General features: G+C 37.2%; 2 protein-coding genes and 2 non-coding genes across 4 annotated transcripts in view; 3 read left to right on the forward strand and 1 right to left on the reverse strand.

Moving 5' to 3' along the window:
- Nucleotides 1-221, forward strand: part of LOC145166885 (putative E3 ubiquitin-protein ligase RING1a) — a 6,303-nt gene extending 6,082 nt beyond the window's left edge. The window contains exon 10 of the mRNA XM_079085939.1: nucleotides 1-221. This exon is cut by the window's left edge and continues 46 nt beyond it. The gene's annotated coding sequence lies outside the window, so the exon portion shown is untranslated.
- Nucleotides 222-21,992: 21,771 nt separating this feature from the next.
- LOC145130254 (uncharacterized) lies at nucleotides 21,993-23,096 on the reverse strand. The gene is made up of 2 exons (XM_079065088.1): nucleotides 22,822-23,096; nucleotides 21,993-22,758 (listed from the first exon to the last, which is right to left on the reverse strand). Exons 1-2 carry the CDS (start codon nucleotides 23,094-23,096, stop codon nucleotides 21,993-21,995), a joined length of 1,041 nt encoding a protein of 346 aa, XP_078921214.1.
- A 902-nt stretch (nucleotides 23,097-23,998) lies between these two features.
- Nucleotides 23,999-24,105, forward strand: LOC145151773 (small nucleolar RNA R71). The gene has a single exon (XR_013732328.1). It is a non-coding gene; the product is annotated as a small nucleolar RNA R71 (small nucleolar RNA).
- Nucleotides 24,106-36,666: 12,561 nt separating this feature from the next.
- On the forward strand, nucleotides 36,667-36,773 carry LOC145151815 (small nucleolar RNA R71). Its single transcript, XR_013732368.1, has one exon. It is a non-coding gene; the product is annotated as a small nucleolar RNA R71 (small nucleolar RNA).
- The last annotated feature ends 35,316 nt before the right edge of the window (nucleotides 36,774-72,089 follow it).

The following is a 72,089-nucleotide window of genomic DNA, read 5'->3' on the forward strand; positions in this document are numbered from 1 at the left end:
GTGAGAATATGATTGGATATGAGAAAGGAAATTAGTAGTTGGTATGAATTCTCTTATGAATATGTTTATTTCAATGGTTTTATTAGTAGTTGAAACAGATTGGATAAAATATAAATCTCAACAATTTGTCGATATTTTTGTTATAGTTAGGAAAAAAAGGTCGTAATGTGACTATTATTACCTTTATTTTTATTGTAAATTAAGATAGTTGCTTTTTTTTATTTTTATTTTTATTTTTATTTTTAATTCTTTTCATATTGAGATTCTGAATTTTGAAAATTTAATTTAATCCTTCTTATTATATAACTTTATGCTTTGAAAAATCTATTCAGCAATGACAGTAAAAAAAATACTTTATGTTTTGTGATATTCTTAATATATTTGCAGCAGAAGAAACCTAAACTGGAATGTAACAGATTTAACTAGTACTAACTGGGCCTAGAAAAACTTGTTATCTCTATGAAAATATGATATTGACGTTATAATTTATGAATTTTGGTGTCTTGTTTTTCGCTTATTATCACAGTATGAAATGCTGATAAAACTTTATATATTAATTGCATAAAAGAATATATATATATATATATATATATATATATATATATATATATATATATATATATATATTAATTTTTCTAAAAAGTCTATTTTTTTTATTTGATCATTTTAGGAGCTTTATCGGTAATTTTTCTGTTTTACATAAAGATGTAAGATATTTTAGAAAAAATAAATAAATAAAATTGAGATTTAATCTGATAAAAATGAAAAATATAAGGATCAAATAGAGAAAAAAAAAGTAAAGTTAAGTGTCGAAAAACCTTATATATAAGTTATTTAAGTAATTAACTTTAACTATTATAATATATGTCTAATAAATATGTTAATGAGTTCATACAATAATAAAACAACATTTTTAAAGAATTAAAAATATTACACAGCCTTTCTAAATCGGGCCCTGGTTTGAGATTCACCACCTCAGTTTCTTAATGTAAGTCGTTGGCTTTAGTCATTTTGGCATTTTGAGACATAATGCATGTAAGTCATTGGCTTTAGTCATTTCCAATCCATTCAATTTTCATTTTCTTTTTTACATTAAACTTTTATTATTAATTTAAAACTAAAAACTAAAAATAAAATAAAATAAAATAAATTATTTTTTAAAATTAAAAATAAACTAGTCTAAATGAAAAAAGACGTGATAATAAAAATTCCCGAATTTCTAAAATAAAATTTTAAAACTCTCAACCATATTTTGCTGCAATTTGTCGTTTCATTGCAATCATAGTTCACAGAATACATGAGTCAAATGATCATGCAGACTGAATATGGATGCCGACGATTTCGTTGACGAGATCACCTATTTCATTAGGTTGTGAGGATGCATGTCGTTTTCTTTCCATTTCGTTGTCTATGAGGCGGTGAGTCAACAACATTAAACGCTTTCTATTGTTGGCTGAATCCGGGTGGAAATTGTGCATCAGGCGATGTTGTGTAGTTGTTGGATGATGATGTTTTGGTGAAGAAGACAGAGAGTCTTTGTTAGAAGTAGTGCCCGCAGTCACAACAGTTGGTAATATTACTATTAATGACATAATCCTTGTGGGTTACACGTATGAACAATAAATGACATGAGAGAATAAGAGGGATCCAGTTTGTTAATTAATTAAGTGTTTATATGATTAACATAAACTTGTAGACTTAAGGGGCTTAAGTTTAAAGTTTTGAAAGTAAAATCTTATGGATAAATATGTAGTAACAATCGAAGTGATACAACCCTAAGAATTTCGGCTGCCTCTTAACCCTTTCTAAAATCAATATCTGCCTCGTCCACATACCGCGTCCGAAGAACACAAACCCTAATCATTTGGGGTTTTGGTGTTTGGCTGATCCAAACTTATCAAAGGTTGATGAACTGATCTTTGGGTGAGACTAAATCAGGGGATCCTACTTTGGATTCTACACATCCGATCAACTGGCTAGACCAAAAAATCAAATGCTACAAATGTAAGTATCTTTACCCCTTTATAGTTTTTTTTTTAGATTGGCTGAACATGGATGTGCTATTAGCTTCACAAGATCTGTTTTTATATGCTTCCATTATGTGTCTTTGTGGATTTTGTATACTCATAACCTAATAGTGATATTACTTCCACTTGTTCACGTCTATAGCACATGATTTCCAATTTGTGTGTGTTAACCATATTTTCATGTTAGTGGACTAATTAGACTAGGCCACTGTAAATTTTAAAAGTCTTAAAACCTTTTTGAATTTGAAAAACGAAAAAAGGTTTGAGCAAAAACCGTTTCTTCCTCTTTTATGCCCTGCATCGACTTTGTGTACGTAGTACGTCGACAACTGGATTACCCGAAACCTAACTCGTGGAGTGTAACGCGTAGCTTTTGGTTCACAACACGTGCTTGCACGCGACGTGTTACCTTCTGACACGCGGAGGGTAGTCACTGTTCACGGAAACCGATTTTTTGATTTTTCTAATATGAGTATGCGTGATCACTTTCTGCATCTAACTCAGAATAATAAATTCATGCAAATAAGATGGTTTTGCAAAATTGGTTATCACATTGCTTGTTATTTTCATTGTTTAATTATAAATTATTAACTAAAGTCAATATTAAGACATTGTTGTTTGGATGATTTCTTGCATGCGAGATGATATAAACAATGGTATGTCAACTTGCTTTAAACTTTATGGTTATTCGTTTAATCTAAAAGTTGTAATTCAAGTTCCAAATAACTGTTTGTTTTGAATTGTATGGATCTAATAAATTGAGCCTTAACTTGACAAATGTTTTGCATGTTTGGTTGTAACTTTGGTCTTTGTGACTTTCATTTGTTTTCTCTTTGCTAATATGTAATTTTTTAAAATTGTAATGTAATAGTTTAGTTAGGAAAATTTGTATCAGAATTGAAAATTATAATGTAGTGAAAACCAAAGACCATGAAGAGAATTTAGGAGTTTAGAGTCCCATGAAGTTCGAGAAGGGTTGAGGTTGATCAAGTGGGAGCTTTGAAGTGTCATTTTATCCTTAGTACAAATTGTCTCTCCTTTGATGGCTCGAAGAAGAGACACAAAGGATTGAGGTTGGTGATATCGTTACTTGTATATTTTATATGTTATTACATGTTTCTTATTTTAATGGTTGTTTAAAATTAAAACTAGCACTTTTATAAAAGCTTAAAAGTGAATGATTTCTAAAGTTAAATAATTTTAACTAAATAAAACAAAATCGTTTTATAAAAAAGAAATACACATGTTATACTATACTTTTAAACATGCTAGTAACCAGGCATTTCCACTCCATATTTCAAAGAGTTTTTTTAAAACATTTTTTTTTGTTGGTACAAGGTTTAATACTTTTATCAATTTCTAAGGCATAGACCCATAAGTCGACTGGAAGTGTAGTGTGAATCATCATGGATCAAACTATAACAAGTAGTGTTCTATTTTTCCTCTTGGCTACACCATCATGTTGCAGTGTCCGAGGTGGAGTTAACGGCGAGACCATCCCATAATTCCTTAGATGATCGTTGAATTCCTGACTATGATACTCTCCACCCTTATCAGATATAAGAATCTTAATTATTTTACTTAGTTGATTCCCTACTTCATTTTAAAATTTCCTGACCACCACAAAGGTTTCAAACTTAATTTTAATCATATAAACATAACCATGCCTACTAAAATCGCCAATGAAGGTAACAAAGTATCTTTTATCTTGTATCGTTGTTGATATGAACGGTCCACATACATCATTGTGTACTAGTTCTGACAAATTCTTGATCCGCTCATAGTTTCCCATGAATGTCGCTTTTGTAATCTTTATTCCTAAGCAAGATTCAAATTCATCATAAGACTTTTCGTCAAATGATTCCAAAATCTCTTGGAGTTTCACGATGTGTTTCTTGTTTATATGGCAAAGATGACAATGTCGTAGATACGTCTTATCCAAACCATTTTTGGATATAATGAATCATTATTAAACTATTATTTGTAGTTATTCCTATGCCAATTTCATAGATGATATGATAATGGTTTACTATGAAATAAAGAAAATATTTTATAAACAAAATTAGAACCATTTTCAATATCTTAATTCCATCTCTACAAAGTATGAAATTAGATAATCTATCTTTCCTTATCAAGAAAATAACAACAATTCAACAAATTCATAGATCAAACACTAGACAGAATGAATTTATTGTTCTATCGAAAGTAGTAGTTTTCTCATTGTCTATGATAATGTCTAGCTCTCTGTGTCCTAACTTTCTACTTCACTTTAGTCCATGCACATTACTACATATGTAAATACTATATCATGTGCCCAATTCTCATGAGTTAGAAGATAGAGTGCTATGAATTTACAAACATACTTGAATTGCTAGATTCCTTGGTTTTAAACGTCTACAATTTCTTTAGATATTTTGGACAGTTACGCCTCCCATGTTCCATTTCCTGGCAGTGGAAACAAAATACTGTTGGATTAGGTGCCTAAGCCCATAACTATAATTGGTATATACTTGAATTGATAATAGCACAATCCTTTTGGGGTGCCCTCAAAACTAGCAACTAGACAATGTAACACCCGAAATCTTGAGGACCAATTGATGGGAATGAATCCCATTTTGAGGTTTGAACACGACGTGTTGGAGGAACCAACACGGCGTGTTGGAGGAACCAACACAGCGTGTTGGAGGAACCAACACGACGTGTCTAGTTAATGAAAAGCGCGGTTCTCATTAAGGTCAACATGACGTGTTGATGTCCAAACACGGCGTGTTGGAAGCTGGGAAGGAAACCCTAATTTTTAGGATGTTGCACCCTATATAATCTCTTTAAGCCTCAAGGGTTGGTCTCCTTACCAGCCTCCATTGACACTAAAACCCTAATTCGCCCCTTAAGCTTTCTTGGTGGTGTTCTTGAGCCTTGAGTGGATTCTTGTGGTTATTTTGCTCCTTTCTAAAGGAAACTTGAAGATTGAAGGTGCTTAGCTTGGAAGGAAGGTCATAGATCCAGAATCTTTCCATTTGTTGCAGTCTCTTTGAGGTATCAAGTTCCTACCTTGACTTATAAATGTCTAGATCTCCTCATATTGTGCTTTGTTATGCTTTTGGTCCCTTTTTGGGTTGATGAGAGATTGAGGTCGTTTTAAGGGTTTATTATTCCAGATCCGAGTTTGTTTTGGTCCCTTTGAGTATAAAGGTGCAAGCTTTATGAGATTTTTGGTGTCATGCATGCATTAAGTCAATTATTAAGTCCCTTTTAAGCTTAGGAGCTTCATCTAGACATGCATGAACGTAAAGTTGGCACCTTTACGTGGTTTTCCAGATCAAGGGAGTTGGATCTATGTTTTGGGGTTATGTCTTCAAGGATTAAGTGCTTAATGGTTAAGCCCTTACACTATCAAGTCTTATGGTTGGGTTTTGGACCCTTTTTGGTAGTCCCTATGGGTAAAGATGGAAACTTTACCCTTCTAGAGTCTCATTTTGGTCTAGATCTGAGCTTTGGAGCTCTTGAAATCGGAGTAAGTAGCTTAATTATTAAGTTGTTGGAATTCAGGCAAACACGACATGTTTGCAAGTCAACACGATGTGTTGGCTGGGATTTTTCCGACTGATTAGATAATGGCGAAGCACAACGTATTGGCAAGTCAACACGACATGTTTGGTCAACATGGACTATTGACTTTGACTTTGACCAGAAGTTTGACCAGGGTTGACCATGGGATATTTTAGGCCTTGGGTGTTTATGTAGAAGTTGGGCTTTTGGATTGTTGAATTGGGCCTTGGTTTTGGGCCAAGTTATGAAAAAGATAAAAATGTCTTTTACTCTAGTTTGGACATTTAGTATGAGTCAGATCCGATTATTGATGGATGGTTAACTTGTGATTGATAGCGCGAGGATTCTTGCGGGCTAGCAGCTAGAGATTTCTTCTGTGAGATTCGGCAGTTTGAAGTGAGTCTCCTCACTGAGTTTAGCGGGTCGAAGGCACCAATTCCGACCCAAGGTTTGTTAAGCTTTGTATGTTTGTTGACTTCGTGACTCTTGCATATGTATTTATGTATGCCGGGCGGGGCCTGATATGTGTGGAATGTACTAGTTTTAATCCTAATTAACTTAAGCAAAAACAAACACACGGTAGGAAGTGTACCTATTGATTAGCAGTTTAGTGAAGGTAAGTAGGCTATCGAACACAGGGAACGGTAAACAATTAAAGCAATTACTAATGTTAACTAATTAAAGCAATTATTAAAGAAGGGGGTTTTCTCGTGTTTTACAAGACTAGAAACTTAAGAAATTACTTAAAAGCATTAACAAGAACAATTAACAACTAAAAAGAGGAACAAACGACAACTAGATTCAATAATATTAAAGAGATTTCCGTTTAGATTCGATTCACTTATTCATATGGTTGATGTCACACCCCCAAACCAAGGATGGCGGAAATGTCCGGGGGTGGAGGACTTCATGTATAGTATCATAACAACAATTGTAATAGTAATTCAAGCAAACACAACCAACATATATATAATTGAAAAAGTTACATCATTGTATGAATTACATGTTTACGAATCAATTACAATATGTTGACAAAACATGAAATAGTAGACGCCTTAGCGTCCCATCCTCAAAAGCACTTGATTACCTGTTTAATGATTTCCTGAGAATACAAGTTGTTTGAAAAAGTGTCAACACAAAGGTTGGTGAGTTCATAAGCTTTTGTTTGGTATTATTAAAAGCCTTTCGTTTGTAAAAGTAGTATTTGTGTTAGAAAATCCAATATTTTCCTTAATGTGTAAATGTAGTCTTAAAACCCAAAGCCCGAAATGTACAAGTAATTTGTCATATTTATAGTAAAACAATGCAAGTTTAAATCGACATAAACTCGTTAAATTTTAATGAAGTTCCCGTAAATTCCAATGTTTATTAATACTTTATGTGAGTTTATTATAACCATACTATGACCAAGGTTGCCTAAAACGACGTTCTTCAGGCGTCGGAAATGTTATGACATTTGTCACCCCAGACCTATCGGTCTAACTGTTGCATGCAGTTTAGGTGTGGGTTTGTCAAACCCAATATAGATCTATACACAACTATCACGCTCTCCCTCAAGGAGACTCTGGTTACAATACAGGACTTAATGGTAATTTGAAGTAAATGTCTCACAAAGTCATTAACGAATTTACGTGTAGTGTAATGAAAACTTGGTACCGTATGGCCGTACCTTGCTTGATGAAAATATCCTTTGTATAAATGTACCCTTTTTAAATGTATGTGTTATGTAATGTTTCATAAAGTCATTAACGGAATTACGTGTTATGAAAACTTGGTACCGTATGGCCGTACCTTGCTTAATGAAAATATCCTTTGTATAAATGTACCCTTTTTAAATGTATGTATTATGTAATGTATCATAAACTATACCTATTGTAGTTTATCAACCAAGGGTAGTACGTTGTAATGTATGCAAACTATATTCAAAATAGTTTATTAAATGTTTGAATGTATCGGTTGTACTTTGATTATAATAACTTGTTATTCTTTATATTTTATATGTCCAAATCCATTTGTAAACTGATGTGTGTCTAAATATTAAGATAAAATGTCATATATTGCAATAACATATAATCACAAAAAGATATACACCTTGCTCAACATGTTACAAGGTGAAATGAAATTGACAGCAGCTTTTTGTTGAATACAGTTTCTGTTACTGTTCTTAGAAAATTTATAGAAAAATCATCAAAGCTCGAAATCCAAATCCGCAAATTCTGAGAGTTTGGAATATGAGTCTAGTTTGTTCGTAAATTTTATCATGATTTTTAGTGATCTCTAACAGAGGTGAAAATGTTCATAATCACAGACTGGTCCGGGTTTGCCTCTGAAATGATAGGCAGTTTTGTAAAAATCACCATAAATTGTAGAAAAATCATATGGAGATGTGCAAGTAGCCATTTTAAAGCTAAGAGTTTGAAATACTTGCACATGGAACAGTTTTGAAAACTAAAATATTTAAGTTGACCAAAACAGTCCGTGATCGAAGTTCATCTTTTCTGATGTAATCTGATAGAAAAAGTTTAATTGTGTTCTTGATGATTTTACTTGTATTCCCCCCTTAAAACTTAAGAAAAACATGTAAATGTAGGGGTATGAACTCACCTTATGTGGTTTCAGTAGATGAAAGTGAGAGAGAGGAAGTGTTCAACCCAAGAACACTAAGAAGATGTCTTGATGATTCGAGAATCTAACACCGAATAAGATGGAACTTGTGTAAGATATCAATGATTTGAGTAGAATGGAGTTTAATAATTATGTGAATGATGAAGATACTTACTAATTGAAGAAAGAAATCCCTGGAGAAAGCCTTGAAGTTCTTGAAGTTGAGAGAAAGATGAGAGAATTTTGGAGAGTGTTCTTGGTTGCTAAGTGTAGAATGAAAGAACTTTATGGAGAATGAGGAGAGAGGATCAATCCTCCAGCTCTTAGAACGTGGGAAGAGCTGGAGATTGGGTGTAAAGGTCCACTAAGGAGACAAGGGGTAGTGGGAAAGAGTGGCTAATCATAGAGTGAGGTGGTGGTGGTTTGCTTTTGCCATAAATTAAGGAAAAGCAAATATTCCCTCAATAATTAGTTCAACCACTAATTCTTTTAATATATTTTTATAAAAACCCTGGAGATTTATATATTTTGGGGACTTAGTTTATAAAATAAAGTTTTGGGTGAAAATCCCACGTTAAAATAATGAAAAACGGAGTTAAAACGAAGTCGTAGTCGAAAAACCGGTAAAAAGGGGCCGTCTGCGAGACCTCTCGCATGGGCTGTCTGAGAGGCTTCTCATGTGAGGCTTCTGTCCTGAGAGGCTTCTAATGAGAGGCTTCGGTCCTGAGAGGCTTCTCATGAGAGGCTTCGGTCCTGAGAGGCTTCTAATGAGAGGCTTCGGTCCTGAGAGGCTTCTCATGAGAGGCTTCGGTCCTGAGAGGCTTCGGTCCTGAGAGGCTTCTCATGAGAGTTTTCGCTTCTAATAGGAGGGTTTTGGTTCCTTAAGGTTATTTTACCCGTTTTTACCCCGTTTCAAGTGGTTTTTGACCCGGTTAAGGGTCGAGATGACCCAAATGATTACAAAAAGTTAAAGTAACTTTTGAGAGAGATTCGGGAGAGATTTGGGAGAGATTTTAATAGAGAGAGATTGAGTGAAAGAGATTGAGAGAGGTTTCGTTTGTGATCTTTTTGAGTGTCCGGCTTCGCAACGCAAGGTCCATAAACCCCGTTAAACCGTGTTTTAGTGTCGTACACACTCCCGATGAGTGTGCAATAATGTTTTATCGTTTTGGTTCAATGTTTACTTAGGAAATTCAACACACGAACTTTCCAAATGATGTTTCTCTCATTAAGATATTGCATTGTACAGTAATTACATAGTGTAAACCCTAATATACAAGGGTTAATTGAGTCGATTGGTTTTGACTTGTTGACTTTGTTTGACTTTGACTTGACTCAATTTTGACGGTTGTCACATCATCCCCCCGTTAGAAGGAATTTTGTCCCGAAATTTGCATTTGACTGGGACATCAAGAGTTTGGGAAAAGATGTGGGTATTTTTGTTTCATTTGATCTTCGCGTTCCCAGGTGAACTCAGGCCCCCGTTTAGCGTTCCAACGGACCTTCACGATGGGAATACGACTTTGTTTCGTTCGTTTGATTTCCCGATCCATGATTTTGACTGGTTCCTCCACGAAGTGGAGATTTTTGTTAACTTCGATTTCGTCGAGTGGTATTACGAGGGTCTCGTCGGATAGATTTTGTCAATCATATTTTCGGGGTAAAAAAAAATAAAGTTTTATTAGTTACCTATAGCGACGACTTGTCGTCACCACATGTTTAATCTATTACGATGACTTGTTGTCGCTATAGGTTTTTAACAAGAGTCAACGACATACCTATAGCGACACACAAGTCATAATTTGCATGTGTGAAGACTTGGAGTACTTTCTAACTGGTTCATGTGTGAAGACTTGGAGTACTTTCTAACTGGTTCATGTGTGAAGACTTGGAGTACTTTCTAATGAAAACTGTGCTACTGGGGAAATTGGAAACTGGAACGTAGCTTCAAAGTCAAGAATATGCAGTAGGCATGTGATGCATTAAATGCATGAGGCACACAAGTCATAATTTGCAGCAACATATCCGTATATGTGTGTGAATTGAAGAAGAAGGTTACGGCTCAAAGAATATATATATATTCATTTTCTCTTCATTTGTTAGATACACAATAACCATAACATCATAGACTATATATATTCCATTTCATTTGTAATTTTCACTAGTTTATATTCCGCGAGTGTTACCGAAATCATTTATAAATTTTTCAGAAGTGCTTAACTTGTTTTGTTGCATTCCCAACAATTTGCTTATTAATTACTTCTCCCACTTTACTTATATAAATCATCACATTCTTACCGCGACATTTAACTTCTCCCTCACAAATGGATCCACCTGCAGATCATCAAAACCCCATAGATGACCTCGATTGGTTTCAGTACTTTGATCATCAAGATCTTTTCAGGTATATATAAACGTCACTCATTACACCATCTTACGCACAGAAAAGTGATTTTGTCGACATTGATCAAAACATGGTTTGGATTTGTAGTGATCAAAAAGAGTCTTTCATCGTGTTGGATTTGATTATCTTGAGTTTTTTTGGATTTTTGCAGTGGTGACATGCTCAACCATCATGATTACGAGTTGTCGGAAAAATTGCATGAAGGGCTCGATCAGAATGTTTCCACAGTACTTAACAAAGATCAAAACATCATTTCTAGAAATGAGTTTCACGATCTTGATCCCCTTGAAGATATAAGCTTATGGGATTGTTGGGAGGATGGTAATTTACCATTGGTTAGTTTCAGTGAAGACTGTAAATCCGGTGGTGAGGCTACATGTAGTGCTAGTGCTGTCACCACTGATCACGGTGGCCGGAAGGTGGCAAAGAGATTGAGACCATTGGAGTTTGAAGAGATAGAGAAGTACTTTGAGATGCCGATAATCATGGCAGCAAAGGAACTAGGGATAAGTTTAACAGTGTTGAAGAAAAGATGCAGAGAGCTAAACATAAACAGATGGCCTCATAGAAAACTTAAGAGCCTTCAATCCCTCATTGAAAATGCCAAGGTAAATTATGATAATAACCTTCTATACATTACTCATGCACTTGGTAACCAAAGTAGTTTTGGTATTTTCTAAAATTTTAATCGTTAGCTTCTTTATAACTAAACATAGGTCCTAGGCATATGCCACATCAAATCAATTGATTTACTACGATCTCCTGATTTATATTTATATAAACTTAACTCATTGTAAATTTTGTGAACTCACATGAAAAATATATTGTATCTACCTTTAAAAAAAAAATTTAGGAGTTGGGATTAAAGGAGGAGATAGAGACGTTAGAAGGGCACAAGAAGATGATGGAGAAATTGCCAGGTATGGAATTGATAGAAAGAACAAAGAAGCTTAGGAAAGCTTGCTTCAAAGCTATTTATAAGAAGAGAGGACTTAACAATCCTTAGCCATTTTGTTATCATTAGTGGATTTTAATCTACATTGTATGTGTTTTTCTCTTGATAGTTTGATACCCTTTTTAGTTTTATTTTATGTATTTGTCTATTGATTTTTAATGCAGAAAATTTTGTATAATTTGGGTATTATAGTTTGTATTATGTATTTAGCCATATTCTAGATTGCCGACACGACTACGCCGACGACTCTATACCAGAGGTCTATATAAATAGACTTATGAATTTAGTAGGAATAACTTGATTATAATCTTGTGATTTGTTCCATGTCTGATCCACCCCTAAGATTCACTTGACATGCCCCCAGTTATGTGTAATTAAAATTTTATTAGACGGTTGATCCTAATGAGTCTACCCTAAGTCCACAACCAAACAAGGAACAGGTCCTAAGGCGGACTCACCATTTCTAGGTCAATCATTCCTTAATTACACATAACTTCGAGGTACACCTAAAGAATCTTAGAGTTACCAGTTGTAAATTGTTTGTAATACCAAGTAGTGAGATTCGATGAAATAAAATGCATGCCTATTTCATTGATAAACCTTTTAGTAAATATCCTTACCATTTATATACACATGTATAATTTCTCACTTTAGTGAACTATTCTTGGTGTTTCTGTTAACGTCTTAGAGACGGAGTTATGGTAGTGGGTAGAAGTAGGTTTTGTACGGGCGTTAAAATTTACACATCATGTTGCTCGTGCGAGAATAGGGGTAGAAGAGATAATTAATAGACGCCTAATCCTATAATTACTTATAGGGGTGATCCTTATTAGTTACGTCTATAATCACGTAGTGCATATCAGTTATACATAATTTGAGATAGAATAGACTTTCGAATAAATGACTCTACTCTAAGTCCACAACCAAACAAGGAACAGGAAGTAGAGCAATAGTCATAGATTCTGAGTCTATAATATCTTTAATTATGTATAACCTTGGCGTATGCACTCAGTTATCATAGGCCTACTAATAGAGGTCTTTAGTTTTCACATAAGTTGGTTATAATATCACCAAATACTCCTATAGTATTTTTAGCTGTTTAGATTCGATTCTTAAAGTATTCTCTGTAGGGTGTAGTTAGGTTGATAGATTTGTTGCCCATTATGACTATCCCCCAGTATATGCAAGTCACTCCTCGGACAGATATAGTTGATCAGGCTATATCCTTCCCAGACTTGATTTACATATACCAAGGCATACCCATAATGTACAACTCCTCTTCTTTTATTTTATGTTCTTCTAGTTATGACACTATATGAGCATGTATGCATGTATTTATACTTTTAATAAAAAAAAATCATTTATTTTCTAAAAGTATATTTATTTGAAAAATGCACAAATCAGAGACTATTAGTCCCAATTGTGTTTATAGTTTGTATATCTTATGTGGTTTGATATACTTAATTAACTATAAACTGTGCTCTGATACCAATCTGTCACACCCCCAAACCAAGGATGGCGGAAATGTCCGGGGGTGGAGGACTTCATGTATAGTATCATAACAACAATTGTAATAGTAATTCAAGCAAACACAACCAACATATATATAATTGAAAAAGTTACATCATTGTATGAATTACATGTTTACGAATCAATTACAATATGTTGACAAAACATGAAATAGTAGACGCCTTAGCGTCCCATCCTCAAAAGCACTTGATTACCTGTTTAATGATTTCCTGAGAATACAAGTTGTTTGAAAAAGTGTCAACACAAAGGTTGGTGAGTTCATAAGCTTTTGTTTGGTATTATTAAAAGCCTTTCGTTTGTAAAAGTAGTATTTGTGTTAGAAAATCCAATATTTTCCTTAATGTGTAAATGTAGTCTTAAAACCCAAAGCCCGAAATGTACAAGTAATTTGTCATATTTATAGTAAAACAATGCAAGTTTAAATCGACATAAACTCGTTAAATTTTAATGAAGTTCCCGTAAATTCCAATGTTTATTAATACTTTATGTGAGTTTATTATAACCATACTATGACCAAGGTTGCCTAAAACGACGTTCTTCAGGCGTCGGAAATGTTATGACATTTGTCACCCCAGACCTATCGGTCTAACTGTTGCATGCAGTTTAGGTGTGGGTTTGTCAAACCCAATATAGATCTATACACAACTATCACGCTCTCCCTCAAGGAGACTCTGGTTACAATACAGGACTTAATGGTAATTTGAAGTAAATGTCTCACAAAGTCATTAACGAATTTACGTGTAGTGTAATGAAAACTTGGTACCGTATGGCCGTACCTTGCTTGATGAAAATATCCTTTGTATAAATGTACCCTTTTTAAATGTATGTGTTATGTAATGTTTCATAAAGTCATTAACGGAATTACGTGTTATGAAAACTTGGTACCGTATGGCCGTACCTTGCTTAATGAAAATATCCTTTGTATAAATGTACCCTTTTTAAATGTATGTATTATGTAATGTATCATAAACTATACCTATTGTAGTTTATCAACCAAGGGTAGTACGTTGTAATGTATGCAAACTATATTCAAAATAGTTTATTAAATGTTTGAATGTATCGGTTGTACTTTGATTATAATAACTTGTTATTCTTTATATTTTATATGTCCAAATCCATTTGTAAACTGATGTGTGTCTAAATATTAAGATAAAATGTCATATATTGCAATAACATATAATCACAAAAAGATATACACCTTGCTCAACATGTTACAAGGTGAAATGAAATTGACAGCAGCTTTTTGTTGAATACAGTTTCTGTTACTGTTCTTAGAAAATTTATAGAAAAATCATCAAAGCTCGAAATCCAAATCCGCAAATTCTGAGAGTTTGGAATATGAGTCTAGTTTGTTCGTAAATTTTATCATGATTTTTAGTGATCTCTAACAGAGGTGAAAATGTTCATAATCACAGACTGGTCCGGGTTTGCCTCTGAAATGATAGGCAGTTTTGTAAAAATCACCATAAATTGTAGAAAAATCATATGGAGATGTGCAAGTAGCCATTTTAAAGCTAAGAGTTTGAACTACTTGCACATGGAACAGTTTTGAAAACTAAAATATTTAAGTTGACCAAAACAGTCCGTGATCGAAGTTCATCTTTTCTGATGTAATCTGATAGAAAAAGTTTAATTGTGTTCTTGATGATTTTACTTGTATTCCCCCCTTAAAACTTAAGAAAAACATGTAAATGTAGGGGTATGAACTCACCTTATGTGGTTTCAGTAGATGAAAGTGAGAGAGAGGAAGTGTTCAACCCAAGAACACTAAGAAGATGTCTTGATGATTCGAGAATCTAACACCGAATAAGATGGAACTTGTGTAAGATATCAATGATTTGAGTAGAATGGAGTTTAATAATTATGTGAATGATGAAGATACTTACTAATTGAAGAAAGAAATCCCTGGAGAAAGCCTTGAAGTTCTTGAAGTTGAGAGAAAGATGAGAGAATTTTGGAGAGTGTTCTTGGTTGCTAAGTGTAGAATGAAAGAACTTTATGGAGAATGAGGAGAGAGGATCAATCCTCCAGCTCTTAGAACGTGGGAAGAGCTGGAGATTGGGTGTAAAGGTCCACTAAGGAGACAAGGGGTAGTGGGAAAGAGTGGCTAATCATAGAGTGAGGTGGTGGTGGTTTGCTTTTGCCATAAATTAAGGAAAAGCAAATATTCCCTCAATAATTAGTTCAACCACTAATTCTTTTAATATATTTTTATAAAAACCCTGGAGATTTATATATTTTGGGGACTTAGTTTATAAAATAAAGTTTTGGGTGAAAATCCCACGTTAAAATAATGAAAAACGGAGTTAAAACGAAGTCGTAGTCGAAAAACCGGTAAAAAGGGGCCGTCTGCGAGACCTCTCGCATGGGCTGTCTGAGAGGCTTCTCATGTGAGGCTTCTGTCCTGAGAGGCTTCTAATGAGAGGCTTCGGTCCTGAGAGGCTTCTCATGAGAGGCTTCGGTCCTGAGAGGCTTCGGTCCTGAGAGGCTTCTAATGAGAGGCTTCGGTCCTGAGAGGCTTCTCATGAGAGGCTTCGGTCCTGAGAGGCTTCGGTCCTGAGAGGCTTCTCATGAGAGTTTTCGCTTCTAATAGGAGGGTTTTGGTTCCTTAAGGTTATTTTACCCGTTTTTACCCCGTTTCAAGTGGTTTTTGACCCGGTTAAGGGTCGAGATGACCCAAATGATTACAAAAAGTTAAAGTAACTTTTGAGAGAGATTCGGGAGAGATTTGGGAGAGATTTTAATAGAGAGAGATTGAGTGAAAGAGATTGAGAGAGGTTTCGTTTGTGATCTTTTTGAGTGTCCGGCTTCGCAACGCAAGGTCCATAAACCCCGTTAAACCGTGTTTTAGTGTCGTACACACTCCCGATGAGTGTGCAATAATGTTTTATCGTTTTGGTTCAATGTTTACTTAGGAAATTCAACACACGAACTTTCCAAATGATGTTTCTCTCATTAAGATATTGCATTGTACAGTAATTACATAGTGTAAACCCTAATATACAAGGGTTAATTGAGTCGATTGGTTTTGACTTGTTGACTTTGTTTGACTTTGACTTGACTCAATTTTGACGGTTGTCACAGTTGATTTCGTGGCAAAGGAAATGGATTAATGTGTCATCAATTACCGATTTCTAATGTGATTAGGTTCATGTTCACTATTACTAATCCTTTAGCAAACAAATCAATTCAAGCAATGATCAAGTGACTAAACTAAAGAGTTTACTAGTGTTCAATTCGAATCAAGCAAGACTTGTAATAATAGTTAATTAAATTGGTTGGTTGAGTTAACTCATATATGGTTGGTCATCATACATGCTCATACATTAATTTACTTATTTTCTAATTAACCCTAGGTTATGTTCACAACACTAGGCCTATAATCTTGTTTTCACAAAATCATAAGAGGCAAGCAATCAAGCAGATGTTCATACAACTCAATATACTTAGTAATTAACAGATAATAATTGTCATTAACATATAAGGATCTTTTAACAAGCTTATCATGATAAATAACTAAATTAACTTAATCTAAAGCCACTCAATCAACACATAGTCATAAGATGATCTATTCTAAATAGAAGTATGGTGTTTTAGCCCATAACTTCAGCAAATAAAACCATAAACATGAAATTCAATGTTGTAAACATGATTCATACAAAGAATTAAGAAATAATAATGATTAATTGCCTTTGATCTCTTCAAAAATAGCCTCTAGTCGAATTTTGAGTTCCAAAGCTCCTTAAGAATGTCTCTTGCCTCCAAAAGTCGCTAAAAACTCCCATCAATCGTTAGGGTTTCAAATAGAAACGATCTAAATATATAGATTCTGAAAAACGGCGCAACACAGTGTGTTTTAGGACCCAACACGGCGTGTTCTTCATTAAAACCTCGTATTCCCCAAGTCAACGTCAAGAATCGCGAAACTTCTATTCAACATGGCGTGTTATTGATAAACACGACATGTTCGTTTGGCATTAACATTTTATCAAAACACGAAAATCGTTCGAAATCGTGTCTATTTTTCACAACATTTTGAATCTCGTCAATCGGATTACGAGTCATGAGATATGGCCAAAACACTGACAAGGAGTCAAGCTGTCTAACAACATCATTCTTTCTTCAAAATCCAAGATCCAAGCTTCCAATCGCCAATTCCGCTTCCTTTTCCTTTCGAGCATGTCTTTGTTGCTGAAATGAGATTTTAAACTAATTAAGTACCTTTTGTTCAATATTTGAGACAAAAACAACATAAATTATTAAGATGATGAATGAATTATAGGAGTAAATATGCCCATCTCAAAATACTCCACACTTGACTTTTGCTTGCCCCCACACAAAACTGAATTTTAGCATACTAATACCACATAAGACAATCCAAATTGAACCCAACCATTATGCCAAGACCACAACGCATGCATATGTGTCTAAGTTTTCCTAAGGACCCCCAACCCTAAATACTCACAATCTTCATAAACACTCGCCCACTTTTTCCGAACAACGCTCATTTTATGCATCCCTCCAAATCCATCCGCAGAAAACTTTCTTAACCTCAAGGTATATTTGGTTAAACCCCCAAGCATACATATGGAAAAATAACCTAGAAAAAAAATTACAAATAAAATAAAAATACAACTTTTGCTTAAAATCTTTGATACTTTGTAGCTCTTCTTCATGTCTTCATACTTGTAGATTCTTTCAAACATTTAATCATACCTTTTTTTTTCAAACACAGTTTTTTCACTCAAATCTAAAAACCTAGAAAAGCATATGCTTACACAAGGGGTTTTAACTTCAACCTTTATTGATTAAAGGCATTAGTCTTAGTGTGCAATGACTACTTAAGCTTTCCGTAATACATTTCAAGTACACGATGCTAAACATGTTGCGTCCCTCAAACTAAGCAAGGTTATGTTTTTGTTCCATGATTTCACTAGGATAAAGGAGGCCACAAATGCATTATAACATATATTGGCTCAACTAAAAATTTAGGTCCTCAAAGAATCATCAAACACAATACTAGCATGGAATCCTAATTGCTTTACCATAATTTTCTAAATTAACCTAGCAATTTTTTATGTTCAATTTTTAAAAAAAATTATACCTAGGATTCTAATGTAACTAATGCAACCAACCCCCTACCCCACACTTATTTTATGAAATGTCCCCATTGCATGTTATGCAAAATAAAGAACATAAAACTAAAGAGAGAGAATTGGAACAGACTCCCCTGGGATAGTAGTGGCGAGGTTGATATTTTTTCTTTTGAGCTCCTTCTTCAGCTAACTTCGGCATGGGAACAACTCATCCATGCCTTGGGTGTCATATATCTCGTGTGGTTGACAAATCGTAATGTACTGGAAAAGCTTCTTGAAAAACTTCAAAATGGACTTCAAAAATTGTGGATAATGCTCGCGTTGGATAGGATCAAATCAATGGCTCGAGAAAATTAAGTGAGGTAACAACACGTCGAGTTCTAGTGGGAAACACTTCGTGTTGAATTCTTATTCAAACAGAAATCACGTTTTTCTTCTGGAACACGTCGTGTTTGGTTTTGACCACGGCGTGTTTAAGATTCAGATCGTGATTTTTATTCTTTTTTGCTTCAACACTGATTTCTTGGTCAAAGAGGGTATTAATTCAATACACCTCTTTATTTCTTCTGTAACGTGACTCCCTTTAGCAATTATAATCACCGGACTAAAAAATGTCGCTCAAAGTCTTCTAATCTCTCGTTAATGACTCGACCCCTCACTAGTTCCTCTCACGCTTTAAATACTCGTTCTATTCTCAACCTAAATTATGCAAAGATCAAAAACAAAAACTACATAATAAAAGGAAAACAAACATTAAATTAAAGGTTCCTACATTACCCCTAATTACTATAAGTTTTAAAACAAACCAACCAAACACATAAAATAAAAACAAACAAATAAAAATTGTCTTAAACACTTCTAACACAAATAAAATAAGATTGAAAAGTAAAAGAAAGATAAATGAAAAAGAAATGCAAACTCAAATGACGGGTTGCCTCCCGCAAGCGCTTCTTTTTGAGGAGTCTTGAGCTGGACTCCTTTCCGCTCTACGTTGTAACGGTTTCCTCCAAATCCATGCCCTCTTCAATCCTCTCTTTGTTTGGCATCCCTTCTTCATAATGCTTGACTCGGTGCCCATTGACCTTAAAACTTGACCAATCCTTGTTCCATAGCTCAATCACTTCATAAGGTTACACTTGCTTGATCTTGAATGGCCCTGACCATCGTGTGCGCAACTTTCCGGGAAAGAGTTTCAACCTTGAGTTATAAAGGAGAAATTTTTGACCGGTTTCAAATTCCTTGTTCCCTTTCAGCCTTGCATCATGCCACTTTTTTGTCTTATCCTTATAGATCAACGAGTTTGTATATGACTCGTTTCTTAACTCCTTCAAGGCATTCATTTTCAAGAGCCGATTTGCACGCAGTTCACTTGGTTCAAAGTTACACATCTTCAAGGCCCAATATGCTTTGTGTTTGAGTTCCACCGGTAGATGACAATTCTTCCCATAAACTAACCTGTAAGGCGTAGTTCCAATGGGTGTCTTGAATGCGGTACGGAATGCCCAAAGTGCATCATCTAATTTGTCCGCCCAATCTTTTCTATTGCTACCCACCGATCTTTCCAAGATTCTCTTCAAAGCTCTATTCGTGATCTCAGTTTGCCTATTCATTTGAGGATGATATGGTGTTGCAAACCTATGGTGCACACCATGTTTTTGTAACACCATTGTCACTTGATCATTAGCAAAAAGGGTTCCCCTGTCACTTATAAGTGCTATTGGCACCCCAAACCTAGAAAATAATCTTTTCAAAAACTTAACAACCACCCGAGCATCATTGATGGGTAATGCCTGCGCTTCTGACCACTTGGAAACATAATCAACCGCTAGAAGGATATACTTGTTCCCTAAAGATGATGGGAATGGTCCAGTGAAATCTATGCCCCATACATCAAACACCTTAGATACTTGGATGTTTCTCTGTGGCATCTCATTCCTTGCAGATATATTCCCTGACATCTGGCATGAGTCACACTCTCTCATATAGGTGGTAGCATCCTTGAAAATAGTTGGCCAGTAGAAACCTGCATCAAAAATCTTTTTGGCCGTGTATTGAGCTCCATGATGTCCTCCTACTGGCCCATTGTGACAATGCCCTAAAATATCATGAACCTCCCATCCAAACACGCATCTTCTAATAATCCCATCTGCACAACTTCTAAAAAGATAAGGCTCATCCCAGAAATAATATTTGATTTCTGAGAAGAGATTTTTCTTTTGCTGGTGAGTGAGCCTTATTGGAAGAAAACTGCCTGCCAAGAAGTTTGCAATGTCGGCATACCAAGGTTCTTCCCTTGCAATCATCATCAAATACTCTTTAGGAAAGCTATCCCCAATGCCCTTGTTGTCTATATTGTCCCTCTCTGGATTTTCCAATCTTGACAGATGGTCGGCTGCTACGTTTTCCATCCCCTTATTGTCCTTGATCTCGATGTCAAATTCTTGAAGTAAAAGCACCCATCAGATCAATCTCGGCTTCGCATCCTGCTTTACAGACAAATATTTAATAGCAGAATGGTCAGTGAAAATAGTTGTTTTGGACAATATAAGGTAAGGACGAAATTTGTCAAAGGCATAAACCACGACCAAAAGTTCCTTTTCAGTAGTAGAGTAGTTTTCTTGGGCCAGGTTCAAAGTCTTGCTTGCGTAGTAGATAGGTTGAAAGTGCTTATCAACGCTTTGACCAAGCACAACTCCTATGTCATAATCACTGGCATCCCACATTATTTCAAAGGGTAAGTTCCAATTTGGGGCGATAATGATCGGGGCATTAGTCAATTTTTCTTTTAAAATCTCAAAATCTTTTAAGCATTCATTAGAAAAATTAAAGGGTGCATCTTTTAAGAGTAGTTGAGCAAAGGTCTCGTTATTTTAGAAAGTCTTTTATAAAACGACGGTAAAAACCCGCGTGACCTAAAAAACTCCTAATGCCCTTCACATTAGTTGGTGGGGGTAACTTAGCAATAGTATCGATCTTTGCTCGATCCACCTCAATCCCCGATTTCGACACTTTATGACCTAATACTATTCCTTCCTTCACCATGAAATGACATTTTTCCCAATTTAAAACTAAATTGGTATTCTCACACCTAGCAAGCATCAAATCAAGGTTAGAAAGACTATCATTAAAAGAAGAGCCAAAGACAGAAAAGTCATCCATAAAGACTTCCATAAAATTTTCCACCATATCGTGGAATATCGCTGTCATGCATCTTTGGAAAGTAGTCGATGCATTGCAAAGCCCAAAAGGCATGCGTCGATACGCAAATGTTCCACTTGGACAAGTAAATGCCGTCTTCTCTTGATCATTTGGGTCGATGGGAATTTGGAAGTAACCTGAAAAGCCATCTAGAAAACAGTAATAGCAATAACCATATAATCGCTCTAGCATTTGATCAATAAAAGGAAGAGGGAAATGGTCTTTGCAAGTGGCATCGTTTAGCTTTCGGTAATCGATGTACACTCGCCAACCGATTACCGTTCGTAAAGGTATAAGCTCATTCTTCTCATTTGTTATGACCGCCATCCCTCCTTTCTTTGGCACTACTTGAACTGGACTCACCCATTGACTATCGGAGATGAAGTGTATGATCCCGACATCTAAAAGCTTGACAACCTCCTTCTTGACCACCTCTTGCATATTTGGGTTTAGTCATCTTTGATGTTGCACTACCGGTTTCACGCCTTCTTCTAGGTTGATCTTGTGTGAGAAATAGGAAGGACTAATGCCCTTGATGTCGGTTATCTTCCAAGTAATGGCGTTCTTCCTTTTCTTTAGAACCTCAACGAGACTCTCTTTTTCGGTTGGTGTGAGGTCAGAAGCAATAATCACCGGCTTTTGTTATCCTCTTCCAGAAAAGCATATTCCAAGTGTTCTGGCAAAGTTTTCAGCTCCAATTCTGTTTTCTGAACACTGAACACGACGTGTGTATCAACATAACACACCGTTTTGTACTCATATAACCCGTCTGATCGTGCTTTTTCAACTCGACACGCTGTGTTGAGCTCCTCAACACGCCATTTTTGTGCTTCAGAGTGTCTTTTTAGTTCTTCAAACTGGCTTTCCTCAAGTAGCCTCTCTATCTCTTTCAAATCTTTTTCAGCATCAAAGTCACCTTCTGAAAGGAATACGAATCCATCCATCTTGTCTTCTTTCCATCCTGCCAATTCTTTTTCCATTAGCTCTTCGAATGTGTCCACCGAGAAAACAGTGTCATCACTAAACCTTGAATGCTTCATGGCTCTATCGACTCCAAAAGTGACTGAATCATCTCCCACCCGGAGAGTAAGTTTGGACTCTCGCACGTCCACTATGGCGCAAGCGGTGCTTAGGAAAGGCCTCCCAAGAATGATAGGCACTTGATGGTATTCTTCCATATCTAGTACTATAAAATCTACAGGAAATACGAACTTGTCAACTTTTACTAGAAGGTCCTCGCATATCCCTCTTGGAAACGTCACCGTCTTGTTAGCTAAATGGATCACCATACGGATAGGTCTTGGTTCCGGGAGGTTCAACTTCTTGAATAATAAATAAGGCATAAGATTCACACTAGCCCCCGAATCAGCGAATGCGTAACTTGTAGCCAAATTCCTGAATTAACATGGAAAAGTTAAGCTCCCCAGGTCCCCCATTTTCTTCGCTAGTTTATTTAACATTGCAGTTGAGCAATTCTCATTCAAAAACACCTTAGATGCTTCCTCCATCTTCTTTCTATTCGTGAGAAGGTCTTTCAAAAACTTGGTATACTTGGGCATTTGAGCTACCGCCTCGATGAATGGAATGTTTATTTGGAGGGCCTTTATATGTTCCAGAAACTTCTTGTAATCTTCATTCTGCTTGTCTTGTCTAGCTCGGATCGGGAATGGCAATGGAGGCTGATATGGCTTGATTGGAGGGTTTTTATTTTCTTCAGGTGGAAAACACGTCATGTTCTTCTCCTGAACACGCCGTGGTGAGTCGTCAGTTTGCGATTCTCGGTTTTATTTTCCAGCTTCTTGCACCACTTTTGGATCTTCATTCGGGATTGGGGCTAAAGGAGTGATTATTTTACAACTTCTTGTTGTGAAAACATTTATGTGTGCCCCACTCGGATTTTTGCTCGGTGTTTCTCGAAAGTTTGCCCGGTGACCGCTCATTGAATTGCTTTGCAAGTTGCCCGAGTTTCTTCTCGATGTTGAGGATCGAGGCTTGCTGATTCCTCATCAATTCTTGCCGATCTTTCATCATCGCTTGTTGATCTCGTATTGCCGCGTCGGGTTCGTTATATCTCTTCTTGGATGCAAATGCAAAACGTGTAAGCATATCTTATAAATCCGTCTTCTTTTCTTGAACCGTCTCTTCTCTTTGATACAACCCTCTCGTCTTTTGCTTGTATTTTTCCTCCTTTTTCTTCTTGTACTCGTCATAGGGTAACCATTCCTTCTTAGGTTTTCTCTAATCTTCATCGTACCTATCCCCACTTGAATAACAAACTTGAGCTTTTCGGTTTCCGTTCTCATCTAGGTCACAATCTTTGGTTAGGTGAGGCCCGCTATAATTATCACAACCCACACGGATGGTGTGGATGGATTGATCCATCTTTGTCATCCTACGATCCATGCTATCCAAGTTAGCCATCATTGCCACCATATCATCCGAAACTGAGTTCACTGTTCCTCGAGTTGAGTCGTTTCTTGGGTTATGATATTCTCTTGAGTGTTTAGAGAATTCTTCAATCAACTATTTTATCACCACTGACGCTTTCTTCGTGAGTGGTCCTTGGGAGTCAAGGAGCTGCATGGTTGTCACATTCAATCCATCATAGAAGATGGAAACCTCTTGTTGAGCATTAAGGTCATTCTGTGGACAACTTCTCAACAAACCTTTGTACCTCTCCCATGCTTCATAGAGTGAATCGCCTCCTTGTTGTTTGAAATTTGCAATTGCTTTCTTTAATTTTGAGACCTTCGAGGGAGGATAGAACTGTTGAATGAACTCTTCGCGCATCTTGGCCCATGTATTTATGGATCATGGAGGTAATGCCTTTAACCAATCTTTTATGGCTCCCTTGAATGTAACTGGTAGCATCCTAAGTAGCACATCCTAAGTCGCATCTTTGTGATCCTTCCCATAAAATGGGATGTCCTTCAGTTGAGAGAGTATGTGCACCTTCAATTGAAAGTTCGCTGTCGCTGGAATGGTAGGGTGAATAAGACCTGGTCCATTATCTTCACACATCCTCTTCTTGTACTCCTCCATGGATATGTCAGCAATATTTGCCATCTCGTCTTCTAGCTCGGTTTCACTCTCTTCTTCAGATTCGGGTGTTTTGGGCTCGTAATCCACCACCTTCTCGTCTTGAATTTTCTCTTTACTTCCAAAACCGCTTGATTCCCCAATTGCTTTGTTCTTTTTGTGAAGAATTGATTTCGAATCTTCCAAGGGTGGTTCTATAGAAGAACTGGAGTTCCAGGTCATAAACTTCCTGAGACAAAATAGAAAATTACGCGTAAAATGAACAAAAACGATAAAAACGAAAACTGAAAATACGTCAAACATGTCGTGTTCAGATTTGACCACAGCGTGTTCAAGCGTAAAAACAGAAAAACATAAACGATAATTAAAGCAGAAAAACATAAACGATAATTAAAGCATAAAAACTATAACTTTATATGAGATAAATCTCACACAAAGGGTCGATAACAATTAGCAATGAAAAAATTAACTATTTAGAACTGTTCCCCAGCAACGGCGCCAAAAACTTGATACGTGTGGAATGTACTAGTTTAATCTTAATTAACTTAAGCTAAGAAAAACACACGGTAGGCAGTGTACCTATCGATTAGCAGTTTAGTGAAGGTAAGTAGGGTATCGAACACATGGAACGGTAAACACTTAAAGCAATTACTAATGTTAACTAATTAAAGCAATTATTAAAGAAAGGGGGTTTTCTCTAGTTTTACAAGACTAGAAACTTAAGCAATTACTTAAACAATTTAGCAAGAACAATTAACAACTAAAAAGAGGAACAAAAGACAACTAAATTGAATAATATTAAAGAGACTTCCGTTTAGATTCGATTCACTTATTCATATGGTTGATTTCGTGGCAAGTACTATGGATTAATGTGTCATCAATTACCGATTTCTAATGTGATTAGGTTCATGTTCACTATTACTAATCCTTTAGCAAACAAATCAATTCAAGCAATGATCAAGTGACTAAACTAAAGAGTTTACTAGTGTTCAATTCGAATCAAGCAAGACTTGTAATAATAGTTAATTAAATTGGTTGGTTGAATTAACTCATATATGGTTGGTCATCATACATGCTAATACATTAATTTACTTATTTTCTAATTAACCCTAGGTTATGTTCACAACACTAGGCCTATAATCTTGTTTTCACAAAATCATAAGAGGCAAGCAATCAAGTAGATGTTCATATAACTCAATATACTTAGTATTAACAGAAAATAACTTACATTAACATATAAGGATCTTTTAACAAGCTTATCATGATAAATAACTAAATCAACTTAATCCGAAGCCACTCAATCAACACATAGTCATAAGATCATATATTCTAAATAGAAGTATGGTGTTTTAGCCCATAACTTCAGCAAATAAAACCATAAATAAGAAATTCAATGTTGCAAACATGATTCACACAAAGAATTAAGAAAGAACAATGATTAATTGCCTTTGATATCTTCAAAATAGCCCCTAGTCGAATTCTGAGTTCCAAAGCTCCTTGAGAATGTCTCTGGCCTCCAAAAGTCGCTAAAAACTCCCAACAATCGTTAAGGTTTCGAATAGAAATGATCCAAATATATAGATTCTGAAAAACGGTGCAACACGACATGTTTTAGGACCCAACATGGCGTGTTCTTCATTAAAATCCTGTATTCCCCAAGTCAGCGCTACAAATTGCGAAGCTTCTATTCAACATGGCATGTTTGTGATTAACACGACATGTTAGTTTGGAATCAACATTTTCTCAAAACACGAAAGTCGTCCGAAATTGTGTCTAGTTTTGAGAACATTTTGAATCTTGTCAATGAGAGGTACGAGTCATGAGATATGGCCAAAACCTTGACGAGGGGTCAAGCTGTCCAACGACATCCTTCTTTCTTCAAAATCCAAGATCCAAGCTTCCAATCACGAATTCCGCTTCCTTTTCCTTTCGAGCATGTCTTTGTTGCTGAAATGAGATTTTAAACTAATTAAGTACCTTTTGTTCAATATTTGAGACAAAACAACATAAAGTATTAAGATAATGCATGAATTATATGACTAAATATGCCCATATCAAGACCCGATGCCGGGCAGGGCCTGATGAGTATATTGTATGCTAGTTATCTGTATGTGTTTTTATGATTACCGGGTATAGCTCGATGCCGGGAGAGGCCTGATGACCATTCTGTATGCTATGTATCTTTATGATTATTGCATATGTTATGTATTGATATGCTTATATGTTTATATGTATACTGGGAGGGGCCCAGCGACTTACAGATCTGTATACCGAGCAGGGCTCGATGCGGGTCGGGGCCTGAAGGCGGGTAGGGCCCGATGTCGGACGGGGTCCGATGCCGGGCAGGGCACGATGACAGGGCGGGGCCTATTATGTGTTTATTTGTGTATGTATGGTATGTGGTATCTTGGAGAACTCACTAAGGTTTGTGCTTACGGTTTTTAGTTTATGTTGCAGGTACTTCGGTTTTCAAATGGAAGAGCTCGGGAAGATTGCAGAGCACACACCACATGTTTCTGCATTTTATGAGTTACTATGATATTGATGATGTATCGATACAATTTAATAATCTTGTTTTCTTTTGACTATAATATGGTTTGATGCTTTATTAATCTAAAAAATGAAAATTTTTATGGTCTTATTTAGGGGTGAGCAAATCCTAACCAAGAAATGAGAAACCGACTAAAACCGACGAAACCGAAACCGAAAAAATCGAGACCGAAGAAAAACCGACGGTTAGGGTTTGAACTTTTTGAAAACCGAAAAATCGGGTTCGGTTTCGGTTTTTACCCAGAAACCGACCCATCCAACCCGGGAAACCGACCCATAATTCATTGTGTTTTGGTTGTAATAAACTATTTCGGGCTTTGGTTGTAACTTGTAATAGACTATTTGTTGTAAGACTCATGTTTTTTGAAGTATTTAACTTAAATTTGGTGTTTTTTGAAGTATTTAACTTAAATTTGGTGTTTTTTTGAAGTATTTAACTTGTTGCTTCATTTATGGAAAATGAGTTAAAACCCAAAACCCATGTGTTTAAACCCAGAACCCGTGAGTGTATGGGTTGAACCCAAGAAACTGAAAAACCGCCCAAACCGACCTCAGAACCCGATAAACCGAACCGACCAGTAACCGATCCTATTGGGTTCTGAAATCCAGAAACTGACCATTTATGGGTTGGGTTGGGCTTGGGTCCAAAACCGACCCATACACAACCCTAGTCTTATTTTACTTAGTTGATTCCCTACTTCATTTTAAAATTTCCTGACCACCACAAAGGTTTCAAACTTAATTTTAATCATATAAACATAACCATACCTACTAAAATCGCCAATGAAGGTAACAAAGTATCTTTTATCTTGTATCGTTGTTGATATGAACGGTCCACATACATCATTGTGTACTAGTTCTGACAAATTCTTGATCCGCTCATAGTTTCCCACGAATGTCGCTTTTGTAATCTTTATTCCTAAGCAAGATTCAAATTCATCATAAGACTTTTCGTCAAATGATTCCAAAATCTCTTGGAGTTTCACGATGTGTTTCTTGTTTATATGGCAAAGATGACAATGTCGTAGATACGTCTTATCCAAACCATTTTTGGATATAATGAATCATTATTAAACTATTATTTGTAGTTATTCTTATGCCAATTTCATAGATGATATGAAAATGGTTTACTATGAAATAAAGAAAATATTTTATAAACAAAATTAGAACCATTTTCAATATCTTAATTCCATCTCTACAAAGTATGAAATTAGATAATCTATCTTTCCTTATCAAGAAAATAACAACAATTCAACAAATTCATAGATCAAACACTAGACAGAATGAATTTATTGTTCTATCGAAAGTAGTAGTTTTCTCATTGTCTATGATAATGTCTAGCTCTCTGTGTCCTAACTTTCTACTTCACTTTAGTCCATGCACATTACTACATATGTAAATACTATATCATGTGCCCAATTCTCATGAGTTAGAAGATAGAGTGCTATGAATTTACAAACATACTTGAATTGCTAGATTCCTTGGTTTTAAACGTCTACAATTTCTTTAGATATTTTGGACAGTTACGCCTCCCATGTTCCATTTCCTGGCAGTGGAAACAAAATACTGTTGGATTAGGTGCCTAAGCCCATAACTATAATTGGTATATACTTGAATTGATAATAGCACAATCCTTTTGGGGTGCCCTCAAAACTAGCAACTAGACAATGTAACACCCGAAATCTTGAGGACCAATTGATGGGAATGAATCCCATTTTGAGGTTTGAACACGGCGTGTTGGAGGAACCAACACGGCGTGTTGGAGGAACCAACACGGCGTGTTGGAGGAACCAACACGACGTGTCTAGTTAATGAAAAGCGCGGTTCTCATTAAGGTCAACATGACGTGTTGATGTCCAAACACGGCGTGTTGGAAGCTGGGAAGGAAACCCTAATTTTTAGGATGTTGCACCCTATATAATCTCTTTAAGCCTCAAGGGTTGGTCTCCTTACCAGCCTCCATTGACACTAAAACCCTAATTCGCCCCTTAAGCTTTCTTGGTGGTGTTCTTGAGCCTTGAGTGGATTCTTGTGGTTATTTTGGTCATTTCTAAAGGAAACTTGAAGATTGAAGGTGCTTAGCTTGGAAGGAAGGTCATAGATCCAGAATCTTTCCATTTGTTGCAGTCTCTTTGAGGTATCAAGTTCCTACCTTGACTTATAAATGTCTAGATCTCCTCATATTGTGCTTTGTTATGCTTTTGGTCCCTTTTTGGGTTGATGAGAGATTGAGGTCGTTTTAAGGGTTTATTATTCCAGATCCGAGTTTGTTTTGGTCCCTTTGAGTATAAAGGTGCAAGCTTTATGAGATTTTTGGTGTCATGCATGCATTAAGTCAATTATTAAGTCCATTTTAAGGTTAGAAGCTTCATCTAGACATGCATGAACGTAAAGTTGGCACCTTTACGTGGTTTTCCAGATCAAGGGAGTTAGATCTATGTTTTGGGGTTATGTCTTCAAGGATTAAGTGCTTAATGGTTAAGCCCTTACACTATCAAGTCTTATGGTTGGGTTTTGGACCCTTTTTGGTAGTCCCTATGGGTAAAGATGGAAACTTTACCCTTCTAGAGTCTGATTTTGGTCTAGATCTGAGCTTTGGAGCTCTTGAAATCGGAGTAAGTAGCTTAATTATTAAGCTGTTGGAATTCAGGCAAACACGACATGTTTGCAAGTCAACACGATGTGTTGGCTGGGATTTTCCCGACTGATTAGATAATGGCGAAGCACAACGTGTTGGCAAGTCAACACGACATGTTTGGTCAACATGGACTATTGACTTTGACTTTGACCAGAAGTTTGACCAGGGTTGACCATGGGATATTTTAGGCCTTGGGTGTTTATGTAGAAGTTGGGCTTTTGGATTATTGAATTGGGCCTTGGTTTTGGGCCAAGTTATGAAAAAGATAAAAATGTATTTTACTCTAGTTTGGACATTTAGTATGAGTCAGATCCGATTATTGATGGATGGTTAACTTGTGATTGATAGCGCGAGGATTCTTGCGGGCTAGCAGCTAGAGATTTCTTCTGTGAGATTCGACAGTTTGAAGTGAGTCTCCTCACTGAGTTTAGCGGGTCGAAGGCACCAATTCCGACCCAAGGTTTGTTAAGCTTTGTATGTTTGTTGACTTCGTGACTCTTGCATATGTATTTATGTATGCCGGGCGGGGCCTGATACGTGTGGAATGTACTAGTTTTAATCCTAATTAACTTAAGCAAAAAAAAAAACACACGGTAGGAAGTGTACCTATTGATTAGCAGTTTAGTGAAGGTAAGTATGCTATCGAACAGAGGGAACGGTAAACAATTAAAGCAATTACTAATGTTAACTAATTAAAGCAATTATTAAAGAAGGGGGTTTTCTCGAGTTTTACAAGACTAGAAACTTAAGAAATTACTTAAAAACATTAGCCAGAACAATTAACAACTAAAAAGAGGAACAAACGACAACTAGATTCAATAATATTAAAGAGATTTCCGTTTAGATTCAATTCACTTATTCATATGGTTGATTTCGTGGCAAGGGAAATGGATTAATGTGTCATCAATTACCGATTTCTAATGTGATTAGGTTCATGTTCACTATTACTAATCCTTTAGCAAACAAATCAATTCAAGCAATGATCAAGTGACTAAACTAAAGAGTTTACTAGTGTTCAATTCGAATCAAGCAAGACTTGTAATAATAGTTAATTAAATTGGTTGGTTGAGTTAACTCATATATGGTTGGTCATCATACATGCTCATACATTAATTTACTTATTTTCTAATTAACCCTAGGTTATGTTCACAACACTAGGCCTATAATCTTGTTTTCACAAAATCATAAGAGGCAAACAATCAAGCAGATGTTCATACAACTCAATATACTTAGTAATTAACAGATAATAATTGTCATTAACATATAAGGATCTTTTAACAAGCTTATCATGATAAATAACTAAATTAACTTAATCCAAAGCCACTCAATCAACACATAGTCATAAGATCATCTATTCTAAATAGAAGTATGGTGTTTTAGCCCATAACTTCAGCAAATAAAACCATAAACATGAAATTCAATGTTGCAAACATGATTCATACAAAGAATTAAGAAATAATAATGATTAATTGCCTTTGATCTCTTTAAAAATAGCCTCTAGTCAAATTTTGAGTTCCAAAGCTCCTTAAGAATGTCTCTTGCCTCCAAAAGTCGCTAAAAACTCCCATCAATCGTTAGGGTTTCAAATAGAAACGATCCAAATATATAGATTCTGAAAAACGGCGCAACACGGTGTGTTTTAGGACCCAACACGGAGTGTTCTTCATTAAAACCTCGTATTCCCCAAGTCAACGTCAAGAATCGCGAAACTTCTATTCAACATGGCGTGTTATTGATAAACACGCCATGTTCGTTTGGCATTAACATTTTATCAAAACACGAAAATCGTTCGAAATCGTGTCTAGTGTTCACAACATTTTGAATCTCGTCAATCGGATTACGAGTCATGAGATATGGCCAAAACACTGACAAGGAGTCAAGCTGTCTAACAACATCATTCTTTCTTCAAAATCCAAGATCCAAGCTTCCAATCGCCAATTCCGCTTCCTTTTCCTTCCGAGCATGTCTTTGTTGCTGAAATGAGATTTTAAACTAATTAAGTACCTTTTGTTCAATATTTGAGACAAAAACAACATAAATTATTAAGATGATGAATGAATTATAGGAGTAAATATGCCCATCTCAAAATACTCCACACTTGACTTTTGCTTGCCCCCACGCAAAACTGAATTTTAGCATACTAATACCACATAAGACAATCCAAATTGAACCCAACCATTATGCCAAGACCACAACGCATGCATATGTGTCTAAGTTTTCCTAAGGACCCCCAACCCTAAATACTCACAATCTTCATAAACACTCGCCCACTTTTTCCGAACAACGCTCATTTTATGCATCCCTCCAAATCCATCCGCAGAAAACTTTCTTAACCTCAAGGTATATTTGGTTAAACCCCCAAGCATACATATGGAAAAATAACCTAGAAAAAAAATTACAAATAAAATAAAAATACAACTTTTGCTTAAAATCTTTGATACTTTGTAGCTCTTCTTCATGTCTTCATACTTGTAGATTCTTTCAAACATTTAATCATACCTTTTTTTTTCAAACACAGTTTTTTCACTCAAATCTAAAAACCTAGAAAAGCATATGCTTACACAAGGGGTTTTAACTTCAACCTTTATTGATTAGAGGCATTAGTCTTAGTGTGCAATGACTACTTAAGCTTTCCGTAATACATTTCAAGTACACGATGCTAAACATGTTGCGTCCCTCAAACTAAGCAAGGTTATGTTTTTGTTCCATGATTTCACTAGGATAAAGGAGGCCACAAATGCATTATAACATATATTGGCTCAACTAAAAATTTAGGTCCTCAAAGAATCATCAAACACAATACTAGCATGGAATCCTAATTGCTTTACCATAATTTTCTAAATTAACCTAGCAATTTTTTATGTTCAATTTTTAAAAAAAATTATACCTAGGATTCTAATGTAACTAATGCAACCAACCCCCTACCCCACACTTATTTTATGAAATGTCCCCATTGCATGTTATGCAAAATAAAGAACATAAAACTAAAGAGAGAGAATTGGAACATACTCCCCTGGGATAGTAGTGGCGAGGTTGATATTTTTTCTTTTGAGCTCCTTCTTCAGCTAACTTCGGCATGGGAACAGCTCATCCATGCCTTGGGTGTCATATATCTCGTGTGGTTGACAAATCGTAATGTACTGGAAAAGCTTCTTGGAAAACTTCAAAATGGACTTCAAAAATTGTGGATAATGCTCGCCTTGGATAGGATCAAATCAATGGCTCGAGAAAATTAAGTGAGGTAACAACACGCTGAGTTCTAGTGGGAAACACTTCGTGTTGAATTCTTATTCAAACAGAAATCACGTTTTTCTTCTGGAACACGTCGTTTTTGGTTTTGACCACGGCGTGTTTAAGATTAAGATCGTGATTTTTATTCTTTTTTGCTTCAACACTGATTTCTTGGTCAAAGAGGGTATTAATTCAATACACCTCTTTATTTCTTCTGTAACGTGACTCCCTTTAGCAATTATAATCACCGGACTCAAAAATGTCGCTCAAAGTCTTCTAATCTCTCGTTAATGACTCGACCCCTCACTAGTTCCTCTCACGCTTTAAATACTCGTTCTATTCTCAACCTAAATTATGCAAAGATCAAAAACAAAAACTACATAATAAAAGGAAAACAAACATTAAATTAAAGGTTCCTACATTACCCCTAATTACTATAAGTTTTAAAACAAACCAACCAAACACATAAAATAAAAACAAACAAATAAAAATTGTCTTAAACACTTCTAACACAAATAAAATAAGATTGAAAAGTAAAATAAAGATAAACGAAAAAGAAATGCAAACTCAAATGACGGGTTGCCTCCCGCAAGCGCTTCTTTTTGAGGAGTCTTGAGCTGGACTCCTTTCCGCTCTACGTTGCAACAGTTTCCTCTAAATCCATGCCCTCTTCAATCCTCTCTTCGTTTGGCATCCCTTCTTCATAATGCTTGACTCGGTGCCCATTGACCTTAAAACTTGACCAATCCTTGTTCCATAGCTCAATCACTTATTAAGGATACACTTGCTTGATCTTGAATGGCCCTGACCATCGTGTGCGCAACTTTCCGGGAAAGAGTTTCAACCTTGAGTTATAAAGGAGAACTTTTTGACCGGTTTCAAATTCCTTGTTCCCTTTCAGCCTTGTATCATGCCACTTTTTTGTCTTACCCTTATAGATCAACGAGTTTGTATATGAATCGTTTCTTAACTCCTTCAAGGCATTCATTTGCAAGAGCCGATTTGCACGCAATTCACTTGGTTCAAAGTTACACATCTTCAAGGCCCAATATGCTTTGTGTTCGAGTTCCACCGGTAGATGACAATTCTTCCCATAAACTAACCTGTAAGGCGTAGTTCCAATGGGTGTCTTGAATGCGGTACGGAATGCCCAAAGTGCATCATCTAATTTGTCCGCCCAATCTTTTCTATTGCTACCCACCGATCTTTCCAAGATTCTCTTCAAAGCTCTATTCGTGATCTCAGTTTGCCTATTCATTTGAGGATGATATGGTGTTGCAAACCTATGGTGTACACCATGTTTTTGTAACACCATTGTCATTTGATCATTAGCAAAAAGGGTTCCCCTGTCACTTATAAGTGCTATTGGCACCCCAAACCTAGAAAATAATCTTTTCAAAAACTTAACAACCACCCGAGCATCATTGATGGGTAATGCCTGCGCTTCTGACCACTTGGAAACATAATCAATCGCTAGAAGGATATACTTGTTCCCTAAAGATGATGGGAATGGTCCAGTGAAATCTATGCCCCATACATCAAACACCTTAGATACTTGGATGTTTCTCTGTGGCATCTCATTCCTTGCAGATATATTCCCCGACATCTGGCATGAGTCACACTCTCTCATATAGGTGGTAGCATCCTTGAAAATAGTTGTCCAGTAGAAACCTGCATCAAAAATCTTTTTGGCCGTGTATTGAGCTCCATGATGTCCTCCTACTGGCCCATTGTGACAATGCCCTAAAATATCATGAACCTCCCATCCAAACACGCATCTTCTAATAATCCCATCTGCACAACTTCTAAAAAGATAAGGCTCATCCCAGAAATAATATTTGATTTCTGAGAAGAGCTTTTTCTTTTGTTGGTGAGTGAGCCTTATTGGAAGAAAACTGTCTGCCAAGAAGTTTGCAATGTCGGCATACCAAGGTTCTTCCCCTGCAATCATCATCAAATACTCTTTAGGAAAGCTATCCCCAATGCCCTTGTTGTCTATATTGTCCCTCTCTAGATTTTCCAATCTTGACAGATGGTCGGCTGCTACGTTTTCCATCCCCTTATTGTCCTTGATCTCGATGTCAAATTCTTGAAGTAAAAGCACCCATCAGATCAATCTCGGCTTCGCATCCTGCTTTACAGACAAATATTTAATAGCAGAATGGTCAGTGAAAATAGTTGTTTTGGACAATATAAGGTAAGGACGAAATTTGTCAAAGGCATAAACCATGACCAAAAGTTCCTTTTCAGTAGTAGAGTAGTTTTCTTGGGCCAGGTTCAAAGTCTTGCTTGCGTAGTAGATGGGTTGAAAGTGCTTATCAACGCTTTGACCAAGAACAACTCCTATGTCATAATCACTGGCATCCCACATTATTTCAAAGGGTAAGTTCCAATTTGGGGCGATAATGATCGGGGAATTAGTCAATTTTTCTTTTAAAATCTCAAAATCTTTTAAGCATTCATTAGAAAAATTAAAGGGTGCATCTTTTAAGAGTAGTTGAGCAAAGGTCTCGTTATTTTAGAAAGTCTTTTATAAAACGGAGGTAAAAACCCGCGTGACCTAAAAAACTCCTAATGCCCTTCACATTAGTTGGTGGGGGTAACTTAGCAATAGTATCGATCTTTGCTCGATCCACCTCAATCCCCGATTTCGACACTTTATGACCTAATACTATTCCTTCCTTCACCATGAAATGGCATTTTTCCCAATTTAAAACTAAATTGGTATTCTCACACCTAGCAAGCATCAAATCAAGGTTAGAAAGACTATCATTAAAAGAAGAGCCAAAGACAGAAAAGTCATCCATAAAGACTTCCATAAAATTTTCCACCATATCGTGGAATATCGCTGTCATGCATCTTTGGAAAGTAGTCGATGCATTGCAAAGCCCAAAAGGCATGCGTCGATACGCAAATGTTCCACTTGGACAAGTAAATGCCGTCTTCTCTTGATCATTTGGGTCGATGGGAATTTGGAAGTAACCTGAAAAGCCATCTAGAAAACAGTAATAGCAATAACCATATAATCGCTCTAGCATTTGATCAATAAAAGGAAGAGGGAAATGGTCTTTGCAAGTGGCATCGTTTAGCTTTTGGTAATCGATGTACACTCGCCAACCGATTACCGTTCGTGAAGGTATAAGCTCATTCTTCTCATTTGTTATGACCGCCATCCCTCCTTTCTTTGGCACTACTTGAACTGGACTCACCCATTGACTATCGGAGATGGAGTATATGATCCCGACATCTAAAAGCTTGACAACCTCCTTCTTGACCACCTCTTGCATATTTGGGTTTAGTCATCTTTGATGTTGCACTACCGGTTTCGCGCCTTCTTCTAGGTTGATCTTGTGTGAGAAATAGGAAGGACTAATGCCCTTGATGTCGGTTATCTTCCAAGTAATGGCGTTATTCCTTTTCTTTAGAACCTCAACGAGACTCTCTTTTTCGGTTGGTGTGAGGTCAGAAGCAATAATCACCGGCTTTTGTTATCCTCTTCCAGAAAAGCATATTCCAAGTGTTCTGGCAAAGTTTTCAGCTCCAATTCTGTTTTCTGAACACTGAACACGACGTGTGTATCAACATAACACATCGTTTTGTACTCATATAACCCGTCTGATCACTCTTTTTCAACTCGACACGCTGTGTTGAGCTCCTCAACACGCCGTTTTTGTGCTTCAGAGTGTCTTTTTAGTTCTTCAAACTGGCTTTCCTCAAGTAGCCTCTCTATCTCTTTCAAATCTTTTTCAGCATCAAAGTCACCTTCTGAAAGGAATACGAATCCATCCATCTTGTCTTCTTTCCATCCTGCCAATTCTTTTTCCATTAGCTCTTGTTGAGCATTAAGGTTATTCTGTGGACAACTTCTCAACAAACCTTTGTACCTCTACCATGCTTCATAGAGTGAATCGCCTCCTTGTTGTTTGAAATTTGCAATTGCTTTCTTTAATTTTGAGACCTTCGAGGGAGGATAGAACTGTTGAATGAACTCTTCGCGCATCTTGGCCCATGTATTTATGGATCATGGAGGTAATGCCTTTAACCTATCTTTTGCGGCTCCCTTGAACGTAACTGGTAGCATCCTAAGTAGCACATCCTAAGTAGCATCTTTGTGATCCTTCCCATAAAATTGGATGTCCTTCAGTTGAGAGAGTATGTGCACCTTCAATTCAAAGTTCGCTGTCGCTGGAATGGTAGGGTGAATAAGACCTGGTCCATTATCTTCACACATCCTCTTCTTGTACTCCTCCATGGATATGTCAGCAATATTTGCCATCTCGTCTTTTAGCTCAGTTTCACTCTCTTCTTCAGATTCGGGTGTTTTGGGCTCGTAATCCACCACCTTCTCGTCTTGAATTTTCTCTTTACTTCCAAAACCGCTTGATTCCCCAATTGCTTTGTTCTTTTTGTGAAGAATTGATTTCGAATCTTCCAAGGGTGGTTCTATAGAAGAACTGGAGTTCCGGGTCATAAACTTCCTGAGACAAAATAGAAAATTACGCGTAAAATGAACAAAAAGGATAAAAACGAAAACTGAAAATACGTCAAACATGTCGTGTTCAGATTTGACCACAGCGTGTTCAAGCGTAAAAACCGAAAAACATAAACGATAATTAAAGCAGAAAAACTATAACTTTATATGAGATAAATCTCACACAAAGGGTCGATACCAATTAGCAATGAAAAAATTAACTATTTAGAACTGATCCCCAGCAACGGCGCCAAAAACTTGATACGTGTGGAATGTACTAGTTTAATCTTAATTAACTTAAGCTAAGAAAAACACACGGTAGGCAGTGTACCTATCGATTAGCAGTTTAGTGAAGGAAAGTAGGGTATCGAACACATGGAACGGTAAACACTTAAAGCAATTACTAATGTTAACTAATTAAAGCAATTATTAAAGAAAGGGGGTTTTCTCTAGTTTTACAAGACTAGAAACTTAAGCAATTACTTTAACAATTTAGCAAGAACAATTAACAACTAAAAAGAGGAACAAAAGACAACTAAATTGAATAATATTAAAGAGACTTCCGTTTAGATTCGATTCACTTATTCATATGGTTGATTTCGTGGCAAGTACTATGGATTAATGTGTCATCAATTACCGATTTCTAATGTGATTAGGTTCATGTTCACTATTACTAATCCTTTAGCAAACAAATCAATTCAAGCAATGATCAAGTGACTAAACTAAAGAGTTTACTAGTGTTCAATTCGAATCAAGCAAGACTTGTAATAATAGTTAATTAAATTGGTTGGTTGAATTAACTCATATATGGTTGGTCATCATACATGCTAATACATTAATTTACTTATTTTCTAATTAACCCTAGGTTATGTTCACAACACTAGGCCTATAATCTTGTTTTCACAAAATCATAAGAGGCAAGCAATCAAGTAGATGTTCATATAACTCAATATACTTAGTATTAACAGAAAATAATTTACATTAACATATAAGGATCTTTTAACAAGCTTATCATGATAAATAACTAAATCAACTTAATCCAAAGCCACTCAATCAACACATAGTCATAAGATCATATATTCTAAATAGAAGTATGGTGTTTTAGCCCATAACTTCAGTAAATAAAACCATAAATAAGAAATTCAATGTTGCAAACATGATTCACATAAAGAATTAAGAAAGAACAATGATTAATTGCCTTTGATATCTTCAAAATAGCCCCTAGTCGAATTCTGAGTTCCAAAGCTCCTTGAGAATGTCTCTGGCCTCCAAAAGTCGCTAAAAACTCCCAGCAATCGTTAAGGTTTCGAATAGAAACGATCCAAATATATAGATTCTGAAAAACGGTGCAACACGACATGTTTTAGGACCCAACATGGCGTGTTCTTCATTAAAATCCTGTATTCCCCAATTCAGCGCTACAAATTGCGAAGCTTCTATTCAACATGGCATGTTTGTGATTAACACGACATGTTATTTTGGAATCAACATTTTCTCAAAACACGAAAGTCGTCCGAAATTGTGTCTAGTTTTGAGAACATTTTGAATCTTGTCAATCAGAGGTACGAGTCATGAGATATGGCCAAAACCTTGACGAGGGGTCAAGCTGTCCAACGACATCCTTCTTTCTTCAAAATCCAAGATCCAAGCTTCCAATCACGAATTCCGCTTCCTTTTCCTTTCGAGCATGTCTTTGTTGCTGAAATGAGATTTTAAACTAATTAAGTACCTTTTGTTCAATATTTGAGACAAAACAACATAAAGTATTAAGATAATGCATGAATTATATGACTAAATATGCCCATATCAAGACCCGATGCCGGGCAGGGCCTGATGAGTATATTGTATGCTAGTTATCTGTATGTGTTTTTATGATTACCGGGTATAGCTCGATGCCGGGAGAGGCCTGATGACCATTCTGTATGCTATGTATATTTATGATTATTGCATATGTTGTGTATTGATATGCTTATATGTTTATATGTATACTGGGCGGGGCCCAACGACTTACAGATCTGTATACCGAGCAGGGCTCGATGCGGGTCGGGGCCTGAAGCCGGGTAGGGCCCGATGTCGGACGGGGTCTGATGCCGGGCAGGGCACGATGACAGGGCGGGGCCTATTATGTGTTTATTTGTGTATGTATGGTATGTGGTATCTTGGGGAACTCACTAAGGTTTGTGCTTACGGTTTTTAGTTTATGTTTCAGGTACTTCGGTTTTCAAATGGAAGAGCTCAGGAAGATTGTAGAGCACACACCACATGTTTCTGCATTTTATGAGTTACTATGATATTGATGATGTATCGATACAATTTAATAATCTTGTTTTCTTTTGACTATAATATGGTTTGATGCTTTATTAATCTAAAAAATGAAAATTTTTATGGTCTTATTAAGGGGTGAGCAAATCCTAACCAAGAAACGAGAAACAGACTAAAACCGACGAAACCGAAACCGAAAAAACCGAAACCGAAGAAAAACCGACGGTTAGGGTTTGAACTTTTTGAAAACCGAAAAATCGGGTTCGGTTTCGATTTTTACCCAGAAACCGATCCATCCAACCCGGGAAACCGACCCATAATTGATTGTGTTTTGGTTGTAATAAACTATTTCGGGCTTTGGTTGTAACTTGTAATAGACTATTTGTTGTAAGACTCATGTTTTTTGAAGTATTTAACTTAAATTTGGTGTTTTTTTGAAGTATTTAACTTGTTGCTTCATTTATGGAAAATGAGTTAAAACCCAAAACCCATGGGTTTAAACCCATAACCCGTGAGTGTATGGGTTGAACCCAAGAAACTGAAAAACCGCCCAAACCGACCTCAGAACCCGATAAACCGAACCGACCAGTAACCGATCCTATTGGGTTCTGAAAACCAGAAACCGACCATTTATGGGTTGGGTTGGGTTTGGGTCCAAAACCGACCCATACACAACCCTAGTCTTATTTTTGGGACGTTACAAGTTGGTATCAGAGCCTTGGTTTGAGTGATTCGGACACACTCTCAGGTGTGTCTGAACTCAAACTGAGGATTTGGTAGAGTTTTCAAAAAGAAAAGTATTTTTAAGAAAAGAGTTTTCTAAGATAAGAAAAGGTGTGGTGCGTGCAATCAACCGAGCTCAAATAAGTTTTTCCCAAAATACCCATACATGTTATCTGATATGATTTGATCTGTGAATCTGTGAATCGCATGCTAGTTAGGGTTAAGGATCTGCTCAGTTTTTGCATGATAGAATGTTAAGAGAGATGCCTTATGTTCCTATTGTATGAGCTTGTAGACTTGCATGCTAGTTCTGATTAGTCAGTGGTAGATTGGCCTGATATATGATTCCTTGTAGCCTAGGAAGCATGGGATGTTAGTTGAGTATAATTTGGATGCGTAATGCAATCAGTAGCAGGAGTGGGAGCTCCTAGTATGAGTTGTAGTATGTGGGATTGGATGCTCATGGTTATTATATGGATTGGAGTGATACTGCATGAATGCTGCTTGATTGGCGCATTGTGGAACTCTAAAGTGATGCGAGTTAGCTACTAAGTGGATATGTCAAGTCACATGTGACAAGGGTTGAATAATCTTAGAGTGATGGATTTGACCCTATTGCACATATATTGTCTGTGTCCAACTGTTTTAGGGATGAGTCTGTTACTCGAAGGATTATCTAAGCTTTGTTGCATGTGACTGTATTTATAAGGTGGGTGACTGGCATTATGGGGATTTCTTCAGCAGCTGATGGTAGGGTCAGGTCGGGAACCTAGGAGAACCTAGGGATTTGCTTCAGTGAGTTTCGTTGCACTAGTCAATGGTATATTGGCCTGATATATGATTCCTTGTAGCCTAGGAAGCATGGGATGTTAGTTGAGTATAATTTGTATGCATAATGCAATCAGTAGCGGGAGTGGGAGCTCCTAGTATGAGTTGTAGTATGTGGGATTGGATGCTCATGGTTATTATATGGATTGGAGTGATACTGCATGAATGCTGCTTGATTGGCGCATTGTGGAACTCTAAAGTGATGCGAGTTAGGTACTAAGTGGATATGTCAAGTCACATGTGACAAGGGTTGAATAATCTTAGAGTGATGGATTTGACCCTATTGCACATATATTGTCTGTGTCCAACTGTTTTAGGGATGAGTCTGTTACTCGAAGGATTATCTAAGCTTTGTTGCATGTGACTGTATTCATAAGGTGGGTGACTGGCATTATGGGGATTTCTTCAGCAGCTGATGGTAGGGTCAGGTCGGGAACCTAGGAGAACCTAGGGATTTGCTTCAGTGAGTTTCGTTGCACTGGTTAGAGAGTGTGTGGTGTATGGATTGAGAAGGTGACTTAGAGTATGTGTGAGGATTCTTGAGGAAAGTGTGGATAAGTGTGGAAGGTAGTATTGGGCCCGTACTACTGAAAGCACATGATCTATACTTAAATTGGGGAGAGTCTTGAAGAATCTAGGAAACCTGTGGATAAGGATTCTTGGGTATGTTCTAATCTTTGGCATGATTGTTTCGGTTTGGTGTTGAGCACTCAGGAATAGGATTCAGGTTCGGGTTCCAGCTCAGGTGCAGGTACTGAGCCGATCGATGCTCGGATGCGGGAGTTCATCTCATCAGAGAATATTATTTTGGAATGGACCCCAGTGTTCTTTGGTTCTGTCAAGGAAGAGATTTTGGAACTCTGGATGGTCATCTCGGGGCCTTTCGGGACGGAATTGTAAGCAGGGCAGTTGGGGGCTCATCTGGAGCCCAAAGCTTGTGGTCCCCAGAATCCTTCAGGAAATAGGATCCTGTTGTTAGTTCTTGTCATTTGGGATCGGCGGTGAGTTTTGCACCATGTCCCCAGGAGGTCAAGATTCCTTTAGATGCTTTTGTGGGTTAGTTCTCCAGTGGAGTCAGGGTTCGGTTGTTTTATCTTTTAACCTGGTGGGATCGGTAGTCGTCTATGGAAGAACTTTTGGGAATTCAAACACTACCATTGCTAGGAGAGGAGCGGTAGCAGGAAGATGGTGGTGTCAGTGCATGAGTCGCTGTGTCTTTGGAAGTGTCAGGGAATTTTATGGAAAGGATTGAAGATGGTTAGAATTCAGTAACTCTTAGAGGATGGAAGTTGGGGTGAGGATTCGCCAGTTCAGAACAAGGGTTATGGTTTTAGTCCTTAGCGTAAGAACGTAAGGAGTTGGTGTGGTATCATGGGAGGTGATTGGATCGATCGGACTTGCTAAGATTTCAGGGGATATTCTTCTGGATTTCAGGAGTTGAGCGATCATTGAGATTGGCTAGTAATGGTAAGCGCAGGTCATAAGCGGTTTTTGCTGCATGAGGTTTGATGGGTTGAGAAATACATCAGATTTATGGGATGAGAGAGCTTTGTCGAATCCAAGTTGGGGAGAATCGATCAGAATTGTCGGGTGATGTGATTTATGAGCTTTGGTTTGGCTTCGGAATTAAAGAACGCACAATGAACATGGTGATTTCGGTGTTTAAGAGATGCATTCGATTATGTATGGTGTTACAAAAAGGGATCTAGATCTAAATCTACATAAATAACACACACTTACACACTCAATTTTACATCTCTCAAGCACACCTCCATAAGTGGTATGAACCCATCTTATATAGAGGTGTTTACATGTCTCTCTCTCACTCTCTATCTCATTTCACAAGGCTAATGCACCACATGCAAGTGGGTCTACAAAAGTTAAACCATTTACAAAGTCATACATGGATAACTTTGTACCCAACATTCTCCCCCTCAAAGTTAGGAATGGATGATCCACTTCAAATCTTCCAAAATCGAGAAACTACGCGATCCGAGCCTCAAGCATGACACATGTAGAGATGTATTTCAAATCTTCAATTCTTCCATGATTCTTCAATTTGGGTTCTAGGATGCGAGACCATACGAACCGAGCATCAACGAATGATCACGAGCTTCTCAAACTCCAAATAATCACCCTAAAGTTGAGCATAAAAACACACCCCAAAAATCTTCAATAATTCCAAACCCATCATGAACCGAAATCACTTCCGAATCTCCAATCGAATCATTTCATAAACTTCAAAATACTCGAGGTCACTTCGGTCTTCAAGTTCGCGTAATATGAAAAATTCAACTTCGAATTTCCATATAAATTTCTCCCCCTTTTTATAATTGAAAATTGATTATAAAACCATCAAGGAAAGAGAACATGATCTATTCGGAATTTTTCGTGTCAAAACTCCCCCTTAACATGTGGCATAAACTTTTTGCTTCAATCCGGAAAACCGAAAAAATCTTCAATTTTTAGCTTCGTTCACGGACCGTCTTTGACAAAATTTCTAAAAAATGGGTAGAAATTGTCAATTTCAAAATTCTGCAGTGACCCGGTGCGCCCAAAACAGCCAAAAATGCGAAACTCTCCCCCTTTTCCGAAGCTGGGTAGAAAGCGTCAATTCGCATAAACTACAGGGGCCTGAAATGCATATTTTTCAATTTCTCAGCAAAATCAATCCATTTTCGAAATTGGTTATGAACAGCCAATTTTTCGAAATATCAGGGTCTACTTTCGAAAATTCTGCACTTTTCTTCAATCTGTCAAAAATTTGGTCCAAATTCGAAAGTGGGCAAAAGGTGTTAAACTTTCGAAAGTGCAGGGACCATTTTCGAAACTTCTATGCTTTCTTCTTCCCCAATCTCGTGAACGAGTAACGAAAAATTTTCTTCCTTCCCATTCGTTAGTTTCAATCACGAAATCCACAACACCATTTTAACGAAACTTTTGCTTGAAATGTCGAAAATTACAAACTTTCGTTAGGCCTGTATCACTAAATCCTTCGATTCGTTATTTCCCCAACGCAATTCTTTGCCTTCGTCAACAACCATCGACTATTCGTTAATCAGCAACAAATTCTCTTTTTGAGTTAGACTAATCGACATCCAAACTATCGAAATCAAAATCCATCTCATTTTCGTTATCAATCATACTTCCCAAATCAATCGCTTTTTCATCGACCCAAGAACAAAAATATTCGAACTCAGAATCATCAAACAATTTCTAGTGAACCACATCTTCGTTTTTTTATTCAACCTCATATCGACCTCATCCCTTACTTTTCGTCATCAATCATCGACACAAAAGCAAATCCTTCAAAATTGTTTATCGACACTAACCATTGACATTGAACCCATCGATATCTATCAGTTCACAGTTCATTCTTTAAGCTACCCAGCACACGAATATCTGATAGAAATCAATCGAATTCATTCCTTCACCGTCCTTCGATTCTCAATCACAATGAATTCGTTATTAAGGCCATCGATTTTAAAATCTTCAAAATCCAAAGAACGAACATTTGAGTTCGTGAATCTCAGTTCGTTCCCAAGCCATCTCCTTCGAACATCGATTGTCAATACCAAATCGAAATCTAATATCTTTGATACTCAATGCTTCTTCCAACATCGAACATTGATCCATTAATTCTCAAAAATCGAAACAAAATTCACCGACTGAGAACCAATAAATCGATTTTGACTTTTCTCAGTTGACTTTTGAAATACGAACAGATTGACAATCAAATAAACCATTTGCTTCTGTCCTTCGATTTCCAAGTTAAGATCAAAAGACGACACACATCAAAATACAAAACAAAGATCAATCATATGATTATTAGTGAGAAATCGATTTGAGAATGAGTAAAATCACAAGAATTACGAATTGATGATATCAATAGAAAAACATGTTTTAATTCTTCTTTAGAACACAGATTCGACCACAATAATGTCAATCGATTTCAAGAACACTTTGAAATTGCTAGTAGATTTGATCGTCATCAACAATCTTCAAGAAAAATTAACTGAAAGATAAAGAACTAAAATGACGTCTCATTTGGATTTAGGCTAGATCGAAACAATCAATGAACAGTTATGGATTGATTATTGGGCTTATGAAACGAAAATTGATGGAATGTCAATAAATTGGGCTTCAAACTGGATTGAGTGAACAGTAAAATGATCAAAAGATTTAGATTTGAATGAATTGAATGAATTAAAACTTTTGTTAGGGCTTTTGAATCCAATCTGATTAACAGTAAAATTGATTTTGTTTTTGGTTGAGCTTGATCTAAACAAACATTTATTGGATCAACAATGAGATTTGATACAAATTAGATCCAATGAATCAAAACGATCAAAAATCAAGAACGCAACACATGAATCTATGAGACTAAGAGAGATCATAGAGAAAGACTCACCATAAATGCTCCAATTGTGATGAATTTTGCCAAACCAAGAATCGTTCTTCAAAAAATCATGTTGATCTTCGAAGACCCGCTCTGATACCAATTGATGTGATTTATGAGCTTTGGTTTGGCTTGCGGAATTAAAGAACGCACAATGAACATGGTGATTTCGGTGTTTAAGAGATGAATTCGATTATGTATGGTGTTACAAAAAGGGATCTAGATCTAAATCTACATAAATAACACACACTTACACACTCAATTTTACATCTCTCAAGCACACCTCCATAAGTGGTATGAACCCACCTTATATAGAGGTGTTTACATGTCTCTCTCTCACTCTCTATCTCATGTCACAAGGCTAATGCACCACATTCAAGTGGGTCTACAAAAGTCAAACCATTTACAAAGTCATACATGGATAACTTTGTACCCAACATCGGGAGTTAGATCGGGTGTGGGACTAGGGCCAGTTTCACATCCTAGTCAGGGGGAGAGACAACCCAAGTGACCTTTTGGATTGAGGATGTGTAAGTGGGAGTTCAGGAAACTTCCAATAGCTGGTTGGCGCCTTCCTTGCTATGCATAGCAGGATTATGGATGGATCTAGGTCGAGGGAATGTATTAGAGCCTCGTTGCCAGTTCTTGTTAATGAAGACTTTGGGGTTGAGATGGTTTGGGTGTGGTGAAACCATGGTTAGTTAGAAGTGTTGTAAGACTGCGATGAGATCGTAGCATTCACCGGTTGAGGTAGCCTATCGATGAGGTGGTCACGAGTTTAGAGGAGGATCAGTTCGTACCTTGGGCATGACGGACATGATTGTCAAGGTGCATTTCTCTGTTTTAGGTTGAGGACCATTAGGGTCTGAGGCGGAGTCGGGCCTATGTAGCCCTAGATGGGTGGGACCCGTGGGCGAGGCCGCTCCATGGTAAAGTTTGGGTGGGACCCGTGGACGAGGCTGGTGTGTTTATGGCAATGCAAGTGGGACTTGGTAGAGGCTGTTAGGTCAAGGTATTGGATCTTGGGTCCCAGGATTGAGTGTGTGGTCAGTGTGTGACACAAAGGGGTTTATAGGCTGGGTAACCTTGTTATTTGGACTCTTGGGAACCTGTTGGCAAGATCAGGTGCGAGAATAGTAGTCTCTGTGATGGTTTGAGAACCTTTGTGTATTCCGGGTTAGCAAGGGGTTGTTGAGAATCAGAAGGTTTGGGTGAAAAGGCAAGTGTAAATCTTTGGATCTCGGGTTATAAGTGTTGGGTTTTGAGCATTCTAACACTCCTAAGTGTACATGCAACCCTAAATACCTTGGATCTATGTTTTCTCTATTATGCATGCAAATATGAACTTTCCAAGGTATTCATCCTAACTAGCATAATAACATTGATTCATATGAATATATCAAGTTAGAATTACATACCTCTTTGATGTAGAATGTCTTCATGAAGCTTGAGTGCCTAGTGCCCCAAGTGTGACACCTCAAATGGTTCACACAACACCAAAATACACTTGGAATAACTTGAGAGAATTGGAACACTTCATCAAATCGGCTAGCCCTTTCTATCACACATAGTCACCGATTTTCTCCAAGAATAAGAACATTATATAGTTAGGGTTACACCATGTAAACCCTAATTGTCATGGCCTTTCATCTCCATGATCCATGGGTACAAATACACCATGGAGCATCTTATGGGTTTTAGCCCAACTTGACAATCCATGGAGCATTAGCCCACTATATAAGTATGGATGATTTACACAATCAACCCATATATTTAATTAGTCTTCTTTTGATCACTTAATTAATACTAGATTAATGCTTGATCAATACTAATTAAATAATCTTATTAATATATTATAACTTATAATATATTAACAAACCTTAAGTGTTATTTCTCTCATTATAGTCTATCCAAATGCATGATGCCATGCAACACAAATGGACCATGCTGAGTCGGGTCAAGTCTTACCAATTATAGTTATGGACTTAGACATTAATCCAACAGTCTCCCACTTGGATAAGTCTAAAACTATTATTGCGTATGACTTCAAGAACCGACTGGCAATCGTAGCTCTCAAAAGCTTCCGTCGAACTCTGACCTTGCCGATGATCTCTGACCTTTGTCAATGACTTGTCCATTAGATAAGTGATCATATATTCCTCCATTCTAGATATCATATGGACTGAGACATGGATTATCAATCATTCTCTCTGTCCATTTGTTGTTTCCCGATTTTCAATTTATGATGACTGACTGATTGAACAAATCAAATCAGTCCTGGCTTGGCCAAGCACTCACATGTGTCATCGCTAAATCATCGAGGGGCCCACAGATATCACTTTTATCCCGAAGGTAAAAGGAATGGATAAACTTCGACTCATATGGCTTGTTCTACTACTTGTTGAATCATACACAAAGGCACGTTTTATAACATCGAGTTACCAATGCGTTTTCGTGCAATCAATGTCAAACCAACTCATAGTAACAACTCATATCTCTAGGTTTGAAGAATATAAGATATTATCGTCTCATGATCACTCGTGATAAAATCCATGAAGTGATTCAAATGAGCGTGGGTTGAATCCAATACTCAGAACTTATGAGCACTCATGAGTGTTGTAACACCGCTTTGTCCAACAACTTGGACCTCTACAAGCCAACTCATGACAGTCTTGATTCATATCTACTTCAACATATGACCGACTGTGGATGGTTTGAACAACTTAATCATTCAGGAAGAGCGACTTAGTTATTCTGGAAGTCAAAACATGCAAAGAGAAACACAAGAATAAATGAATCAAATATGGTATCAAACCCTATGAATATAAATAAACACTTTTATTTATCACCATACTGATTACTCATTATTCATTGTTTCGGTTTTATCAACTTTATACTTGAATTAAAAACACTAGTTGTCCCATGCTCCAAGCATGTACACTATGTTTTTCTTAAACAATAGCTTTGCCATACACCAAGTATGCACTCTATGTTTGTCTATGATCCTTACTTTGTGAACTAGATCGATTGAACATACTTTCAATGATTCTCTTTTCACACTCCCAAATCCTTATAAAAAATGTAAGAATTCTAAATTTCTAACATTTACCAAAATCTGTTTAGATTTTAAACTTATATGCACAGACCCTCGTGTAATGAATATGTACAAAGTCACAAAGACTTGTCATCAGTCATTACAGGTTATTCCAGTGGAGATCAATTCCATGGAGACGAAGTATCAAAGCACATTGCTTTGAATATCCTTCTTGCATTAAGTTTTCTAATCTTACACATATAACTTCCACCTATGGAGACAACTCCATATTCCTATTTTGACTACTACTTCTGAACAAGAGTTGTCTCTTTTCCAGAATATGTCAATATGGTCCTTCCAATATTAACAATATACTTCCAACTGTCCTTGAGCAACCAATCTTTGGTAAAACCTTAGATTGTCCTCGACATTTGCTTAATCACTTTAGTCATATCCAATTCTAGACATTTTTCCCCTTAATGCCCCAAGGCATTTGGAAAATTTCAGAAAGGATAAATATTATAGCACATGTAATCGATCTTGTACCCAAAATAAATGGGACACGATTCATGATGTTTCACATAAAGACATGATTCTAGACCAGTCTTTTGCTACAATATTTTTTATTTGCCATGTTCTCAAAATTTGACTATGAAGAGGGATGCCGTAATCATAATCGAATTTTGATAACGCAATATATAGAATTTCCTTAAGTTGAACCAATCCAACATGAAATTCATATATATATTCTTGACTAAAATGATTAAAATCTCAATCTAAGCCTTTTAGAATTGAAATGAAGTATAATTTCATCTCCCTTAAATATAGCAAAACAACTTTTTCAACCCTGCAACCTCACGAATTGAAACTTTTGTTTTCTATAATTAACATTGCTAACTTGCAATACTTATCATAATTATCATGCTCCCACTAACATGATGATTATCAGCATAATACTTATGCTCCCACTAGCTTTGACATGTATTCAGAAATTAGTGGACTTCTAGAAATCAATACTTTATTGACTTTCTTACCAAAGTTCAAATTTCTGATACTAGATTGCTTTGATAAGACTTTATCAAAATCATACACCTTATTGTAGATAGCCCACTGGTGTGTCTAAACAATTTAAGAACTATGAAAAGGGATGCCGTAATCATAGTCTCAATTGGTTAGACCTTTGCTATTTCTCATAAGTCCATGTTAGTGTACTCTACTAACGACTTTGAGAATGCAAAAATTACTATCTACTTAAAAAACTACTTATTGAAAGTGTTTCCTCACCATCATTTTAATGAATCGGAGAGAAACCTTATGACACTTAGATTTTTATGGTGTATGAGTTCCTACCCATATGAATTTGTCAAAACCATAATCACAAGACAAGGTTAGTGACAAATCCAAACTCATATGGATTGAACTTGTGCAATCTTAAGTTCTTGCCACCTGGCAGCACAAGGGCCTACCATAGCTTCCAAGTAGTTGTGCAACCAATTGAGAACTCTCAGAACTACTATGCAAAGTCAACTTGAATAGGCACAGAAATGTCAACACGATAGGTTTTATTCTTGATTAGGTCTTGAAACTTTCAAGAGCTTTAGGACTCCCACTGTCCTCTTGACATATAAGACTCACTTGCCAAATATACAAGAGATAGTGCGGATTCTTTATCAAGACAAACACTTCACATACTTGGCCTAAGTTGGTCTTTGTTTAACCAAAAACATCACAACTTACCAATTTCAAATGTACAAGAGTAGGACACTTTTACTCTTACATTTGACAAGTGTTTTGAACCTTTCTTTAAGATATGTCACTCAGCTTACAGTCTTGGAGTATGACTCTAAGACTTGTTTTGAAACAAAGTATGACTCATCTTCTCGATTTAACCATTTCAACAATTCATGACTCCTCTTCTTAGTCATAAGAATGAACTAAGATGTCCTTAGAAGACCAACTGTGATGTGGTTCTTTAATCATTAAGATGATCACAAAACATGATACTAAAGTACTCTCCCATCTTTTCAGATTTGAGAAACTTTTATCTTTCTGCCTAATTTGATTCTTCTCATTCGTTCTGCCATACATTGAGACTTTTCCAATGTTTCAGAATTATACTTAAACTTGTAAGTATAACCATATTTACTAAACTTTAGTAAATCATGACGAATAGTCTTAACGAGCTTTGTGGTGGACATGACCAGTGCACAAGAATGTGTACTCGATCCCTTTAGTCCTTTACTTGACTCACATATACATGTGAACAAGGAATTAGTCTTAATTTTCCAAAGCTGAAAGTTCTCATTCATCATACTATTCAACTTGCATGATTCCAAGTTTCGGTCCAATTGAAACTTGGGCGATGAGGAACTTTCCTGATTTGGTAAATTTAGACACTACCACAAATGAAAGAATCAAATCCATTTTCCAATATTGCTGTCAGTGGAATCATATAAGCAACAATTTTCCACAAATGCCCTTGTAAGGATACTTCAAATAAATAAAATTAAACAATTTTCTTTTATTTTAAAACTTTGCGGAAAAACTTATCCTTACAATCCACATGGAAAATTGTTGTTATCTATTCCTTAGCAATATATCATAACTTCTTAAGCAACTGCTCAAAATTCTGATGCGATCGAAATCCACCTTCGCGATCAGAATCAGCATATACTTCCTTTAAGATTTCTCTCTATTCTTTGATTCTTAAAACATCAACATGTGACCCAGTCACATCATGTAATGAGGATCTCAGAATAGAACTTAACAGAGTTAGATAATGGGCTCTACCTGATGTAGAGTCAAACTTATTGACTTTAACATCCTTAGGTAAATTTGGCAGCTTTGCAATCAACGCCTCTTCCTTTGGCAAAATAAACATATGGACCCTTTGGTAATGGGACTATCTCAGACTTAGCCTTTCTCTTTACCATTTGGTCAACCAGGTTGATTATGGCCAATCCCTTTCCATTGGGAAGAGAATGCTTTTTCTGGATTTCCAGTGTCACCATTGTCACTGTCCATAAAGTTTTTGCGAAGTTGATCTTCTAATCAAATTTGCTTTACTATCGTTCAAATCATTGCTGATTCAGCAGTACCAATCAAATAGATATGATCATTAAGGTTCATGTCATAGTCTGTTTCATAGTAGTCCCAAAGGAACTCACTATGTGACTTAGAAAGTGATTGAACCACCAACTTTCTCAAGACTTTGACACCTAACTCTCCCGGCTTGTCAATATGTGACCTCATCTCCAAGATGTGATCATACCTAGACCTTGCCTTGCCAATAGGGCTTGAGTGACCTTAAACTTTTCAAGAACTTGTGGGTTAGGGAGAATAACTGGAGGAGGTGAAAGAAGTAAAGTTCCAAGAGATTTGGGAAGATCATAGATGTCTGAACTTAGACATCTTTTGGGAGATATTCAAGATAGTTGATCTAAAGTCCTTAATATAACACCCAATATGAAATATTAAGGCTAGGACCCAACAACCTATTTATAACTGGAAGAGGGATGCCGTAATCCAAGCTATAAAATAGTTGAAGGTAGGTAAATGACGATTTACCAATTTCCACCATGAAAAACGAAATATAATTAAGTTTTAATTGGATTTGAAACTCCTAGATCTTTTGAGATACATTGAACTTTCAATGGCATGTTTGAATCTCGAGTGTGCCCTCTCAAGTTTGTGACTGGGATGCCGAGGATCACAAACAAGGTGTGAATAACCATGCAAATTGACTTGGTACCCTTAATTTTACCCCTCAATCGATGTGCCGGTTAACCACACGAGCTCCACCGATACTATGATAAATATTAAGTTACCCTTTGCCTACCTTGTTAAATCCAGGTTAGTGTGTCGGTTAACCACACACGCTCCACTAACGGCTTAAACAAAGTGCAAAGTGTAATTTCATGGATTAGCACCTTATTCACATTTTCCTAAGTAACTAAGATTGGGAATTTATAAGTGTTTAGTTACTTAGTATTTATCATTAATACTTTTAATGAAGGGAGAACTTATAGTCTTTGTCCTACCCGTTCGGCTAACGACCCTCCACCAGTCAAGGAAGCGGTGGGTGAGAGTGGACACCCATTAAACTGCCATTTTATAGGCAGTAACCTTATACCCCCCTTATAGACCGGCTTCGTGAATAAGGCCTACTAATGGTAAGACTGACTTTACTCTTATACATATATATAAATATTATTAACTTATAATATTATAAAGTATAAGGGTTGAATTTTAACTTTTTAAAATTCTAAGGGCTAACTTGGAATTAAAGTATTCATAAGTGAAAACTTTTCAAATTCCAAAACTTGAGGGCAAGTTTTGAAACTATTCAAAACTAATTAATTCCATAACTTATGTGTTTAAAGTAGTTTTAATTAAAAGACTCTTCAAGTTCCATAACTTGAGGACAAGTTATGGAAGACTTTAAACTAATAAAAGAATGTAACTTTTCTTTATTTTGTAACTTATGGAATTAATTAAAGTTACATATTTTATTACTTAATGAAGTGACTCTTGAACCTCCATAACTTGAGGACAAGTTATGGAGTCATAAAACCATTCAATGAAGACAAGACTCTTCATTTTGTAACCTTTGCCAACTTTTATGAGTTTTAAGAAACTTTAATGTGCCTTTTCATGTAACTTGAGGACAAGTTACACAAACACATTTTAGAATCCACTCTTAGATTAAAATGGATCAACAACACATAATCAATCAAACTTTTCTATTAATCTAAGCAACTCATATGAACAAGATAATTGGAATCAAACTTTTTCATGTAATTAGCATAACACTTAAACTAATACAAAACATGAATCTATTGACAAATATCTTTGAAATTGGATTAGCATGAACATTACCACATCAAAAACAAGTTTATAAGTTCAAAAACAACTTATGGTAATGTTCCTAGTCCAATTCCAGCCAAAACAGCCGAAGATATGCTGTCTGGGACACAAACTCGTCGAGTTCTTATAGAAAACTCGTCGAGTTCATGCCTTAACACATGAACTCGTCGAGTTTATGGCCATAACTCGTCGAGTTTTCTGTCTGGACAGATTCTCAGCCTTGAAAAATAAGTTGCATCAAGTATAATTGAAAACAGCCCTAGGCTCTGATACCACTGTTGGGTTTTGAGCATTCTAACACTCCTAAGTGTACATGCAACCCTAAATACCTTGGATCTATTTTTTCTCTATTATACATGCAAATATGAACTTTCCAAGGTATTCATCCTAGCTAGCATAATAACATTGATTCATATGAATATATCAAGTTAGAATTACATACCTCTTTGATGTAGAATCTCTTCATGAAGCTTGAGTGCCTAGTGCCCCAAGTGTGACACCTCAAATGGTTCACACAACACCAAAATACACTTGGAATAACTTGAGAGAATTGGAACACTTCATCAAATCGGCTAGCCCTTTCTATCACACATAGTCGCCGATTTTCTCCAAGAATAAGATCATTATATAGTTAGGGTTACACCATGTAAACCCTAATTGTCATGGCCTTTCATTTCCATGATCCATGGGTACAAATACACCATGGAGCATCTTATGGGTTTTAGCCCAACTTGACAATCCATGGAGCATTAGCCCACTATATAAGTATGGATGATTTACACAATCAACCCATATATTTAATTAGTCTTCTTTTGATCACTTAATTAATACTAGATTAATTCTTGATCAATACTAATTAAATAATCTTATTAATATATTATAACTTATAATATATTAACAAACCTTAAGTGTTATTTCTCTCATTATAGTCTATCCAAATGCATGATGCCATGCAACCCAAATGGACCATGCCGGGTCGGGTCAAGTCTTACCAATTATAGTTATGGACTTAGACATTAATCCAACAATAAGTTGGGTACCAAGATGGTTCTTGGTGGGAACGTGCATTGGGAATCGTGAGCATTTGTGGGAAAGGTTTTCATTTTAGTGGGATATGAATAAAGGAATTTTTATGCCGAGGGTATCAGTTGAAGAGTTCAGGGTTAAAAGGATGGTTTCAATTTTGTTGGCAGATCAACCTCTTGTGTTTCGGTTTGGGTTTTATCTGTGTGGGGTCAGGCAAGAATGGAGTTTCGGATTTTCAGATGGATTTCATTATATTATTGGTCATGGATTTCTTCTGATGGATTAGACTAGGGTGGGTCAGTTAGTAAGGCTGTGGGAAGACCACATCATGCATGGAACCGGGAAGTGGTAGGTCGTTGGAGACCGGTTGTGATATAAGACTACACTTGGTCTTGTAGCATTCAATTTTAAGATTGGATTTGGTGGCGTCAGGTTTGTCGGGCTGTTATGATCAGTTGGGGCCATTAGTGGTGAGATAACTTGAGATATTATTGCCATATGAGGTATTTATTCAGATGTCGTGTGGGGCGACTGTGTGTCTTTTGACACAACAACCGGGCGGGAATATGGTGTTTCAATTAGTGGCAGACAAGTTGGGACCAGGGAGGTCTCGACTGCTTTAGAAGACAGCTAGGGGGAAGCGATTTAAGTCAATATGGTATCAGTGATTTGGGACTCACGTGTGAAGTCGCTTGTTATTCGGAGAATATGGTAAGACATTTGCAACTTGGATTGGATAATCTCAGAGTAAATGATTTGAACCTGTTGCATAGCTCTCGTCTGAGTCTAACCGTTGCAGGGATGAGTCCTCTACTCGAAGGATTATCTGAGTCTTCTGTCAAGTGTAAGTGTTCTGCAGCAATAAAGTTAGTGATTCCATTTACATTAGAAGCATCAAGTCAATCAAGGATGGGAAGCGTTTTGTTAAGTCTGGACTTCAATGAGGATTCGGCCTAGTAGTGATTCAGTATGGGCGGTCTGTCAGGGAGTCAGACCAATTCGAGATTTTAGGTTTCAAGTAAAATAGGACTAGTGTTCTGCATGGGTTTATGGATTTGTTTTCTTTAGGTTTGGAGAGATCTGCTATGGTTGGGTTCGGTAGCCTTGGGAAGGCTGTGTGTGTTTGGGGCTGTGGTTGCATTCTTCAGGCTGCCTGGGCGCCTGGGATGGTAAGGAACGATTTCGAGGACGAAATCTAATTCAAGTGGGGGAGAGTTGTAACACCCAGAATCTTGAGGACCAATTGATGGGAATGAATCCCATTTTGAGGTTTGAACACTGCGTGTTGGAGGAACAAACACGACGTGTCTAGTTAAGGAAAAGCGCGATTCTCATTAAGGTCAACGCGACGTGTTTATGTCCAAACACGGTGTGTTGGAAGCTAGGAATGAAACCCTAATTTTTAGGATGTTGCACCCTATATAATCTCTTTAAGCCTCACGGGATGGTCTCCTTACCAGCCTCCATTGACACTAAAACCCTAATTCGCCCCTTAAGCTTTCTTGGTGGTGTTCTTGAGCCTTGAGTGGATTCTTGTGGTTATTTTGCTCATTTCTAAAGGAAGCTTGAAGATTGAAGGTGCTTAGCTTGGAAGGAAGGTCATAGATCCAGAATCTCTCCATTTGTTGCAGTCACTTTGAGGTATCAAGTTTCTACCTTGACTTATAGATGTCTAGATCTCCTCATATTATGCTTTGTTATGATTTTGGTCCCTTTTTGGGTTGATGAGAGATTGAGGTTGTTTTAAGGGCTTATTATTCTAGATCTGAGTTTGTTTTGGTCCATTTGAGTATAATGGTGCAAGATTTATAAGATTTTTGGTGTCATGCATGCATTAAGTCAATTATCAAGTCCTTTTTAAGCTTAGGATCTTCATCTAGACATGCATGAACGTAAAGTTGGCAACTTTACGTGGTTTTCCAGCTCAAGGGAGTTAGATCTATGTTTTTTGGGGTTATGTCTTCAAGGATTAAGTGCTTAATGGTTAAGCCCTTGCACTATCAAGTCTTATGGTTGGGTTTTGGACCCTTTTTGGTTGTCCCTATGGGTAAAGATGGAAACTTTACCCTTCTAGAGTCTCATTTTGGTCTAGATCTGACCTTTGGAGCTCTTGGAATCAGAGTAAGTAGCTTAATGTATTAAGCTGTTGGAATTTAGGCAAACACGACATGTTTGCAAGTCAACACGGCGTGTTGGCTGGGATTTTCCCGACTGATTAGATAATGGCGAAGCACGACGTGTTGGCAAGTGAGCACAACATGTTTGGTCAACATGGACTGTTGACTTTGACTTTGCCCAGAAGTTTGACCAGGGTTGACCATGAGATATTTTGGGCCTTGGGTATTTAAGTAGAAGTTGGGCTTTTGGATTGTTGAATTGGGCCTTGGTTTTGGGCCAAGTTATGAAAAGGGTAAAAAGGTCTTTTACTCTAGTTTGGACATTTAGTATGAGTCGGATCCGATTATTGAGGGGTGGTTACCTTGTGATTGACAGCGCAGCGATTCTTGCAGGCCAACAGCCAGAGATTTCTTCTGTGAGATTCGACAGTGCGAGGTGAGTCTCCTCACTGGTTTAGCGAGTCGAACGCACCAATGCCGGCCCAGGGTTTGTTATGCTTTGTATGCTTGTTGTATTCGTGACTCTTGCATGTGTTATGTGTTTATGTATGCCGGGCGGGGCCCGATGCTGGGCATGGCCTGATGAGTATATTGTATGCTAGTTATTAGTATGTGTTTTTATGATTACCGGGTACAGCCCGATGCCGGGCGGGGCCTGATGACCATTCTGTATGGTATGTATCTTTGTGATTATTGCATATGTTATGTATTGATATATTTATATGTTTATATGTAAACTGGACGGGGCTCGACGACTTACAAATCTGTATACCGAGGGGGGCTTGATGCCGGGCAAGGGCCGAAGCCGGGCGGGGCCCGATACCGGACGGGGTCCGATGCAGGGCGGGGCCCATGATGTGTTTAGTTGTGTATGTATGGTATGTGGTATGTTGGGGAACTCACTAAGCTTTGTGCTTACGATTTTCAGTTTATGTTTCAGGTACTTCGGTTTTCAAATAGAAGAGCTCGGGATGATTGCAGAGCACACCACATGTTTCCGCATTTTATGAGTTACTCTGATATTGATGATGTATCGATACAATTTAATAATCTTGTTTTCTTTTTAATATAATATGGTTTGATGCTTTATTAATCTGAAAATGAAAATTCTTATGGTCTTATTTTTGGGACGTTACAGACAAGATGACTTTTGGAGAGAGAATGTTGATTTATTATTTGATTAATAAATTGAAATAAATAATTTGTTAATATATTATGAGAATAATATATTTATTAGAAATAATAATATTTAATTAATATTTAATCAGAAATTAATTGGAATTAACTTTGGGATTAAAAGAATTAATTAAAAGTGCAGGGTATAAAGTGCAATCGTTGAATAGTTGAGCAAGAGGCTCCAGAACCTGCCATGAGAAGGGTTGGACGGTTTTGATATAGATATTCTAGGGTTTCTAGAATATCTCATGTGGATAATTAAGGAGGCAGATATTTACCAAATTTGAGATATTATTATAATATTCAGATTACGGTTATCCAGATCATCCTTGTTGCACTATAAATATGCCTTTACACATAAGGATTTTTGGCCATTCTATACCCTCAAGAGATAGCCGAAAATCTCATCTCCCATCTCTTCTCCCTTCTCGCATCTTCTTGATATAGATATACAAAGGTATGTATTCTAACCTTAGTTACCTTTTTCGAAAATAGTATAGGTATCCTAGGGTTTCCCAATTGATGTTCAAAAGTTGTATGTTCAATTAGAGAAAACATAGATCAAAAATTAGGGTTGCATGCACACATAGGTTTTTTTTTGTTATGCTCAAAACCCATCAAATACCTCATCTGATTCATGGATTGAGGTGTCTTATAAGTTGCCTTACCATTAGAGGCTTTGATCTCTTCATCTCTTGAGGCATCCTTTGGCAATATCAATTTTTGAGGATTTGAATTTGGTCATATTAGACAATGTCGTCTTCAACATCAAATGTAATTCCATGATGTACATCTCCATGTTTTACATGTTGTAGTTCACGACAACCTCACTATATGAACTAGTCAAAGAGTTGAGGATAATATATGTGGTCAACTCCCGACTTAAATGTCGAAGAAGCGTGCATGGATCATGAAGTAGGGTTTCAAAAACACCAATGGAAACTAATTATAGATCAAATAACGACAATTTAGGGCAATGGGTGAAGAAATGTATGAGGATCGTGAAATCGAGGGGAGAAAATAAGAGGAGAGATTAGTGGAGTGTACCGTCCCAAAAATACTAAGTAAAAAATTTCTTTTAGTCAACCCAAAACATCCATTCCTTCATTCAAAAAACCCAATCAAAGTATAAAATGTATCAATTAGTCATCTGAGTACAAAACAAATCATAGAATGCGGAACCCTGGTGGATGTTGTGCGATCATGTCGGGCCCTTCCCCTTCAAACCAGAAGTGCCTGAAAAGATTAAACCACAAACCGTAAGCACAAAGCTTAGTGAGTTCCCCACAACACCACATATCAAACAAATCAGTGGGACCATCCCTAGGGTATGTTTCAACTCAATACATATCAATGGGCCCCGCCTTGGGGTATATTTTAACCCAATACATATCAATGGGCCCCGCCATGGGGTATATTTCAACCCAAACGTACATGCAAAAGTCACAAAGATAATTAGCATTCTACGTAACGTAATCTAGTGGGCCGACATTGGTGCCTTCGACCCACGAGTATAGTGAGAAGACTCACCTCTCAGACGATAATCAATTGCTTCTGCTCTCACTACTAGAAATACAGATGCTATACGCCACCTATATAGTCACACAAGGTAAACCCTTAGCCCTTCTCCCAAAACTAGGAGTTTGACCAAAAGTCAACTCAAGTAAAAAATCAATAGTCAAAGTCAACGGTCAAGGTTGACTTTAGATGACCGCCACGTCGTGGCTAACCATGACCACGTCGTGGCCCATGAATGACAACACATACGGGGATTTCCCAGACGCCACGCCGTGGCGACCTTAGTCCACGCCGTGGGCACTGGGTTCATAACAACTTAATGGGTTAAGCCGTTTTTTTCGATTCTAAAAGCTCCAAAGCTCAGATATGGTCCTTCTTATGGTCTAGATGGATAAAGTTTCCAACTTTATCCCTTAAGACCCTCCAAGATATCAAGATCTCAAGACCTAGATCCAATCAAGGAAAAACATATCATGGACTTAATTATTGAGCACTAAATCTTGAAAGTTCCTTGACCATCAGTTCCAAAAGAGTTTCTAGCACCAACACCATCATAAAAATTCGTGCTTTACAGACATGCATGTCCAATGAATGTATTGAACTCATATTTGGTCAAAATAAGGGTTTTATGATCAAGATTTCATGCATGACACCAAAACTCATTTATACTTCAGATCCAAGGCACCAAACACTCTAAATAACCTAGAGATTCATAAGTTACAAACTTTACGAGATCTCACCACTACCAAGACATTAAGAATAAGGGAAAAGTATAGAGATCTAACAACTTAGCAATATAAAGATTGTGTCTTGGACACTCACCAAGGTCCATAAGATATACTAAAAGATGAAGATGATGCTTCCAAGGTGAACCACCACACCAAAAGGCTTCTATCTCCTTCAGTGATCACAAAAGTACCAAAATGAGCTCACAATATGCAAAGGGGGCTAGGGTTAGGGTTTATGATCATGGGAAGGTGATGGAGGCTGAATGAGAATGAAACCCTAGCCATAATGTCCTTTAAATAGGGCCTAAAGCTCAAAGATTAGGGTTTTCTCCAAAAACAGTTGCCACGTCGTGGCAGGTCATTAAAAACCCATGATCATACAAGTAATGTCACACCATGGTGAAGCTCCACCATGCCGTGGACGTAAATGAAAGTTTAAAATTAGAAATTACTTCTGTAGTGACAAAAGAACATGGTTTGGCATGCGGAATTAAAGTTTGCACAATGAACATGGTGATTTGGGTGTTCAAGAGATGTATTGATTATTTATGGTGTTACACAAAAAGGATCTAAATCTAGACTACATAAATAACACACACTTACACACTCAACTTTTACATCTCTCAAGCACACCTCTACAAGTGGACAAACCCACCTTATATAGAGGTGTTTACATGTCTCTCTCTCACTCTCAAATACCCATTAGTCAAAAGGCTAATGCACCACATGCAAGTGGGTCTACAAGAGTCAAACCATTACAAAGTCATACATGAAGAACTTTGCACCCCAACATTCTCCCCCTCAAAGTTAGGAATGGATGACCCACTTCAATTCTTCCAAAATCAAGCAACTACGCGGTTCGAGCCTCAAAGGTGACACATGTCGAAACAAACTTCAATCTTCAATTCTTCCATGATTCTTCAATTTGGGCTCTAGGATGTGAGACCATACAATCCGAGCAGCAACAAATGATTAAGAGTATCCCAAACTCCAAATAATCACCCTAAAGTTGCGCATAAAAACACACCCAAAAAATCTTCAATAAAACCAAACCCATTTCGAATACATCATTTCCGAACTTCCAATTGCATCATCTCGTAGGCTTCAAAACTTCAAGATCACTTCGGTCTTCAAATCCGCGTAATATGAAAAATTCAAGTTCGAATTTCCATATAAAACTTCTCCCCCCTTTTTATAATCGAAATTTGATTATAAAACTCCCAAGGAAAAAGAACGTGCTCTATTCGGAATTTTTCGTGTCAAAACTCCCCCTTAACATGTGGCATAAACTTTGTGCTTCAATCCGGAAAATTCAAAAAATAATCAATTTTTAGCTTCGTTCACGGATTGCCTTTGACAAAATTTCTCAAAAATGGGTAGAAATTGTCAATTTCAAAATTCTGCAGTGACCCGTTGCACCCAAAACAACAAAATATGCAAAACTCTCCCCCTTTTCCAAATCTGGGTAGAAAGCGTCAATTTGCACAAACTGCAGGGGCCTGAAATACACTTTCTTCAATTTTCAGCAAAAACAGTTCTGTTTCGAATTTGGGTATAAACTGCCAAACATTCGAAGCCTCAGGGACTATTTTCGAAAATTCTGCCCTTTGTGCACAAATCATACGAAGAATCCCCAAAATATACGAAGCTCCAAAATTTTTTCGAATTTGGGTGAAAAGTATCAAACATACGAAACTTGAGTTAATTTTCGAAGTGACAAAAATTCGAAGGTTCAGGGGTCAAATTCGAAACTTTCCATTTTCTTTCAATTCATACGAAGCTTTTTCGTAAATTGTACGAAGCTTTGATTCATTCGAAACTTTGCATATTCATGCGAAAGTCTAGGGACCATTTTCGAAAATTGGCCTTCCTCTTTAATTTTCCCAATTGTACCCTTCGTATGAAGCCAAAACACCCCCTTCGTATGAAACATTTATTTGTTCGTATAAATCCCAAACAAACACCCTTTTTATACACTTGGAATACATTCACATCATTCTTCGTATACATTCACATCATTCTTCGTACAAGTCAAAAATACTCTTCGACTGATTCAAGATCTTAGCAATCAATCTAACAATTATCAAACTCAGATTCCAAACATTCGAAATCGACTTCAAACACATTAACACTAACTGTTTCGATCATAACCCAAAATCACAATCTTCGTTTTTCAGTTCGTTTTCCAGTTCACCAAACCCAAAATCCTTTCCTTTGCAAACATCGACAACCCTTCGTTTTTCATGAAATTGAACATGACAACAAGTTCTCAACTTCATTAGCTTTTCACAGTTCAACCTAAAACGAACACACATCGACTTCCAAACCATTGATTCCTTCGTTCTTCATTACTCAGCAACAATTCTCAAAATCAACAATTCTTGACTTGACTTACGTTCAATTTCAAATTAACGAACACAGACTCTCATCTTTCGAAATCAACAATCAACTCTCTTCATCTGTTTGTTCCCAATCAAACAACAAAACTCAGCCTCAACATCGTATCTTTCGTTATCAAGAACAAGATCCATCCAATCTTCAAAATTAAATCCCAGTTTGAACTTGATTTTAACACACCTAACCTCGAAACATCATGTATTAATCGATTTCATCATACGATTCACTGATTTATCTCTTAAATTCCAACTTTTTTATCAGTTTGACTTTTTAAAGTCAACGAACCATAAACACGAATTCGATGATTCTGGGGTCAGATTTCAGATTAAACACACTATTCAAACTGTTCTTCATTCCCCTCAAATGTTATTGATCGATTTTATCAAAATCAAAACAATGATTAACAATCCGTTGTTCATCATCAGCTCATATACAACCGATTCACAAGTCGAGATTCAGAAACAAACACTAATCAATTAATCAGAAACATTGAATTGAAATTGGAACTCAAGAACAAGAAAAAAATCGAGTCAAAAGCATAGGATACAAGTCAATATGCATACGTCGAACGACGAACAACAACGCTTTAGATTGAATGAATTTAACAAATCGGGCTCAAACAGTGAGTATATCGGCTTCAATGACTTATGGGCTAAAAAATGGACATGAACAGTAATTGATTTCCATTTTGGGCTCAAGATAAGTATTCGATAACATATCCAGGCAATTTGTTCACAAATTTGATTTAATGATCTATTAACAATAATGGATAGTTTTTGGGCCAACACTCGATTCAAATGAACATTAGCAATTTGAAAATCGAATCGAACAACAAATATAATATTGGATCGGGCTTTGATCAACAAAAAATTATTGGATCACAACAAATGGGTTTTTCAAAGAAAATTTGATCCAATGAGTCAAACGATCATGAATCAAGAACGCAACGCACGATTCAATGAGATTAAGAGAGATCATAGAGAGAGACTCACCAAAAATTGTTCAAATTGCGACAAATGTTGCCAAACCGAGAATCGTTCTTCAAAAATCACCTTGATCTTGAAGACCCGCTCTGATACCAATTGTAGTGACAAAAGAACATGGTTTGGCATGCGGAATTAAAGTTTGCACAATGAACATGGTGATTTCGGTGTTCAAGAGATGTATTGATTATGTATGGTGTTACACAAAAAGGATCTAGATCTAGACTACATAAATAACACACACATACACACTCAACTTTTACATCTCTCAAGCACAACTCTACAAGTGGACAAACCCACCTTATATAGAGGTGTTTACATGTCTCTCTCTCACTCTCAAATACCCATTAGTCAAAAGGCTAATGCACCACATGCAAGTGGGTCTACAAGAGTCAAACCATTACAAAGTCATACATGAAGAACTTTGCACCCCAACAACTTCATACCTGAAACAGGTGTTACAATTCTCCCCTACTTGAATCAGACTTCGTCCTTGAAGTTCGTTACTGCAAATAACTCAGGGTAGTGCTATCTCACCTCATCCTCAGGTTCCCATGTCCATTCGGAACCTTTCCGGTGCTGCCATTGCATCTTCACCAACTCCACTACCTTGTTGCGCAAGGATTTGGTCTTTCTGTTAAGAATCGCCACTGGTCTCTCCACATAGTTCAATCGCTCGTCCACCTGAATATCCTTGAATGGAACTACTGTGGATCATCAACCAAACACTTCCGTATTTGAGAGATGTGGAAACTTCTATGGATCTGACTAAGCTTGTCGGGTAAATCCAAACGGTATGCAACCCTGCCCGCCCAGGCAACATCCCTGAAAGGACCAATATACCTGGGGAGCTACTTGCTCCGCTTCCTAATCGGATGAAACCTTTCCAAGGTGACACCTTCAGAAGCACCATGTCACCAACCTAAAACTCAAGATCGGAACGTCACCGATCTGCATAGCTCTTCTGACGGCCCCGCGCAGTTTGAAGCCTTCCACACACCTGCTGAATCAGCTCAGTGGTCTTAAGTACTACCTCAGTACTCCCCATAACCCGATGTCTAAACTCGTCCCAACAAAATAGGGTTCGACATTTCCTCCCATAAAGCATCTCGAAGGGCGGTCGGTCAATATTGGCATTATAACTATTGTTGTAGAAGAATTTGGCCAAGGGTAGATACGTATCTCAGCTCCCACCAAAATCCAACACACATGTCTGAAGCATATCATCAAGTGTCTTAATTGTCCGCTCCCTCTGCCCATCAGTATGGGGATGATAAGTTGTACTGAAATGTAGTTGAGTACCTAATTCCTCATGGAATCTCTTCCTGAACCCAAAAGTGAAACGAACATCCCTATTCGAGACCACTGATACGGGAAACCCATGACATTCCACAACCTCTCGAATGTAAATATCTGCCAATTTCTTCATGGATATGCTCTCCAGAATGGGAATAAAATGCGCACTCTTGGTCATTCGATCCACGATGACCCAAATCAAATCCACCCCTTGCACTGTTCACGATAACTTCGTGATGAAGTCCATGATGATCTCCTCCCATTTCCACATGGGAATGGGTAACGACTGCATCTTGCCGCGGGGTATCTGATGTTCGGCCTTTACTTTCCGGAAAGTCAAGCACCGCTCTAAAAACCAAGCTACCTCCCTCTTTATGTAGGGCCACCAATAACTCAATCTAAGATCTCTATACATCTTTATGGCCCCTAGATGGATTGAAAACTTCGACTTATGATCCTCCTCCAGCAATGTCGGCCTAACCCCACCAGCAACCGAAACCCAAACCCTCCGGTACTGGGTCAATAACCCACAACTATCCTTGAAAATAGCGGAATCTGACCCCTGATCCTTTCCTCCTTCCAATTTTCCTTTTTCAACCCTTCCAATTGAGCCTTTTTTTTATCATATCCAATAGTGGAGAAACAATAACCATCCTCAAACATAGACCTTTGATAGGTGCACTAGCTGTCTTGCGGCTCAAGGCATCGGCTACCACATTTTCCATCCCAGGGTGGTATAAAATCTCGCAATGTTAGATTCGGCTGATCCATCAAGCACCTCAAGCTCTGGTGATCTGTATAGATGGTACAACGTACCCCGTAAAGGTGATGTCACCAAATCTTAAGTGCAAAAACCACAGCCCCAAGCTCTAGATCATGCGTAGGGTAATTCGCCTCATGAGGCTTTAGCTGCCTCAACACATAGGCAATCACAAGATCCCACTGCATAATCACTACACCCAATACCATGATAGAAGCATCACAATAAACCACAAAGTCATCAACACCCTTGGATAGGGTCAGAATCGGAGCCTCGCACAATCTCTGTCTCAGAGTCTCAAATGCCGCTTGCTGCTCAGGCCCCCAACGAAATATAACTATCTTTTTCGAAAATCTGTTTAAGGAACTACGATCCTAGATAAATTATCAATAAACCTATGGTAATACCCTGCTAGGCCAAGGAAGCTCTGAATCTCAAATGGAGACCTCAGAACCTGCCACTTCATCACGACCTTGATTTTGGCCGGATCGACCATGATACCCTTTCTAATTGACAAGATTCCCCAAGAAATGCACCTTGCGCAACCAAAACTCGCATTTGGAGAATTTGGCATAAAGTCTCTCCTTCCTCAAAATATCCAGAACCTCTCGCAAGTGGTCCTCATGTTTCTCCTAGGTATTAGAATAGACCAAGATATCATCGATGAAGATGATCAGCAACTGATCCAACATCGACCTACAAACCTTGTTCATGAGATCCATGAACATTGATGGTACATTGGTGAGCCCGAAAGACATCACCACAGACTCATAATGACCATAACAAGTTCTAAAAGCTGTCTTCTAAACATCCTCATCCGGAACCCTCATCTGATTGTAGCCTGAATGCAAATCGATCTTGGAAAAACCAAGATGCACCCTGCAGGTGATCGAACAAATCATCAATCCTTGGGAGCGGATAACGGTTCATTACCGTTAACTTGTTCAAATCTCGGTAGTCGATGCAAATCCTATGAGAACCATCCTTCTTCTTCACAAATAGTATTGGTGCTCCCCAGAGTGAACTACTCGACCTTATAAACCCCTTGTCTAATAGCTCATGCAGTTGTGTAGACAAATCCTGCATCTCAGGTGGTGCTTGTTGAATTAGGTGTCTAAGCCCATAACTATAATTTGTATATACTTGAATTGATAGTAGCACAGTCCTTTTGGGTTGCCCTCAAACCTAACAATTGGACAATATGACTTTTAGAGAGAGAGAGAGAGAGAGAGAGAGAGAGATTGATTTATTATTATGAAAAGAATATATTAATTAGAAAATCCATTATTTAATTTAATAATTGAACATAAATTAATTAGAATTAATTTTGGGTGTAACACCCTGTTTCGAATCGTTTACTAATTCAGGGTCGTGACCAGAATATCAGTTGTCATAAGACTATGGGCCTTGGGGAAGGAGAGATTTAGACCCCTTCGATGTGGATAAGGTAAATTAGGTGATCGAAGAGTTCAGTTTGTGTTTTGGTGCCCAAGGGCATAGCCGTAAAGTGATAATTCAGGCCATTTACGAATTTTGAATTTAAGCTCGAGACGTTTTAAGGCAAAGGATATTTGATAGAATTGTAGAGCTTCTCATTACCTTTCCGTGGATGTATAGAACGTCGAAATCGGACTTAGAACAAAGAAGTTACGGCCTTCGGAAGATTGGTGGTTTTGATCGCTAACCGAGTACGCTGGGCGTACTTGCTCGATGGCTTGGACGCGGAGGCACCCACGTACGCTGGGTGTACAAATTAGTACGCTGGGTATATGCTCATTAGGGGAAAACCCTAATTTCTAGGGTTTGTGCCCTATTTAGAAACCTTAAGTTGCCTTGGGAGATTCTTTTGACCAACCTCCACCTCTCCAAACCCTGAGAATGAAACCCTAGCCTTCATTTGAGTATTGTGAGCCATTTTTGTGATCTTGTGGTGTTTTTGAATCCTTTAAAGGAGGTGAAGCTTAGTGGTGAAGTTGTGGTGGACTTGGAGCTTGAAGATCCAGAATCTTCATAAACTTTGCAAGTTATTTTGAGGTATAAATCTCTTAACTTGATGGATCACTTGGTTAGATCTAGTTAGGGCTTGTTTTATGCTTTTTATGGTCCTTTAATGCATGCTGGAGAGTATGAGCTACTCTAGAAGCTAGGGATGGTAGATCTTGGCATTTTTGAGTCCCCTTGTTTATAAAAATGCAATCTTGATGAGTTATCTTGGACCATGCATGAGTTAGGGTTATTATTATGGTTCTCTTTGAGCATTGGGTCCCATTAAGTCATGAAAGGGTGTAAAGTTGCCAACTTTACGTGATAAGACGCCATTTTGGATCAGATCTAAGAATTTGGCATAGTGGCTGAGCGGATTAAGCACTTAATGGCAATATTGGTCTTGCTGCGGAGTATGCTGGGCATACCCAGCTCGTACGCCACGCGTACTGGACAAAGTAGGCGTACGTTGGGCGTAAGTCTAAGTACGCTGGGCGAACTCAGCTGCCTTTGACTTTTGTTTACTTTTGGGTTTTGGGCCATATTTGGACTACTAGGGTTTTGGGCCTTATTGGGCCACTAGTCTTTCTAAATTTGGGCCATTGTTAGGCTTTGTGCCTTATTGGATTTGGGCCAATGATGGGATTTGGCTATCATTTAGGAATTTAGGCCATATTGGGCTTTTGGTGCCATTGGGTTGGGCCTCGGTTTTTGGGCCAAGTGAGGAAAGGGTACCCTGGGAGTTGGACAAATGAATCAGATTCCTAGTTATGGTTTATGACGTGATTATTAATTGGGTTTTTATTTGATTGATTAGCACGTGGATTATCCTGATTAGCAGTCCGAGCATTTATCTGATTTTCAGCAGTTTGAGGTGAGTCTCATCACTGAACTTGGTGGGTCGAAGGCACCAATGTCGACCCAGGGTTTATTATGATTAGGATGCTAGTTGTATGTGTGACTCTTGCATGTGTAGTATATGATATGTATACCAGGAGGAGCCCGATGCCAGGCGGGGCCTGATGAGTGTGTTATAGTATGCTAGTTGTCTTTGTGACTCTTCTATGTCTTGTATATATTTGCATGTATACCGGGCGGGGCCCGATGCCAGGCGAGGCCTGATGAGTGAGTTGGGCGGGGTCCATTGCTTGTTACTTACAGATCTATTCTGGGCGGGGTCCGATGCCGGGCGGGTCCTGATAGTTGCAGGGTAAGGCCCATTGTATGTATGGTATGCAATATTTTGGGGAACTCACTAAGCTTCATGCTTATGGTTTTATGGTTATGGCTTAGGTACTTCCGATTTGCAAGGGAGGGGCCCGGTTTGATCGCAACACATCCACCCATGTTTCCACAACTTGATGATTTTGGGATTGTACTCTGATAACTGTTTCATTATGATACACTTTCAAGTATTTGGAAAAGATAATTGGTGTTTTTGATTGAATTAAAAATTAAAATTTTACTTTCTGATTTTTGGGATGTTTCTGTTGGGTTTTGAGCATTCTAACACTCCTATGGTGTACATGCAACCCTATAAACCTTGGATCTATGTTTTCTCTATTATACATGCAAATATTAACTATTCCAAGGTTTCATCCTAACTAGCATCTTATGAAGCACCTATACTACAAAGTTCTAGTTAGATGACATACCTTTTGATGTAGCTTGATGTCTTCAAGGTTTAAGAGCTTAGCCCCAATAGTGTGGAAGCCTCAAATGGAATCACAAATCACCAAAACACCTTGGAAGAACTTGAGAGAATATGTATGCACACTAAAATCGGCCCACTCTTATTTTCACACACTTGTGCCAATTTTGTGAGCCAAGGACCCCTTTATATATTATGGAGGATTAGGGTTACATCCATGTAAACCCTAATACCCATGACCTTTCATTTACATAGGATCCATGGGTTAAAAGCTCCATGGACCATCCATGAAAGCTTAGCCCAACCTAAATGAACTTGGCTCATTCCATATATATAAGAGTCCATATTTAATTAGTTCTTTTTGATCACTTAATTAATTCTAAATTAATTCTTGATCAATACTAATTAAATAATATGATTCCATATTAATATATTAGAACTTATAATATATTAATATAAATCATAAATATAGTATTCTCAAAAGACTATCCATATAAATTGTGTCGGTGAAGTGCAACCCAAATGGACCATGCCGGGTCGGGTCAAGTACATACCAAATATAGTTATGGACTTAGACATTAATCCAACAGTCTCCCACTTGGATAAGTCTAAAACTATTATTGAGTATGACTTCAAAACCTAACTGGCAATCGTAGCTCTTAAAGCCGCTGTCGAACTCTGACCTTGTCAATGACTTGTCCATTAGATAAGGGATCATATATTGCTCCATTCTAGATATCATATGGACTGAGACATGGGTTATAATCATTCTCTCTGTCCATTTGTTGTTTCCCGATTTTCGATTTATGATGACTGACTGATTGAACAAATCAAATATGTCCTGGCTTGGCCAAGCACTCACATGTGTCGTCGTTAAATCATCGAGGGGCCCACATATATCGCTTTTATCCCGAAGGTAAAAGGAATGGATAAACTTCGACTCATATGGCTTGTTCTACTACTTGTTGAATCATACACAAAGGCACGTTTTATAACATCGAGTTACCAAATGTGTTTTCGTGCAATCAATGTATAACCAACTCATAGTAACAACTCATATCTCTAGGTTTGAAGAATATAAGATATTATCGTCTCATGATCACTCGTGATAAAATCCATGAAGTGATTCAAATGAGCGTGGGTTGAATCCAGTACTCAGAACTTATGAGAACTCATGAGTGTTGTAGCACCACTTTGTCCACCAACTTGGACCTCTACAAACCAACCCATGACAGTCTTGATTCATATCTACTTCCAACATATGACCGACTGTGGATGGTTTGAATAACTTAATCATTCAGGAAGAGCGACTTAGTTATTCTGGAAGTCAAAACATGCAAAGAGAAACACAAGAATAAATGAATCAAATATGGTATCAAACCCTATGAATATAAATAAACACTTCTATTTATCACCATACTGTTTACTCATTATTCATTGTTTCGGTTTTATCAACTTTATACTTGAATTAAAAACACTAGTTGTCCCATGCTCCAAGCATGTACACTATGTTTTTCTTAAACAATAGCTTTGCCATACACCAAGTATGCACTCTATGTTTGTCTATGATCCTTACTTTGTGAAATAAACCAATTGAACATAATTTCAATGATTCTAATTTCACACTCCCAAATCCTTATCGAAAAATGTGAGAATTTGAAATTCCTATCATTTATCGAAATCTGTTTAGATTTTAAACTTATATGCACTGACCCTCCTGTAATGAATATGTACAAAGTCACAAAGACTTGTCAACAATCATTATACGGTATTCCAATGGAGATCAACTCCGTGGAAACTAAGTCTCATATTCAAAGTACATTGCTTTGGACATGCTTCTTGCATTAAGTTTTCTAATCTTACACAGATAACTTCCACCTATGGAGACAACTCCATATTCTCATTTTGACTATCACTTCTGAATAAGAGATGCCTCTTTTCAGAATATGTCAATATGGTCCTTCCAAAATTAGCACTATACTTCCAACTGTCCCTGAGCAACCAATCTTTGGTAAACCTCAGATTGTCCTCGACAATTGCTTAATCATTTTAGTCATATCCAATTCTAGACCTTTTCCCTTCTTAATGCCTCTGGGCATTTGGAAAAATTTAGAAATGACAAATATTATAACACATGCAATCGATCCTGTACCCAAAGCAAATGGTACACGATTCATGATGTCTCACATAAAGACATGATTCTAGACCAGTCTTTTGCTATAATATTTTTATTTGCCATGTTTTCAAAATTTGACTATGAAGAGGGATGCCGTAATCATAATCGAATTTTGAGAACGCAATATATAGAATTTCCTTAAGTTGAACCAATCCAACATGAAATTCATATATATATTCTTGACTAAAGATGATTAAGGTCTCAATCTAAGCCTTTAGAACTGAAATGAAGTATATCCTCTCCCTTAATTATAGCAAAACAACTTTTTCAATCCCTGCAGCCTCACGAATTGAAACTTTTATTTTCTATAATTAACATTGCTAACTTGAAACACTAACAATAATTATCATGCTCCCACTAACATGATGATTATTAGCATAACACTTATGCTCCCACTAGCTTTGACATGTACTCAGAAATCAGCTGGACTTCTAGAAATCATACTTTATTGACTTTCTTACCAAAGTTCAGATTTCTGATACGAAATCCACATTCGCGATCAGAATCAGCATATACTTCTTTAACATTTCTCTCTATTCTTTGATTCTTAAAACATCAACATGTGACCCAATCACATCATGTAATGAGGATCTCAGAATAGAACTTAACAGAGTTAGATAATGGGCTCTACCTGATGTAGAGTCAAACTTATTGACTTTAACATCCTTAGGTAAATTTGGCAGCTTTGCAATCAACGCCCCTTCCTTTGGCAAAATAAACATATGAACCCTTTGGTAATGGGACTATCTCAGACTTAGCCTTTCTCTTTACCATTTGGTCAACCGGGTTGACTATGGCCAATCCCTTTCCATTGGGAAGAGAATGCTTTTTCTGGATTTCCAGTGTCACCATTGTCACTGTCCATAAAGTTTTT

Source organism: Lactuca virosa, chromosome 1 (genome assembly GCF_052849685.1).
Source record: "Lactuca virosa cultivar CGN04683 chromosome 1, Lactuca_virosa_CGN04683_v6, whole genome shotgun sequence".
Taxonomy (NCBI): domain Eukaryota; kingdom Viridiplantae; phylum Streptophyta; class Magnoliopsida; order Asterales; family Asteraceae; genus Lactuca; species Lactuca virosa.

Bases quoted from the DNA above. Each gene is read 5' to 3' on its own strand.
- LOC145130254 (XM_079065088.1), bottom strand. From the start codon at position 23,096: ATGACGTGTTTTCCACCTGAAGAAAATAAAAACCCTCCAATCAAGCCA. The intron at 22,759-22,821 runs GTTAAATAAACT...ATGTTAATTCAG, and splicing joins GAGAATTGCTCAACTGCAAT to GAATTTGGCTACAAGTTACG.